The sequence below is a fragment of the Nomascus leucogenys genome, chromosome 10, assembly GCF_006542625.1.
Source record: "Nomascus leucogenys isolate Asia chromosome 10, Asia_NLE_v1, whole genome shotgun sequence".
Lineage (NCBI taxonomy): Eukaryota > Metazoa > Chordata > Mammalia > Primates > Hylobatidae > Nomascus > Nomascus leucogenys.
In genome coordinates, this window is record NC_044390.1 from 49757441 (window position 1) to 49829529 (window position 72089).

The window sequence follows — 72089 nt, forward strand, 5'->3', positions numbered from 1 at the left end:
AGAGTAATATCATTATGCTGCTGGGCCAAGCGATTTGTTACAATCTCTGCAGCAGGTGGAACCTAAAAGAAAAGAAGAGTCACACCACCTAGGTATGGGGCCTAGCAATATGTCACAAGATGTTTTGTGAGAAGGAACTAGGCAGTAAAAGGGGGTCACATCACCTGGGTGATGAGCACAGAGATATGTGACAATGGCTCCTGCAGGCAGAACCCAAACAAGAGAGTTACACTACCTGAGTTTTTGACCCAGCAGTATGTCACACTGTCACAATGACCCATGTGGGCAAAGCAGAGGCAGGAGAGTAACATAACCTAGGTGGGATGGCAGCAATATTTCACAATGTTCACTGTGGATGGCACCAAAGCAGGAGAGAAAACTCCCAACCCCTGGGTGCAAGGCACAGTCATATGTCCAAATGCCCCATGTGGAAAGCATAGGGGCAAGACAATGAAGTCACATCACCTAGTTTCTGTGTTACAGATTCCATCTGTGGGTTAAATCCAGACAGGAGAGTAAACTCACTCAGGTTCTACACAGAGGAATGTGTCACAGTCACACATGCAGGAAGGTCCAAAATGAGATTAACAATCCTGTGCATATCCCGCTTCTGTGTGCAGCACCAAGGCATGAGAGGAGACTTACATTACCTGGGTGTAAGGCTCTGAGATATGTTACAATGTCTTTTTCGAGTAGCACCAAGGCAGGAGAACAGAGTTACATCACCTAGGTGCTGGGTCCAGCAGTGTGGCACAATCCTATTTGTAGGCTGGGCCAGTTCTGAAGAACCACATTACTAAGGTGCTGGGCAGAAGTGTATGCCAAAATCACACCTGCAGGGAAGACCAGGGATGACATTAACAATCCTGTATATACCCCAATTCTTGGTATGAAAGTCAACACCTCCTGCATGTTGGATCTAAGTAAACAAGTCACAATTTTTAGAATGAATTGAATCACTGAATGAGAGACTCAATCCCTCTTACTGGCGTGTCACCTTAGTGGACTCACAGACTAACAGGTGTGTTCAATCTTCATCTGAAAGTCCCCAACTTACCTTTGGACTGAATTCACTTATGAGAGTAAATTTTCCAAATTGCGACTATCTCTGCATATGAGATTCAGAACCTCCAGTGGACTGTGTTCATGTGAAAAGATGAAAATCTTTACTGTCGGCTGGGTGTGTATGAGTGTGAGAACCTCAACTGTACAATGAGCCTAGTTAGAACACTCTCTGTACCAACTGAGGAATTTATAAGGTTCCCATGAGAGTTGCAATCTTTTGTGACTGGGAGACATTTGTGCTGCTATGGACCCATGATCGTACCTGTGGCTCTATGCCCAGATATGAGCGTTGTCACCTACCTATAAGCTAGGCTTACTAATGAGTCACCACCTCAGCTGTTGCCTGACATTCACATATGACAGTCACAAATTTCAACTCTGCATTGCATCCACCTGTAACATTTTTTTTTTTTTTTTGAGATGGAGTCTCGCTCTGTGCCCAGGCTGGAATGCAGTGGCGCAATCTCGGCTCACTGCAAGCTCTGCCTCCGGGGTTCACACCATTCTCCTGCCTCAGCCTCTGCGAGTAGCTGGGACTACAGGCGCCCGCCACCACACCCGGCTAATTTTTTGTATTTTTAGTAGAGACGGGGTTTCACTGTGGTCTCGATCTCCTGACCTCGTGATCTGCCCGCCTCGGCCTCCCAAAGTGCTGGGATTACAAGCGTGAGCCACCGCGCCCGGCCCCACCTGTAACATTTAAGACCTCACCAGTAGGCTCTGTCCATGGATGAAGGTGACAATCTTAACAACTGGCAAAGTGTGCATACATAAAAACAGTCTCATCTGTTTTCTGGACCCTGTTATGACACTCTCTGTACCACCTGAGGGCTTTATACAATATGTGACAGTGTAATTCTCTCTGACCTTCTTACAAAGGGGAAAGCCAGAATCTTACCCATTTTCCTAAGCCTACATATGAGAGATAGTATGTCTCCTATTGGCTGATTTTAGATATGAGAGTAAACATCACACCTATGATCTGAACAAAGATATATATCACAATCTCCCCTGTGGATAGGGAATGAGCAGGAGAGTTACATCATCTGGGTAACAGGCCACGGATATGTCACAATCTTCTCTGAGAGCAGACACCAGGCAGAAGAGTTAAAACCTGGGTGCTTAGTCAAGGATATGTTAAATTTCCTCCTGAAATCAGGGCACAGACAGTAGAGTCACATCATATGGGTGCTGAGACGAGTGATATGTCACAATACTCCCTGTAAGCAAAGCCCAGGCAGAAGAAACACATCACCTGATTTCTGGGCCAGAAGGTATGTCACAATCTCTTATGAGGGAAGCCTTGATATAAAAGGAGAGTCACATCAAATAGTTGATGCTCTTAAAGATATGTCACAATGCTCTGTTGTCAAGGTCCATACAGAAGACTCATGTCAGTCACCTTGTTGCTGGGCCCAGTAATATGTCATAATGCCTTTTGAGGTCCAGGCCAAGGCAAAACAGTAATGTCACATTGGCGTAGAGCCCCACAATATGTCTCAATCTCCCTTGCCAGCAGAACTTATGATGGAAGAAGAATCACACTTGTTTGGCATGGAGCCAAGGGATATGTCACAATTCCCTCTGTGAGCAGGGACCAGGCAGGAGAAGAGAGTCACATCACCTAGATGATAGGTGGAAACATATGTCACAATGCTCCTTGTTGGCAGTAGAGTTATACCAGAGAGTCGGACCCAGCAATATGTCATAATTGTGTATGTGGTCAGGGGACAGGCAAGAGAGTCACATAACCTGGGTGTGGGGCCCAGAGATATGTGACAATGTATTCTGTGGGCAGTGCCAAGGCAAAGGAGGAGACTCACATCACCTAAGTGCAAGGCCCAGCAATATGTCACAATGTCCCGTGAGCAGCACCAATGCAGAAAAATAGAGTCACATCCCTTCAGTTCTGGGTTCAGCAATATGTCACTATTCCATCTGTGGGCTGGTCTTAGGCAAGAGTGTCAGATCACTCAGGTGCTGGGCAGAGAAAAACATTACAATTAAACCTGCGGGTAGGTGCAGGGATGAAATTAACAATCCCACACATGTTCTGGTTTTAGGAATAGGAAGTTAACCCTTCCTATATATTGTGTCTAAGAACAGGAGTTACAATTTCAACGATGAACTAAATTTGTACGTGACAGCTAATACTCCTCCTGTGAACTTTATCTAATTAGTGAAGTCACAGCTTCATAGGTGTGCTGAATCTTGCTCTGTCATCAACTCACCTGCGAATTGGATCCACATATGAGAGAGTCAATTTTTCCACTTCTGACTTCCTCTATGTGCGAGATTCGGAACTTCAAAAGTAGGCTGTGTTTATGTGAGAAAATGATGACGTATGCTGTTTGATCTGTGTTCATACAACAGTAAAAATCTCCAGGCCAGCTGCAGTGGCTCACGCCTGTAATCCCAGCACTTTGGGAGACTGAGGCGGGCAGATTATGAGGTCAAGAGATCAAGACCATCCTGGTCGACATGGTGAAACTCCATCTCTACTAAAAATACAAAAATTAGCTGGGCATGGCGGTGTGTGCCTGTAATCCCAGCTACTCGGGAGGCTGAGGCAGGAGAATCACTTGAACCCAGAAGGCGGAGGTTGCAGTGAGCTGAAATTGCACCACTGCACTCCAGCCTGGGTGACAGAGTGAGACTCTGCCTTTAAAAAAAAAAAAAAATAAAAAAAATATATATATATATATATATATATATATATCAAATTAGGCAGGCATGGTGGCGCACCTGTAGTCGCAGCTACGGGAGAGGCTGAGGCAGGAGAATGGCGTGAACCTGGGAGGCAGAGCTTGCAGTGAGCTGAGATCGTGCCACTGCACTCCAGCCTGGGCGATAGAGCGATACTCCGCGCCCCCCCGCCCAAAAAAAAAAGACAGTCTCAGACTGTCACCCAGGCTGGAGTGCAGTGGCATGATCTCAACTCAATGCAACCTGGCTAGTACACTCTCTGTACTACTCAAACGCTTTATCCAGTATAAATGAGAGTCACAATTTACTCTAAAATCATGTTTGTAAGCACCCATGGCCATACTTGTGGCCCTAAGCCCAGGTATTGGGGTAAACATCTCTCCAGTTGGTTTGGATAGTAGAGTCCTCATCTGCTATGTTCTGAGTTTAGAAATGTGACACCTTCTCAACTGTGGCTAGAGGCTCGTATATGACAATCACAATTTCAAGTGTGGACAGTGTTTGCATTTGAGATTCAAGACCTCAGCAATGGGCTCTTTCCATGTGTGAAGGTGATAATCCTAATGGTTGGTGAGGTGTGCATATTAGAAATAAGCTCACTTTTGTGCTGTGCCCTGGGATAACACTCTTTGTAACACTCAAGGGTATTATATGATATGTGGGAATGTGGTAATTCTTTATGACCTTCATAAAAAGAGAAGACCAAGGACGTGACTCATCTAAGGCAAGCTATGAGAGACACTATTTCTTCTAATAGCTGACTTGAGTTATGCGAGTCATCATCGCACTTATAAGCTGACTATAGTATATGTCACCATTTAACCTGTAGGTAGGGAGTTAGCAGGAGAGTCCTATCACCTGGGATTTCAGCCAACGGTATCTCACAATCTTCCCTGAGGGAAGGAACCAAGCAGGAGTGTCACATTACCTAGGTGCTCAGCCAGGGATATGTTACAATTCTCTCCTGAAAGCACAGCACAGGCAACAGAGTCACATCACCTGGGTGCTGAACTCAGCACTGTCACAATGCTCCCTGGGGGCAAGACAGAGGCAGAAGAGCCAAATCACCTGGTGTCTGGTTCCAGGGATATGTCACAATCTTTCCTGTGCAGGGCAAGGTGCAGGCAAGAAGTGCCACATCTTTTATGTCATGGATGCAGATATATGTCACAAGGTCCCTGTGGGCAGAGCCCAGGCAGGAGCATGCAATCTTATAGGTGCTAGGTCTAGTAATATTTTACAATACTCAAAATATGTGAGGCACAGGAAAAACGGGTGAATCACATCACCTAGGTGCTGGGCCCAGTGATATGCCACAATCCTCCCTTCCGGCAGGGCCCAAGCAGAAAAAGAGAATTACATGACCTAGGTGATGAATGAAAAGATGTAACACCTCTGTGGGCAGGGCCCATACAGGAGATTTACATCACCACGGTGTTAGAACCAGCCACATGTCGATACACAATGTACAAGAGAAACCAGGTAGGAGAGGAGAGTCACATCACCTAGGTTCTGGACCCAGAAATATATTACAATCCCTTCTTGGGAAAAGCTCAGTAAGTAAAGTCACATCACCTGGACATTACTCACAGTGATATGTCCAATGCCCTCTGTGAAAAGCACTAAGGCAAAAGAATAGACTCACATCACCTAAATGCTGGGTCCAGCAATACGGCACAATCCCGTCTGTATGCTGGGCCCAGGCAGGAGAGTCAAATCACTCAGGTGCTGGGCAGAATTGTATGTCACAATCACATCTGGATGAAGGTGGAGGTATAAGATTAACAATTTCACAAATTTTTTAGTTCTAGGTATGAGACATAATACCTTCTGTATGTTGGGTATAAGTACATGAACGATAGTCTCAATGACGGTCTGGATTTGTGTATGAGAACCTCAATCCCTCCTGCAAATTGTGTCATTTATTGAGGTCAGCAACTCACAGGTGTGCTGAATCTTGGTCTCAGTGACACTATCCTCTCTATGGACTGAATTAACATATGAGATTCAATTTTCCAACTTTTGACTGCAGCTGGGTATGAGATTCAGAACCTCAACATTGAGCTGTGTTTATGTGGAAGGATGACAGTCTTTACTGTTGGCAGTCTTCGCATATGAGTGTCACAACCTCCCCTGTGTGCTGAGTTCTGTTAGGACATTCTCTGTACCTCTTGACAACTTTACACAGTATGTGAGAGAGTGTTAATTCTTTATGACCTTCATACAAAGAGGAGGCCCAGGATATTACTCATTTTCCTGACCCTGGCTGTGAGAGAAACTACATCTGCTACTGGTTGTTTAAAGGTATGAGAGTCATATTGCCCCTGTAAGTTTGGATAAGATATGCATCACAATCCCACCAGTGAATAGGGATTGGCCAGTAGACTCACATTACTGCATTTTGGGGCAGTGATATGTCACAATCTTCTCTGAGGGCAGGGATAAGACAGAAGTATCACACCCATACGTGGGTGCTCGATTAGGGTTATGTTAAAATCTCCTCCTGAAAGCAGAATACAGTCAGCAGAGTCACATCACCTGGATGCTAGGCCCAGTGATATGTTACAATGATCTGTGGGCAAGGACCAGGCAGGAAAAACTGATCACCTGATTGCTGAGACCAGTGATTCATCACAATCTTCCAGTGGTGAGGGTGCAGACAGAAAAAGGGGGTTAAATCTCCTAAATAATGCATGCAAAGATATGTCACAAGGCCACTTATGTGCTGGGCTCAGGCAGAGGCCTCCCATTTCATGGATGTTGAACTCAATGATATGTCACTATACCCAAAATATGCCAGAAACAGGAAAAATAAAAGGGTCACATCACCTAGTTGATGGAAAGGAGATATGTCATAATACTTCTGTGGGCAGTTCCCATGTCATAAAGTTGTATCACCTAGGTGTTGAATCCAGGCGTATGTCACAACACACAATGCATGCAGGGCTTAGGCAGAAGAGGAGAGTCACAACACATAGGTGGTGAGTCCAGCAACACATCACAATCCCTGCTTGGGCAAAGCCTAATCCATAGAGAACTATGAGTCACATCACCTATGTACTGGGCTCAGCAATATGTCACACTACCCTTTATGGGGAGGGCCCATCCAAGAGAGTCACATCATCTAAATTATGGGCCCCAAAATATGTCAAAATGCTCTGAGTACGGCTCAGGAAAATGAAAGAATCACATGACCTAGGGTTTAGGCCCAACTATATGTAACAAACACCCCAGTTCGCAGAGCGCATGCATGAGCAAAGAGTCACATCACCTAGGTGCTAGGCCCAGTGATATGTAATAATACTTTTTTCGTAGTTCCCAGGCAGAAGAGGAGTGTCACATCACCTAGGTGATTAATAGAAAGATATTTCATAATACCTCTGTGGGCGGGGCCCATGCAGGAAGAGTTGTATTACCTAGGTGTTAGACCCAGTGATATGTCTCAAAACACAATGTGTGCAGGTCCCAGGCTGGAGAGGAGAGTCACCTCATCTAGGTTCTTGACCCAGTGATATGCCACAATCCCTTTCTGGGCAGAGACCGAAGAGTAGAGTCACATCACCTAGATGTTGGGCCCAGCAATATGTCACAATATCCCAAGAAGAGGGTCCAAACAAAAGAGACACATCGGCCGGGCATGGTGGCTCACGCCTGTAATCCCAGCACTTTGGGAGGTCAAGGCAGGTGGATCACTTGAGGTCAGGAATTCGAGACCAGCCTGAACAACATGGTGAAACCTCATGTCTACTAAAAATACAAAAAGTAGCTGACTGTGGTAGTGCACGCCTATAATCCCAGCTACTCATGAGGCTGAGGCAGGTGAATCACTTGAACCCAGGAGGCGGAGGTTGCAGTGAGCCAATGTTGTGCCACTGCACTCCAGCCTGGGTGACACAGCCAGACTCCATCTCGAAAAAAAAGAGTCACATCACCTAATTAAGTGTCTCAGAGTTAAGACACAGTGCCTCTCATGGGTAGGGCTCAGGAAGAAGTGTGAAGTCACATATAACCTTTGAGCTGGGCCCAGCAATGTGTCAAAATCACTCCAGTGGGCAGGGCCCAGGCATAAGAAAAGAATCATATCACATAGGTGCTTGGCCAAGCAATATGTCACAATCCCCACTGTGGACAGGTCCCAGGGAGAAGACAGTCACACAATCTCAGTGAAGGACCAGATATATGTTACAATGACTTCTGGGAGTCAGCAGAAGAATCATATCACCTGTATATTAAACTCAGCAATAAGTCACTCTCTCTTCTGTGGGCAAGGCCCAGGCAGAGAAGTGTCACATCACCTTGGTGCTGGGCCCAAATATATGTCACAATCTCTTTTTGGGCAATGTTCAGGTAAGAGAGAAGAGTCACATAAAATAGTTAAAGGGGGCCAAGCACAATGGCTCACACCTGTAATCCCATCATTTTAAGAGGTTGAGGTGGGCAGATTGGCTGAGGTCAGGAGTTTGAGACCAGCCTGGCCAACATGGTGTAACCCCGTCTCTACTAAAAATAGAAAAATTAGATGGGCCTGGTGGTGTGCACCTGTAATCCCAGCTACTAGGGAGGCTGAGGCAGGAGAATTGCTTGAACCTGCGAGGTGAAGGTTGTAGTGACTCGAGATTGTGCCGCTGCACTCCAGCCTGGGCAAAAGAGCGAGACTCTTTCTAAAAAAAAGAAAAAAAAAAAAAAGCTTAAATATCTGTCCTTTTCAGACAATAAACATGTCATTTGCATATTTTCATGAGAGATAATTTAATGAACAACCATATGTGAACATTCCTAGAAAAGTGTCAAGTTCCATATCATAAAATTTTGCATTAAACTTGGACATCTAGACAACAGAATACAGAACAGAGATATCCACCATTACAAAGTCTAGACCCTGCAAAAAAGAGGAGATGATGGTTTGAGAAATATATACATAATGCACCAATTAATCTATCATATTTGCTTGTGGAAATGTATTCACTTTCTATAGCCATAATGGAAAAAAGATTTTTCCTATTTCTCTTCTCTGGTAGCATTCCCAAAGCAAACCCCTGGGGTTCTATTTAAAATTCCACAACCAGAAAAAAAACATAAATTTAACAAATAAAACATATCACTAGATTTTTCTGAAATACACCTTTCATAGTCTTTGACTTTTTAAACATCTTTTAAGCTCTTCTGATGAAATGTAATTTACAGTTATTAAAAAACTGAAATTGGGCCAGGCATGGTGGTTCACGCTTGTAATCCCAGCACTTTGAGAGGCTGAGGTGGGCAGATCATAAGGTCAGGAGTTCCAGACCAGCCTGGCCAACACAGTGAAACCCCATCTCTACTAAAAATAGAAAAACTAGCTGGACATGGTGGTGGGCGCCTGTAATCCCAGCTACTCGGGAGGCTGAGGCAGAAGAATAGCTTGAACCCAGGAGGCGGAGGTTGTGGTGAGCCAAGATTGTGCCACTGCACTCCAGCCCGGGCGGCAGAGCTAGACTCCATCTCAAAAAAAAAAAAAAAAAAATTAAATTGAAATAAGCGAAAAAATCTTTCCAAGGTGACAAACTCAGGAAGTGGCAGTGCTGACTGGGACACAAACATGTCTTGACTCCACTGTCAAGTCAGACCATAATATCCCTGAAAATATTCTTTCATCCCCATCCTGCCCATTAAATTACTCAGTGACCACCTTCCCAGGAGACACTGTATTGTACCCCACTGTGAGTCTCAGGTACATTTTGCTTGCAGGTTCTTGCATTGCCTTACTGGGATGGGATCTTCTTGTCCTTTGGAAAAAATTTTATTTCAAGAATCCAGAGAACAAAAATCATTTCTGCCTTTTCTCATCAATGCGAACATCTGATTGTCTCATCACCAATATGTCTACTAAAAATAAAAATCAGGTTGAGAGGCCAGGTGTGGTGGCTCACACCTGTACTCCCTGAACTTTGGGAGCCCCAGGCGGATGGACCACCTGAGGTCATGAGTTAAGAAACCAGCCTGGCAAACATAATGAAACCCCGTATGTACTAAAAATACAAAAAATTAGGCCGGGCACCATGGCTCACGCCTGTAATCCCAAATCTTTGGGAGGGCGAGGCAGGTGGATAATCTGAGGTCAGGAGTTCGAGAGCAGCCTGGGCAACATGGCGAAACTCCGTCTCTACTAAAAATACAAAAATTAGCTGGGCGTGGTGGCACGCACCTGTCTACTCAGGAGGCTGAGGAGGGAGAATGGTTTGAAACCGGGAGGCAGAGGTTGCAGTGAGCCGACATCATGCCACTGCACTCCAGCCTGGATGACAGAGCAAGACTCTGTCTCCCAAAAACACAAAACAAACAAACAAACAAAAATTCAAAAAATTAGCCGGCCTTGACAGCAGGCGCTTGTAATCCCAGCTACCCAGCTACTCAGGATGCTGAGGTAGCAGAATTGGTTGAACCCAGGAGGTGAAGATTGTAATGAGCCAAGATAACGACACTGCACTCCAGCCTGGGCAACAAGAGCGAAACTCCCATCTCAAAAAAAAAAAAAAAAATTCGGCCGGGTACGGTGGCTCACACCTGTAATCCCAGCACTTTGGGAGGCCGAGGCGGGCGGATCACGAGGTCAGGAGATCAAGACCATCCTGGCTAACACGGTGAAACCCCGTCTCTACTAAATATACAAAAAATTAGCCGGGTGAGGTGATGGGCGCCTATAGTCCCAGCTACTAGGAAGGCGGACGCAGGAGAATGGCGTGAACCCGGGAGGCGGAGCTTGCAGTGAGCCGAGGAGATCGCGCCACTGCCCTCCAACCTGAGTGACAGAGCAAGACTCTGTCTCAAAAAAAAAAAAAAATTAGCTTGAGAAAAAACTTCTTAACTGTTTACACACTTGTTCATTTTTATGTCATTGGGGAAGACCTTTCAATATATTTCAAAGTCAAGAGGTAAAAATTTTTTTTAATAATTTTTTAAAGGGTACACTCTGAGGCCAGGCACAGTGGCTCATGCCTATAATCCCAGCTACTCGGGAGGCTGCGGTGGGAGAATCACTTGCAACTGGGAGGTGGAGGTTGTAGTGAGCCGAGACTGCACCACTGCACCCCAGCCTGGGAAAGAGAGTGAGAATCCGTCTCAAAAAAAAAAAAAAAAAAGGAAATGAAATATCCACACCAGCAACATTAACACAAAAAGTTCTGTTAAACAATGACACCCACTCAAATGTCACCTCTTCTATAAAGCCCTCCTTGATATTCCCACTGCTATGTTAGTGGCAGAATTGATCACTATTACCTTACAGCTCAATACCTTATAAGTCTTTTTATGTACAAGTATTATTCTCCTGAATAAATTAATTGTTTACACACCTATCCACGCTAATGAACTATAAACTCCTACTCGGCAGGTATGTTGAACCCTGTTCATCTGTGTAATCCAAATTTCTGATACATAATAGGTGTCATACACACATAAAATCAAAACGGTAGCAGGGAATTATTGGAAAAGCTAACAAATTATTTTTTTAACTTTTAAGTTCAAGGGTACATTGCAAATTTTTTACATAGGTAAATGTGCGTCATGGGGGTTTGTTGTGCAGATTATTTCATCGCCCCAGTATTAAGCCTACTACCCATTAGTTATTTTTCCTGATCCTCTCCCTCCTCCAATAGGCTCTAGTATGTGTTGTTCCCCTCTACGGGTCTATGTGTTCCCATTATTTAACTCCCACTTATAATGAGAACATGTGGTATTTAGTTTTCTATTCTTGTGTTAGTTTGCTAAGAATAATGGCTTACAGTTCCATCCACGTGCCTGCAATGGGCATAATCTCATTTTTTTTTTTTTATGGATGCACAGTACTCCATGTTTTATATGTACATTTTCTTTATCCAGTCTATCACTGATAGGCATTTAGGTTGATTCCATGTCTTTGCTATTGTGAATTGTGCTGCAATGCACACATGCATGCATGTGTCTTTATAATAGAATAATTCATATTGCTTTGGGTAAATACCCAATAATGGATTGCTGGGTCAAATGGTATTCCTGTCTTTAGGTCTTCAGGGAGTTCCCACCATGTCTTCCATAATGGTTGAACTAATTTACACTCCCACCAACAGTGTATAAGCATTCCTTTGTGAAAAAATAATTTTAATTTTCTAAGAGGTTAGCTTTTTAGACAAATAGTATACAAGGAAATTTTCCGCAGGCGTAGGCCATCCAGTTGCTCTTCTGAGAGGCTACACTCTTACTCCTCAGGCTGTCCTCTGAGAGACGACTCAGGGGATGATATTCATTAGACACTCCAAGATATATGGCCACTGTGGGTATCTTGGGTTATCCCAGACAGTTCTGAAACTCATTACCAAGAATAGACTAAAGGGCTGCTGTAAAGGGCCCTGTAATTTCTCGAAAGCAAAACTTCAACCCTAAGACGTACTAGTAGGGTATGTGTGCCTAGGGAAGATAAAAGAAGGAGAGGCGCAGACTTTTTTTTTTTTTTTTTTTTTTTACAGTGGAGTTCCAGAGGATTATTTTCTACTTTTTTTGTCACGTAAAATGTTTACAGACTTGGGACGCTGAGGCGGATGAATCATCTGAGGTCAGGAGTTCAAGACCAGCCTGGCCAACAAGACAAAACCCACTCTCTACTAAAAATATAAAAATTAGCAGGGCACGGTGGTGGGAGCCTATAATCCCAGCTACTTGGGAGGCTGAGGCAGGAGAATCACTTGAACCTGGGAGGCGGAGGCTGCAGTGAGCTGAGATCATGCCATTGCACTCCAGCATGGGCAACAAGAATGAAACTCTGTCTACAAAAAAAGTGTTTACAAAGAGAAAACAAATCTTTAAAAACCTGCCATCCACTGCAGTGTAAAAACATGATTAACAATTAAAACACTGTGTCTGAAACACACAATAAAGGACAAATAGTTGATAGTTTTGTAAATTGGAGAGAGGCAGTTGTTTGTCCTCATTTCCTACATTTGAGAATGTAGGAAAGAAAGTGGAAATTTATAATTTTACTGCAAGTCTTAGTTAAGCTAGGGGAAGAGGGTAGTGGATTAGAAGTCCTTCTTGCCATACATTAGGAAGTCACAGAGGAAAACCAGTCTTCCTGTGGAGTGTTAAAGTAATTAAAAAGCAGGAAATTAGACTGAAGTGGCTCTAGTGCCCTGTGTTCATAGGTAAAAAATGTAAAACCTAACTCGAGTTTATATCTTATAAATTACTATTTTAGGCGGAAACAAAATTCAGGCTTAACCAATCATAAACCTGCAATTAACCTCTGATTACATAACCAGGAAATTTCCACCTGAATCATATAAATAAGGTGACTACATAACTGTAACCAATTCTTGAATTTGGTTTGCCTTCTCACATGCCCTTTATAAAACCCTTTCCTTTATGTCTCTCGGGTGGGCCACATACTATGGCTGGGGTGCTTTCCATTTCACCAATCACTGCTCAAATAACCTCTTTAACGTTTTAACATTGACTCCCTTTAATTTTTAAGAGAAGAGGCTTGGCGCAGTGCCTCATGCTCCTAATCTTAGCACTTTGGGAGGCCAAGGCTGGCGGATCACTTGAGGCCAGGAGTTCCAGACCACCTTCCGCCATGGCGAAACCACTTCTGTACTAGAAATACAAAAATTAGCCAGGCGTGGTGGCGCAGGTCTGTAATCCCAGCTTCTCGGGGGGCGCTGAGGCACGAGAATCTCCTGAGCCTGAGAGGCGGAGGTTGCCGTGATCACGCACTGCACTTCAGCCTGGGCGACAGAGCAAGACTCCGTCTCAAACAAAATGTTTAACAAAAGACACTGGGAGCCCCACAGGCTGCAGTTCTTCCCACGCAAACACCGGGTCGGGATTCTGCTCTGATGACCCGCCTGGCATCCCTAAACAATCTGGGAAATACTCGGGGCTGCGTGAAGAGCTGCTCAGGGAGCTCCAGACATGGCCCCGCACGGACCGGGCTGAACGCTGGGGTCCTGACTGTGGGCCCAGCCGCCATCTTGCAGCCAGAGGGGCCTGGGACAGAGCTGTGCCAGCGGGGACTCAGGTCGGGACCCGGGAGCGACTGTGGAGAGGCCGGTCCTGCTGGTTTCACAGCCTGGTCTCCCCTCTCGGGTTGCCCAACCCCGCACACTCACCCTTTTCCAGGTTCCAGGATGTCCTGGCTGTGCGTCTCCCTGCAGATCATAAGGCAACAGAGGCTGTGACACAGTCACCAGGGGCTCCGGGGTGGAGGACGCGGAACAGTAGAGACGGATCCAAAACTCTGGCGGGAGCAAGACCCAGCCGAAAGTCGGAAGCCACGCCCTCCTCTCCGGCTGCGCCCCTGATTGGGCGGCTCCCTCACCAGCGCCACTGATTGGATAAAGCAACAGCATTCTCCCCTACCACCACCCGCCCCGCTCGGTATTAGGGCATTTTATGGACAGGAAAGGTAAGGTAACATGCACAGGGAATTACAGCTAATTAAGAAGTAAGGTGAGACATGAAATGCACTTGCTCTTTTCCTTACCTAGGGTCTTGTATAATGCATCTTATTTGCTACTTAAGGGTAAGAAAGAACATTTGGACTTTTTTTTTTTTTTTTTTTTTTTTTTTGAGACCGAGTTTCCGTCTCATTGCCCCGGCTCAAGTGCAGTGGTGCCATCTTGGCTCACTGCAACCTCCTCCTCCCAGGTTCAAATGATTTTCTTGCCTCAGCCTCCCGAGTAGCTGGGATTACAGGCGCATGCCACCACGCCTGGGTACTTTTTGTATTTTTAGTAGAGATGAGGTTTCACCACGTTGGCCAGGCTGCTCTCGAACTCCAGATCCCAGGTGTTCCGCCCGCCTCAGCCTCCCAAAGTGCTGGGATTACAGGCATGAGCCACCGCGCCCTGCCCATTTGGACATTTTTAAATCATTTTGTAATCATTTTCATAGTGCGGGAAAGACCCTCATCCCATCCCTGAGCCCCTCTCTCACCATGCTGTACCACACACACTGCTGACCACATCGTGGGATGGCCATTAGAAATAAGGCGGGGGTGGGGGGCAGCCCAGGCTGAGAATGGTTTAGAAAGAATTATGTTACCGGGCCAGGCACGGTGGCTCACGCCTGTAATCCCAGCACTTTGGGAGGCTGAGGCGGGCTGATCACGAGGTCAGGAGTTCGAGACCAGCCTGACCAACATGGTGAATCCCCGTCTCTACTAAAAATACAAAAATTAACTGGGCGTGGTGGCGCACGCCTGTAATCCCAGCTACTCGGGAGGCTGAAGCAGGAGAACTGCTTGCACCCAGCAGGCGGAGGTTGCAGTGAGCCCAAATTATGCCACTGCACCCCAGCCTGGGCGATAAAGCGAGACTCCGTCTCAAAAAAAAAAAAAGAAAGAATTATGTTACCCAAGTTTGTTCATCTTAGAAAGGCTCCTCAGTCATCCTGTGTGAAGTGGCTATTCCAGGGTAATTGTGCCCTGACGATGCTGCATTTCAGTTTGACTTCTCTTTTTTAAAATCACTGGATTACTCTCACTAACGGGGATATTTAATTTTCTAATTGAACATGACCAACTGTCCTTTGTGGATGTCCTGACTTGATTTGCTAGTTTAGGCCCTGGAGGTAGGGGTGAGGAAATATTGGGCCACATCAGAATACCTTATCTCACTTAGAAGATATATAGGAATCTCTTAATAATATCTAACAGTTTTCTCAATACCCATTATATTTAACAGTGATAGCTTACAGGGCAAGAAGGGGACACAGAGGACACAACCTTAGAATTTTAATTTGGTCATAAGTGTTTTTGTTTTGTTTTGTTTTTGGAGACAAGTTCTCACTCTGGTGCTCTGGCTGGAATGCAGTGGCGCAACCATAGCTCATAATTTGGTTGTAACAGCTCTTTAAAAAATATTGTTGGCTGGGTTTGATGGCAAACACCTGTAATCCAAACACTTTGGAAAGCCATGGTGGAATGATTGCTTAAGCCCAGGGGTTCAAGACCAGTCTGGGCAATGTAGTGAGACTCAGTCTCTAAAAAAATTTAGAAAATTGGCCTTGTGTGGTGTTGCATGCCTATAGTCCCACCTACTCAAAGGCTGAGGTAGAAGGATCACTGGAGGTTGAGGCCACTACACTTCAGCCTGGGTGACAGAGTGAGACCTCTATGTGTACACACACAAAACACACACACACACACACACACACATACACACACACACAAACATATATATACACATATATATACCCTATATATATATATTTATACACCATATATATATAATCAAAATACTATGTATGTTTGCCGGGCGTGGTGGCTTACACCTGTAATCCCTGCATTTTGGGAGGCCAAGGTGGGCAGATCACCCGAGGTCAGGAGTTCGAGACCAGCCTGCCCAACGTGGTAAAACCCCGACTCTACTAAACATACAAAAATTAGCCCGGCGTGGTGGCACACGTCTGTAATCCCAGCTATTCAGGAGGCTGAGGCAGGAGGATTGCTTGAACCTGGGAAGTGGAGGTTGCAGTGAGCCAAGATTGCACCATTGCACTCCAGCCTGGGCAACACAGCACGACTCTGTTTTAAAAAAAAAAAAAAAAGTATGTTGAAAGAAATTTAAGCACAGAAGAGAAGTGAAAGACTATGGTGGGGAATGTGATAAAAGGTGAGTTTGGCTCCTACAGCTCGGTGAGATTTGGTTTCCATCTTAAGGAACTGCCCTCCCACACTGAAACCACAACCCAGCACATGCCAATTCTCACACTATTTATACTTTGTACAAAGACAGCAGAAGGAGGTCAAAATCATCGTTCATGACATGTAAGTCTATTCCCCACTGAGACATTTTAAAAATGTTATTGTCTTAAGCTCTTCCTTCTAATAAAGCCTCTACAAATACACACATACAAGCCTGAAACTACTCAAAATAAAAAATCAGCCTTTTGAAATTCCATAAATACGCAAACACAAAAACAGCCACTTTGAGGATAGAGTGGAATAGAGAGGGTTAGGAGGCTGCTCGCTTCACCTCCTGGCCCCATGTGGAGGTGGGGATGGAGTCTAGGGAGACCCTGGGAAGTCACTTGTTCTGAATGGGCTTTCCCCCAGCTCCACACTTTGTTAACCATTTCCTGGGAAGAGCTTAGGAACCTCCTGTGCTCTAGTGAGTCAGGGCCTCCCCTCACAGGGTATTGGCAAGGAGAAATTATGAGACTCTGTGACTGAGAAGCTAGCACAGTGCTTGACAAGTACCTGTGGGAACTATCATCCTCTGTAACTATCATGTGGCCTTGGAGTGTTCAGATGGCCTGGCCTGGGGCTTGATGGAGATGTTTAAGGGTCAGCTGCTTTAGGCTCCCACTTTCTCCTCAATCAAAGTGGCTGCTTTTGTGTCTGTTTATTTACGGTTTTAAAAACCTGATATATAGGCCGGGCGCAGTGGCTCACACCTGTAACCCCAGCACTTTGGGAGGCTGAGGCAGGCCGATCACGAGGTCAGGAGTTCAAGACCAGCCTGGCCAACATAGTGAAACCCCGTCTCTACTAAAAATACAAAAATTAGCCAGGCATGGTGGCACTCACCTGTAGTCCCAGCTCCTCGGGAGGCTGAGGCAGGAGAATCACTTGAACCCAGGAGGCAGAGGTTGTGGTGATCTGATATTGCGCCACTGCACTCCAGCCTGGGCAACAGAGCAAGACTCCGTCTCAAAAAAGAAAAAAAACTGATATATAAATAGAAAGTGCAGCTGGAGGTGCCGAGGCTCAGTGTCTAGGGCTGTGCTTCATGGGCTTCCTTGCTGGCATGTGGCCAGGTGAACTCTGGGTGTGAGGTGGTTCCTACCCTGGATCTACGATCCCCACCACCTCTCCCAGGCCTGAGTAACCAACACAAGGCAGTGCTAAAGAGCGGGTGAGTGACAGGCATCAAGCCCATCCAGGAAGATTTGAATGCCATCTGGCTGGGGGCTGTCGGGGTAGGGACTATGGCTGCCAGAAACCAGGACGGTCATAAAAGCTGAAATATTAAAATAATTGTTATTATATATATTTTTATTTTTGAATAGCTATCTAGTATATTATTTGAAATGCATGTGACCTTACACAGAAGGTTAAAGGCAAATACCCTGTTGGGTGGGCCTGGCTTAGTTCAGGGAGGGAGCCCTGTCTGAAAAGGCTGCAACTCAGGTTGTTAGTCTTCATTCAGCCGAGCATCTGATCACATCTTCTGTCACTCAGGACCTGAGGGGTGGGGTTTTAATCATTATCCAATCAGGGACGCTGGGCTGGGAACTGTCCAATCAGGCATGTAGCTGGAGCAGACAGGGCGGCTTCCGGTATTGGCGGGGTCTTTGTCTCTCCCTCCAGCCCGAGCTCCAGGTCTCGTCTTCACTGCTTTGTGTCCTCTGCTTCTAGAGGCCCAGTCTCTGTGGCCCTGTGACCTGCAGGTATTGGCGATCCATAGCTAAGACGCCAGGTCCCCCGGAAACCTAGAAATGGTGAGAATGCCGGGTCCGACATCCCGAGAGAGGGGAAGGGGCTGTGGCGGGACTCAGACCTCGCCGCAGTCAGCTCCACAATTTGCGCCCTGAGTTCTCCTCGCCCAGGTCGGCCTCAGTCCACTTCGACCATAAGATGGCGGCTGCGCTGACAGCCAGCCCCCCGGGCGTCCTTTCTCATCCCTGCTCAGTGACTGTGTCCTGGCCTGCAGCCCTCTCTGGGTGGCTCTGCACCCGCAGCGCCGGGTCTCTCCCAGATTGTGCAGGGATCACGGGAGGGTCGTCAGGGGAGAATCCTGATGGGTGCCGGGTTCATGAATGGGAAGAGCTTTGGTCCGTGGCGTTCCCAGTTTCTCTTTCCTTTCATTAAAAATTTATGAGAGTCAAAAGGCCTGGCGCGGTGGCTCGCGCGTGTAATTTCAGCACTTTGGGAGGCCGAGACAGCCTCCCGAGTAGGTGTAATTACAGACATTTGCCACCACGCGCGGCTAAATTGTTTTCTCTTCATATGGCCATTAGAAAAATAGATGAAGCAGTCATGGTCCCTACAATCCAGGAGCTTTTAGTCTAGCAACTGGATAAATGGTTAAATTAAGCATCATATAATTGGTACAATAAATAGATGTGTGCAGAAAACTTGGGCTCTATTTGTGCCACTTTATATAATTGTGACTTGTGATGTCATCACCTGAAGGAGTATTTATAGACAGAACTATTATTTCTATTTCTTTTACCTTGTTAATACATATTTATCTTTTAATAAAATTATCCTAGAAAACCTTTATAAATTTGTTCAAATTGCTTATTAGTATATGTTATATAATTGATAGGGCAGGGTCTAAGAAAGATTAAAATTATACAAACTCTGAGATTTAAGGCTTTTTTTTTTTTTTAAGATAAGTTTAGGAAAAACAGAACTGGAAATACCCCCGTGGCATAGAGAACAGAATTCTACATAGAGTCCACTCCCTGCCCCAGTTCTGCTCAGGTTCACCTTTTTGGAGGCCTTATTTAGGTCTGGCCCTACCCTGAAGTGTTGCCTCATAGAACTGATTAGTGGAGATCAGAGTTTTGGCTGGTGAATTCTGCTGCCTTTCTAGGGCTGGTGCTTACAATTCCTGAAACACAAAAGCAGATAAATTTAAAAAATAAAGTGTATATTTTATGGTTATAATTTTTTATTAAAACTAGTGCTTGCATTCTATCTAGCAACTTGTTTTCTATTCTTACAGATCTAGTAGTTGCTCCACAAGTCACAAAAAAGTAAACATAGACACAATATAAATTTCTCTAAAATACTTTAAATTCTTTCTGCATTCCTCTCTGTCTATATTTAGCTTTTATTGTATTTTTTTTTAAATCAATGACAGAGAAACAGAAGAAATAAAAATGCCAGGCTTTAAATCTAAATCCTGGGAATTATTAAACAGTACCAGCTCCCAGGGTGTTATAAAAATTAAGTTACATAATGTGTTATCCCAGGCACAGTGCCCTGTAACATAATCTTTTTTCTTTTTACTTTTGTTGTATCTCAGCACTTTTAGCTTGTATAACTTTTATAAGGCAGGTAAGGTGGCTCACACCTGTAATCCCAGCATTTTGGGAGGCCGAGGTGAGTGGATCACGAGGTGAGGAGTTTTGAGACCAGCCTGGCAAAGAGATCAGCCTGGCCAACATGGTGAAAGCCCATCTCTACTAAAAATACAAACATTAGCCAGGCGTGGTGGCGGACATCTGTAAGCCCAGCTACTCTGGAGGCTGAGGTCGGAGAATTGCTTGAACCCACGAGACAGAGGTTGCAGTGACCCGAGATCACGCCATGGCACTCCAGCTTGGGTGACAGAGCAAGACTCCAACTCAAAAAAAAAAAAAATTTTTTTTTGTATAATTTTTATTATCATTTATTTCTAAGTATAGTCTTTAAAAATTTTTTTTTCTATTTTTACTTTAAGTTTTGGGATACAAGTGCAGAACGTGTAGGTTTGTTACATAGGTATACATGTGTCATGGTGGTTTGCGGCACCTATCAACCCATCATCTAGGTTTTAAACCTGGCATGCAGGCCGGGCGTTGTGGCTCACGCCTGTAATCCCAGGACTTTGGGAGGTGGAGGCAGGTAGATCACGAGGTCAGGAGATCGAGACCATCCTGGCTAACACGGTGAAACCCCGTCTCTACTAAAAATACAAAAAAATTAGCCGGGCATGGTGGCGGCACCTGTAGTCCCAGCTACTCAGGAGGCTGAGGCAGGAGAATGGCATGAACCCGGGGGGCGGAGCTTGCAGTGAGCCGAGATCGCGCCACTGCACTGCCGCCTGGGCCACAGAGCAAGACTCCGTCTCAAAAAAAAAAAAAAAAAACCTGGCATGCATTAGCTATTTATCTTAATGCTCTTTCTCTCCTTGTCCTGCCACCCCCCGACTGGCCCTGGTGTGTATGGTTTGTCTCCTTGTGTTTATGTGTGCTCGTTGTTCAACTCTTACTAATGAGTGACAACATGCAGTGTTTGGTTTTCTGTTCCTGTGTTAGTTTTCTGAGGATAATAGCTTTCAGCTGCATCCATGGTCCCTGCAAAATACATGATCTTATTCTTTTTTATGGCTGCATAATATTCCATGGTTGTGTATGTACCACATTTTCTTTATCCATTCTATCATTGATGGGCATTTAGGTTGGTTCCATATCTTTGCTATTGTAAATAGTGATTCAATAACACATGTGTCTTTTTTTTTTGGGGGGGGGACATAGTCTTGCTTTGTCGCCGAGGCTGGAGTGCAGTGGCATCATCTCAGCTCACTGCAAGCTCCACCTCCTGGGTTCATGCCATTCTCCTGCCTCAGCCTCCCGAGTAGCTGGGACTACAGGTGCCCACCACTACGCCCGGCTAATTTTTTGTATTTTTAGTAGAGACGGGGTTTCACCAGGTTAGCCAGGATGGTCTCGATCTCCTGACTTCAAGATCCACCCGCCTCAGCCTCCCAAAGTGCTGGGATTACAGGCTGAGCCACCGCGCCCGGCCACATATGTGTCTTTATAGTAGAATGATTTATATTCTTGTGAGTATATACTCAGAAATGGTATCACTGGGTCAAATGGTATTTCTTGTCCTAGATCCTTGAGGAATCACCACGCTGTCTTCCACAATGGTTGAACTAATTTACATTCCCACCAACAGTGTCAAAGCATTCATATTTCTCCACAGCCTCACCAGCATTTATTGTTTCTTGACTTTTTGATAATCGCCATTCTGACTGGCAATTTATTTAGGCCTGGTGTTATAGATCTAATGCCACTTTCTTTTCTCATGGTTGTAGAACAGGTTAGAGAATGTTCCTGTGTAAAAAAAATTATTTTATTGGATAATTTCAGTTATTTCTGTAAGTCAGAACCAGTTCTCTTCACTTTTTTATTTTACCTTGAATCAAATTATAAATTCTTTCCATGGCCACTTTGTAAATGTGTGTGTGTGTGTGTGTGTGTGTGTATGTGTGTGTTTTTCAGGAACCATTGAAATTTAGGGATGTGGCCATAGAATTCTCTCTGGAGGAGTGGCAATGCCTGGACAGTATACAGCAGAATTTATATAGGAATGTGATGTTAGAGAACTACAGAAACCTGGTCTTCTTGGGTGAGGATAACTTCAATATACTATTCCTATTATACCCTAAAGATTTCATTTTTCTTTTTTATATAATGTTTTTAGGTCATTTATGCTTTGCATAAGTGAGTTTCAGATCCCTGTTTTTATAAAAATCTTAGGGATTCATCTCTGTAGAAAAGAATTTCTTTAAGATATTTCATCTTGACCTGAATTTTCTGCATTCCTGAGCTAATCTGTATTGTTCACTCTAGATTAGAGTGGTAATTCCAGAAGTTTAGTGGCATAAAATATTATTGCTCACACTTTAAAATCTAATTGCCAACATCAATTTTTGATTTGTTGTACTGGACAGTGAAATTAAGAACTAACAAATTTAAAATATTTTCTAAATATTTAGAAATTTCTTTTGTAAATCAGTATTTTGGGATTGATTTACAAGAATATTCTATTTCACCCTCTTTACTGACTGCATTGCCGTGTTGGTGATTAGAGAATATAAGCAAGATTTATGTTATTTATTCTCAATAAAACAGGTATTGCTGCCTCTAAGCCAGACCTGATCATCTGTCTGGAGCAAGAAAAAGAGCCTTGGTCTAGAAAGAGACGTAGGATGGTGGCCGAACTCCCAGGTAGGTGAGAGTGAAAGTGAATACAACAGATAACATAGATGACCGGTTCAAAGGTCAAAGAAAAAGCTAGTCCTTATAATGTGATTTGGGAAGCTGTATTCCAAAGGAAATAGTTTCTGGAAAGCCCGAGTTTTTGTTTTCTTTTCTTTTTCTTTTGAAAGATGGAGTCTCACTCTGTCACCCAAGCTGGAGTGCAGTGGCACATTCTGGGCTCACTGCAACCTCCACCTCCAGGTTCAAGCAATTCTTCTGTCTCAGCTTCCCAAGTAGCTGGGACTATAGGTGTGCGCCACCACGCCCAGCTAATTTTTGTATTTTTTTAGTAGAGACAGGGTTTCACTATGTGTTGGCCAGGCTGGTCTCGAACTCCTAACCTCAGGTGATCTGCCCACCTTGGCCTCTGAAAGTGCTGGGATTACAGGCATGAGCCACACCACCCTGCCGAGTTTTTCTATTTTGCTCTCACATAAGGGAGTCTTCTGTCTTATGCTCTTAAGTTCTCTCAGGACTCTGCTTTCCCTTCAGTGGTCTGCCTTCTAGTTTACAGTGAGAGCCAAAGTCTCCTTAATGGCATATAAGAGACTGCACAATCTGACTGCTTTTCCATTGTTTTGGGGGACACACAAATATCTGCATAATTTTGAGAAACTCTGTTAAACTATTTTTTAAGTTCTTTTTTTGCATCATCTCTGAAATGTGTGAGAGTAGTAGGTTTTTGTTCATTTTTCTGCACATTCCATCCTGTTTGTATTACTATAGTCTTCAAATATAGTTTGAAATTATAAAGTATGATGTCGTTCAGCTTTGTTTTTTTTTCTCAAGATTGCTTTCACTATTCAAAGTTTATTGTAGTTTCATATATAAATTTTAGACTTGTATTTTTCATTACTGTAAAATGCCACTGGAATTTTGATGGGGAGTTTATTGAATCTATAGATCATTTTGAATGACATGGCACTTTTTTTTTTTTTTTGAGACAAAGTCTCGCTCTTTCTCCAGGCTGGAGTGCAGTGGTACAATCTCGGCTCACTGCAACCTCTCCCTTCCAGGTTCAAGCTGTTATCCTGCCTCAGCCCCCCTAGTAGCTGGAACTACAGGTGCTCACCGCCAGGCCCAGCTAATTTTTATATTTTTAGTAGAGACAGAGTTTCGCCATGTTGGCCAGGATGGTCTCCATCTCTTGACCTCGTGATCTGCCTGCCTCAGCCTCCCAAAGTGCTGGGATTACAAGTGTGAGCCACCATGCCTGGCCAACATGGCACTTTAACAGTATTTATTCTTTCAATCTATAGACATGAAATATTTTTAAATTTATTTGTGTCTTTTCTAATTTCTCTCATTGATATATCTTTCATTGTAAAGATTTTCTACCTCTTTGATTAAATTTCTTCTCAGAAATTTATTTTAATGCTATTGTAAATAAGATTTTTTTTTGAGACAGAGTCTTGCTGTGTTGCCCAGGCTGGAGTGCAGTGGCGCAATCTTGGCTCACTGCAACCTCTGCCTCCCGGGTTCAAGGGATTCTCCTGCCTCAGCCTCCCAAGTAGCTGGGACTAAAGGCACGTGCCACCATGCCTGGCTAATTTTTGTATTTTTAGTTTAGATGGGGTTTCAGTATGTTGGCCAGGCTGGTCTTGAACTTTTGACCTCAGATGATCCACCTGCCTCAGCCTCCCAAAGTGCTGGAATTACAGGCGTGAGCCACCATGCCTGGCTGTAAATAAGATTTTTTAAATATTTTATCCGATAGCTTAAGTGTATGGAACCATAACTTGTATGTTAATTTTTTTTTTTTTTTTTTTGAGACGGAGTCTCGCCCTGTCGCCCAGGCTGGAGTGCAGTGGTGCAATCTGGGCTCACTGCAAGCTCCGCCTCCCGGGTTCACGCCATTCTCCTGCCTCAGCCTCCCGAGTAGCTGGGACTACAGGTGCCCGCCACCACGCTCGGCTAATTTTTTGTATTTTTAGTAGAGACGGGGTTTCACCGTGTTCGCCAGGATGGTCTCGATCTCCTGATCTCGTGATCCACCCACCTCGGCCTCCCAAAGTGTTGGGATTACAAGCATGAGCCACCGCACCCGGCCTGTGTGTTAATTTAATATTTTGCTAATTTACTGAGCGTATTTATTAGTTTAGACAGGATTTAATGTACTTTTAAAATATATATATATATGATCATATGATCTACAACCAGCAACTTTTTACTTACTTGTCTTCAATTTCAATGGCTCTTTTTCATTTTTTTGACTAATTCTTTTGCCACATACTTACAGTTCTTTGTTAAAAGAGAAGCATTGACAATAGGCAAAATATATTTTTGTATTAGTGTCTTTAAACTTGAAAAAGCAAAAGCTTCCTCAAGTTTTTATAACCTGTTTTCAGAAGGTAAATGTCTTTTGTTGGGCCCCCAGGGTAATGAGATGCCCTCTGGGTTTGTAGTGGAGAGGGCATGTAGCTTGGTCACAAGGCTGCTGGGTCTGCACTAGGGTCCACCTTTAGTTGGCTTGTTACAAGGGGCTTGGGTAGTTGTAATTCACATTTTATTTTTTGGACAGACTGAATTTCTCTCAAGGCTTTGACCTGTAGGGCAGACACTAGGGCAGGTTTCTGCAGTCAGATCTGTATATAGTAAGTCTTATTTAAGAATGTGGGTGAGTATGGCATTCACTGTGTGTCAGAGAGGATTTTTCCAGGTCACTGAGTGGGCTTTAACATAGGCAGAACTGGCTGTGAACTGTGGCTCAGGGATGTGAAACTGAGTCATTGAATTGCTTCAGGGACCACAGTAAAGGCCAAGGTCTGCAGGCCTGCTGCATGGCTATAAGTGGGTGTCTTTCTCAAGGTCTCTGAAAGGGTATGACCTCTTACAGACTGTGGCTGGGAAAAGTCTGAGATGATTACAGAGTAACTTCAGAATTATCAGTAGGACCAAGTTGGGTAGGCCATTTCCTGGTCTATACTAAAAAACAGGAGTTCTGTAGTTTGCCACCTGCCTTCTGAAAAATAGCACTACTCAGAATTGGGCATTAGCAGTTTCACAACTCCCTCCCTGGATCTCAAAGCTCTCCTAAAGGTGCTTAATTTGGAGATTAGGTCTTGCTACATAACCCAGGCTGGTTTTGAAATCCTGGCCTGAAGCAATTTTCCAACCTCAGGCCGGGCACGGTGTCTTACACCTGTAATCCCAGCACTTTGGGAGGCCGAGATGGGCAGATCACGAGGTCAGGAGATCGAGACCATCCTGGCTAACATGGTGAAACCCCGTCTCTACTAAAAATACAAAAAAAATTAGCCAGGCATGGTGGCAGGTGCCTGTAGTCCCAGCTATTCGGGAGGCTGAGGCAAGTGAATGGTGTAAACCCAGGAGGCAGAGGGTGCAGTGAGCTGAGATTGTGCCACTGCACTCCAGCCTAGGTGACAGAGCAAGACTCCATCTCAAAAATAAATAAATAAATAAATAAATAAAATTGTCTCTGGTTTCTTTTAAATGCTTATTTATTAAAAGTTTCTCATTAGAATCTTCTGTTTATGATTACACTCCATTTTCTTTGAAATTTTACTGCCATGGAGCACATGCCAATTATTCAAAATACCTGCCTTCTGTGAGTACACAGTCACATGTTATAGTTATTTAGAGAATAGAATTTTTTTTCTTTTCTTTTCTTTTTTTTTTGAGACAGTCTCACTCTGTTGCCAGGCTAAAGTACAATGGCGCAATCTCAGCTCACTGCAACCTCCGCCTCCTGGGTTCAAGCAGTTCTGCTGCCTCAGCCTCCCGAGTAGCTGGGATTACAGCCATGTGCCAAAACGCCCAGCTAATTTTATATTTTTAGTAGAGACGTGGTTTCACTCTGTTGGTCAGGCTGGTCTTGAACTCCCAACTTCAGGTGTTCCGCCTGCCTCAGCCACCCAAAGTGCTGGGATTACATGTGTGAGCCACCGCACCTGGCCTATTTAGATAAATTCGTAATGGTACATCGGTATTGCAAACCAGATCTTTATTTATTTATTATTATTTTTTTTGAGGTGGAGTTTTGCTCTTATTGCACAAGCTGGAGTGCAATGGCACAGTCTTGGTTCACTGCAACCTCCACCTGCCAAGTTCAAGCAATTCTCCTGCCTCAGCCTCCCGAGTAGCTGAGATTACAGGCATGTGCCACCATGCCTGGCTAATTTTATACTTTTTTTTTTTAGTAGAGATAGGGTTTCTCCATTTTGGTCAGGCTGGTCCCGAACCCCCAACCTCAGATGATCCACCTACCTCAGCCTCCCAAAGTGCTGGGATTACAGGTGTGAGCCACCACGCCTGGCCTACTAGTGTGTTTTTTTAGAGATGCGGTCTCACTCTCTTGCCCAGGCTGAAGTGCAGTGGAGTGATTTTGGCTCACTGCAACCTCTGCCTCCCATGTTCAAGGGATCCTACCACTTCAGCCTCCCGAGTAGCTGGGACTACAGGCACATGCCACCAGGACTGGCTAATTTTTGTATTTTTAGTAGAGACGGGGTTTCCCTATGTTGGCCAGGCTGATCTCGTACTTCTGACCTCAAGTGATTTGTCCACCTCAGTCTCCCTAAGTGCTGGGATTATAGGCGTGAGCCACCACACCTGGCTGCAAACCATATTTTGAGTAAACATTTCTCTCATTATTGTTTTCCAGTTCATACTAGTGTGTTTTTTTTTTTTTTTTTGAGACGGAGTCTCGCTCTTGCCCAGGCTGGAGTGCAATGGCGCAATCTCGGCTCACTGCAAGCTCTGCCTCCCGGGTTCACACCATTCTCCTGCCTCAGCCACCTGAGTAGCTGGTACTACAGGCGCCCACCACCATGCCTGGCTAATTTTTTTTATTTTTAGTAGAGACGGGGTTTCACCGTTTTAGCCAAGATAGTCTCGATCTTCTGACCTCATGATCTGCCCACCTCGGCCTCCCAAAGTGCTGGGATTACAGGCATGAGCCACCGCGCCTGGCCTACTAGTGTGTTTTTTTTAGTGTAGGTTTCTTAATATTAGTTTCTTGTGCTTTTTAGTTTTACATATGTATTATAATTTTAGACAATTTGCAATTCTGTTTGTACACTTTAAGTCAGTGTGGGGTTTACTTAAGAGATACATCAGCCATATGTCTATGTTTGTGTGTTTATCTATAAATATAACCACAACTTTGGTTATGACTTATCTTGTATATATTCTTTCTTAGTTGATTTTTTTTTTTTTTTTTTTGAGGTGGAGTTTCACTCTGTCGCCCAGGCTGGAGTGCAATGGCGTGATCTTGGCTAACTGCAACCTCTACCTCACGGGTTCAAGCAGTTCTCCAGCCTCAGCCACTGAGTAGCTGGGATTGCAGGCTCATGTCACCACACTCAGATAATTTTTGTATTTTTAGTAGAGATGGGGTTTCACAGTGTTGGCCAGGCTGGTCTCGAACTTCCGACCTCAGGTGATCCACTCACCTTGGCCTCCCAAAGTGCTGAGATTACTGGCGTGAGCCACCATGCCCGGCCCCTTTTTTTTTTTTCTTAGGTGATTTTCAGTGATTGTTTTATCTTGTCTAATTGAGTAGTCATGGAAATAGTTTTATTTTCACCATGTGTTTAATGATGAATATGTATTTGCTGTGTGTGAGAGAAACACTTTTGTGATTTGAAGGTAATTTATGAAAAGATTTATGATTTTGAATTTTTTCAGATTTTGAGAAAAATTAATTGTAAAAACACATAACATAAAATTTACCATCTTAAATTTATTGAAGTATACATTTCAGGGCCAGGCATGGTTGTGGCTTACGTGTGTAATCCCAGAATTTGGGGGTCTTAAGGCAGGAGGATTGCTTGATCCCAGAAGTTTGAGACCAGCTTGGGCAACATATGGAGATTCCCGCTCTACAAATTTTTTTTTTTTTAACCCAGGCATGGTTGTGTGCACCTGTGGTCCCAGCTCTTTGAAAGACTGAGGGAGGAGGATTACTTGAGTCTGGGAATTTGAGGTTACACTTAGCCATGATTGTGCCACTGCACTCTACCTTGCATGATAGAATGAGACCCTGTCTCAAAAAAAAGCTGTACATTTCAGACATGTTAAGTGTATTCATATTGTTATGCAAAAGACTTTTAAAAATTTTACATCTAATAAAACTAAAACTCAATATCCATTAAGTAACAGCTGAACATTTTACCCTCTCTCCAGCCCTTGACAAATATCCTTCTACTTTCTGTTTTTATGAGTGTGAGTACTTAAGATATCTCCTATAAATGGGATCATATAGTATCCATCATTTTGTTAATGGCTTATTTCAGGTGACATAATAATTCTCAAAGTTTGTCTTAAAGTGTGACAAGATTTTTTTTAAGGCTGAATAATATTCCATTGTATTTATATGTTACATTTTTTCATGTATTTATAAGTCAAGAAAGGGTTGCTTCAGTCTTTTGGCTTTTGTGAATACTGGTACAGTAAACATCAATGTTCAAATATGCCTTCTAGCTCCTGCATTGCAGAGTGTGCATATAGATTTACAAATTGAATTATTGTATTTAATGATTCCATTTTTAATTATTTGGGTAACATAACATTTTAAAACAGTGGCTGCATCCTTGTTTTACACCAACAAATAACGGGTTTTCATTTCATCATCAACAGATTTAATGTTTTAAAAAAATTGATAGTGGCCATTCTAATTGGTTTGAGTTGATTTTTTTCACGTGATTTTTATGCATTTCTCTACAAATGTAATTTCCTGTGTCTTTTCAAATGCTTTTTCCCATTTTTGTATTTTTTTGATGAAAATTTATTTCTGTTATTAGTCCATTTAAGACTTGTTTATATATTCTCAATATTAACTGCCATGGACCTTGCTGGACTGAACAAAGGAGGATGAACGTGGGAATAAAGACAAAGACAAAAGAGTATATTTGGAAGAAGGGGTCAGGGGGCTTCTTGCTTCTAGTGAACAAGGGCCCTGAACTTCTATAGCCCTTTGTATGTATTGAGTAAAGGAGATAGGGAGAAGGGGGTGGTTGTCAGTCAGCTGCTTTACTTAGTGCAGGCTTGCACGACTGCATTCTTTGAACAGTAGTCTCCAGATGTTCCAGTAGATAACCTCAAGGAGCATGGCACCAGGGAATGACTACCCTCAGCAAACCTTCTGGTGGCAGGCACAGATGTGAGTTTGCCCACATCCTGCATTCATGATAAACAGTTTGCTGTTTGATCACATAGCCTTCAATGGAATGCTGAGTTGGTCATGATCCTCAGGCCTTTAGCTCCCTACAATTAACTCTTATCACATATAATTTGAAATGTTTTTACTTATTTTCTACAAAGCATTGTCACTGTAATGTTTTTTTGATGTGTGGAAATTTTGAAGTGTAGTGTAGTTACTTTTTTCTTTGATGCTCATGCATTTAATATCATATCAAAAAAAAATGGTGCCAAGACCAACGTCATGTCATTTCTCTTTTTTTCTAAGAGATTTGTTATTTTTATATGTTTAAGTATTTTATTTAAAATATTTTTTGTATATGATTCAAAGAATCCAGCTTTATCAGTGTTGGTGTCCAGTTTTCAAAATGATTTTTTGAAGAGATTGTCTTTTCTCTAGTGTGTGCTCATGGCAACATTGTAAAAGATTATTTAATCATATACTGAAGAGTTTATTTCTGGGCTCTCTCTTCTGTTTTTTAATCTGTTTAGCTGTCTGTCAGTACCACCTTGTTTTTGTAGCTATTAATATTTTTTAAAATCCAGAAGTATAACACCTCTTTGTTCTTTTTCATGAGTGTTTGGCTATAGTTTAAAATCAAATTTAAAAATTTTAAACAATTTTCTTGTAAAACTTGTGCTTTGGGGATTTTTATAGAAATTATATTGAATGTATTCATCACTGTAAGTTGTACAGACATCTTTGAAAACTTAAATTTTTTGACCCTTGAGTAAAACTATGTTGAAGAGTATGTGTTATTTTCATATATATTTGAATGTGCCAGTTTTACTTGTGCTCTCAATTTCCAGTTTCATTCAGTTTTAGCCAGAAAACATTCAGTGTACAATTTTTATTTTCTTACATTTATTTGTTGTCGTTGTTGTTTTGAGACAGGATCTTTTTCTCTTACCCAGGCTGGAATGCAGTGACTGCAGCTTCAACCTTTGGGGCTCAAGTGCTCCTTTCACCTCAGCCTCCTTAGTAGCTGGAACTACAGAGATGCACTACCATGCCTGGCTAATTTTTTGATTATTTGTAGGGACGGAGTCTTACTGTTTTCCTAGGCTCGTCTCAAACTTCTGGCCGCAAGAGATCCTCCCATCTTGGTCTCCCAAAGTGTTGAAATTATAGGCATGAGCCACAGCACCCACCTGGTATTCCTAAATTTAATAAGACTTGTTGTGTATCCTAACAGAATACACCAGATGCAAATAAGAATATTGTGTATTTTCTTGCTTTTAACTGGAAAGTTGTTTACATGTCTGTTAAGCCTAGTTGATCTGTGGTATAACCTGAATGTTCACGTTCCCCAAACATTATGCTGCAATGCAGTCCTCAGTGTTGGATGCAGAACCTGGTGGGAGGTGTTCGAGTCATGGGGGCAAATTTCTCATGAATGGCTTGGCATTACCCTCTTGGTAATCAGAAAGTTTACCCTCTGTTAATTTAAATGAGAGCTGGTTCATTAAAATTACCTGGCTTCTTTATTTCACACTTGGCACTGTCCCTTACCATGTGATATGTTCAGTTACTCTTTGTGTTTCACCATGATTGTAAGCTTTGTGAGACCCTCACCAGAAGTCGATGCTGGCACGCACTTCTTGTACAGTCTGCCAAACTGTGTGCCAAATAAACTTTTTCTTTTTTCTTTTTTTTTTTGTTTGTTTTTTGTTTTGTTTTTGAGACAGTCTCACTCTGTCACCTAGGCTGGACTGCAGTGGCACAATCTTGGCTCACTGCAACCTCCGCCTCCCGGCTTCAAGCTATTCTCCCGCCTCAGCCTCCCGAGTAGCTGGGATTACAGGCATGCACCACCATGCCTGGCTAATTTTGTATTTTAAGTAGAGACAGAGTTTCACCATGTTGGCCAGGCTGGTCTCAAAATCCTGACCTCAGTTGATTTGCCTGTGTTGGCCTCCCAAAGTGCTGTGATTACAGGCATGAGCCAACGCACCCTGCCAACCTTTTTCCTTTATAAATTATCCACTCTCAGGTATGCCTCTGTATGCAAAATAATTGAAGTTGGCAATTTACTTTTAAAGGTATTATGTTATATTGGGGAGCAGAAAGGTCTATTTTGGGTAAATGTAACAGACTTTTATTTTCTTTCTATGTGGCTCTTTGCATTCTGCTCACCTGGGTCATTGCACACACTTAACTAATTTGTAAATTTTCCACAAATATATTTTGGTCAATATGTTTTTGTTACATTTATATTTCTATTAAGAAATCAGGGCCTTTGGGCCGAGCACGGTGGCTCATTCCTGTAATCCCAGCATTTTGGGAGGCTGAGGTTGGCAGATCACGAGGTCAGGAATTTGAGACCAGCCTGGCCAACATGGTGAAACCCCGTTTCTACTAAAAATACAAATATTAGCTGGACATGGTGGTGCATGCCTGTAATCCTAGCTACTCAGTAGGCTGAGGCAGGAGAGTTGCTTGAACCTGGGAGGTAGCGGTTGCAGTGAGCTGAGATCACACTACTGCAGTCCAGCCCAAGTGACAGATTGAGACTCCGTCTCAGGAAAAAAAAAAAAAAGAAAGAAATTAAGGCCTTTGGTATTTTGCTATACCATCTTGCTTATGTAATTTGTATAATTGTATAGGTTGGATTTGTAAAGTATATTTAGAGTCTATCAAGTGGAGTCATTTGTTATTTTTATTTCTTTCAGTTATTTGTTCTCATTTTGCCCAAGACTTTTCACCAGAGCAGAACATAAAAGATTCCTTCCAAAAAGTGACACTGAGAAGATATGGAAAATGTGAACATGAGAATTTACAGTTAAGTAAAAGTGTGGATGAGTGCAAGGTGCAAAAAGGTTATAATGGACTTAACCAATGTTTGCCAACTACCCAGAGCAAAATATTTCAATGTGATAAATATAAGAAAATCTTTCATAAATTTTCAAATTTAAGTGGACATAAGGTAAGACACACCAGAAAAAAACCTTTTAAATGTAAAGAATTTGGCAAATCATTTTGCATGTTTTCAAACCTAACTCAACATAAAATAATTTGTACTAGAGTAAATTTCTACAAATGTGAAGACTGTGGAAAAGCCTTTAATGGATCCTCAATCTTTACTAAACGTAAAAGAATTCATATTGGAGAGAAACCGTACACATGTGAAGAATGTGGCAAAGCCTGTAACCAGTTCACAAACCTTACTACACATAAGATAATTTATACTAGAAAGAAACTCTACAAACGTGAAGAATGTAGCAAAGCCTTTAACCCGTCGTCACACATTACAACACATACAATAATTCATACTGGAGAGAATCCCTACAAACGTGAAGAATGTGGCAAAGCCTTTAATCAGTCCTCAACCCTTACTACACATAAGATAATTCATACCAGAGAGAAACTCAATGAATATAAGGAATGTGGCAAAGCTTTCAACCAGTCCTCACACCTTACCAGACATAAGATGATTCATACTGGAGAGAAACCCTGCAAGTGTGAAGAATGTGGCAAAGCCTTTAACCAGTTCTCACACCTTACCAGACATAAGATAATTCATACTGGAGAGAAGCCCTACAAATGTGAAGAATGTGGCAAAGCCTTTAGGCAGTCCTCACACCTTACTACACATAAGATAATTCATACTGGAGAGAAACCCTACAAATGTGAAGAATGTGGCAAAGCTTTTAACAAGTCCTCACACCTTACTAGACATAAGAGCATTCATACTGGAGAAAAACTCTACCAGTGTGAAAAATGTGGCAAAGCTTCTAACCAATCCTCAAACCTTACTGAACATAAGAATATTCATACTGAAGAGAAACCATACAAATGTGAAGAATGTGGCAAAGCCTTTAACCAGTTCTCAAACCTTACTACACATAAAAGAATTCATACTGGAGAGAAACCCTACAAATGTGAAGAATGTGGCAAAGCTTTTAGCCAGTCCTCAATCCTTACTACGCATAAGAGAATTCATACTGGAGAGAAACCCTACAAATGTGAAGAATGTGGCAAAGCTTTCTATCGATCCTCAAAACTTACTGAACATAAGAAAATTCATACTGGAGAGAAACCCTACGCATGTGAAGAATGTGGCAAAGCCTTTAACCATTCCTCACACCTTACTACGCATAAGGTAATTCATACTGGAGAGAAACCCTACCAATGTGAAGAATGTGGTAAAGCCTTTAACCAGTCCTCACACCTTACTAGACATAAGAGGATTCATACTGGAGAGAAACCCTACCAATGTGAAAAATGTGGCAAAGCTTTTAACCAGTCCTCAAACCTTACTGGACATAAGAAAATTCATAGTGGTGAGAAACTCTACAAACCTAAAAGATGTAACAGTGATTTTGAAAACACTTCAAAGTTTTCTAAACATAAAAGAAATTATGCTGGTGAGAAATCTTAGAAATGTGAAGAATATAACAAAACCTTTAAAGGTTGTCACACTTGATTGTACATAAGATAATTCATACTAAAAAAAACTTATAAGTGTGAAGAATGTGGCAAAACTTTTAACCAGTGCTCACACCTTATTGCACAGGAAAGCATTTGTACTAGAAAAAAAATTTCAAATATACAGAATGTGAAAAAGCCATTAATATCTGTTCACGTCTTAACATCAGAGATTTCATACTTAATAAAAGCATTATACATGCAATTACTGTCAAAAATCTTTCAGAAAATAGAAGCCTCTAAAGTGAAGAGTATTCATTTTGAAGACACACATTATGAACATAAGGAGGGTTGTAGTAACCTTTGCTTGTATCACAGATCTCATTGTACACATTTTGTACTAGAGAAAAACCCTGGAGCAATTGCTTAAACTTTGTGCAACATAGGGAAATATATATTGGAGAAAAACCCTGTAAATGTAATAAATTTGGGAAAACTTTTTTTCAAAAATGACAGCTTAGAAAACACTAGAGGGTTCATACTAAAATCTATTTTTGCAGATGCAGTAAATATGAAAAAATATTTAATCCAAAATTCTTTGTAAATATCAGATAATTCACAGTAGAAATATTTAAGGCACTGACACTTCAGACATTACACTAAATAACATTGCTGAGTATAGAAAGGAATCTAAAACTAAAGTTGGTAAATGAATTATTTGTATATAACATAAGAAGTAGCAAATTTTTGCAGTTATAATTACATTCAAAGTATACTTTTTTCTTTGAAAAAATTAGGTTTTATAAAAAGTGAATAATGTCATTAACTCAAATTATGCTCTTCATTCCTATTGTATTCACATGTGAAAGCATGTGACTAATTGTTGCTGCATCAAAGATGAGAGATTCTTTGTTAGGCGTGCATTACGACCTTTTTTAGTGACAGTAAGGACATTAAAATGTAAGATGCAAGATGAAAATGTAAGTGGAGAGGCTCTTTCTGGTTAATTTATAATATTGACTGATGCATGAGGTAAGTGTTCAGAGAAATATCCTGTGTTATATTGAGAAAAAAATTTTTTTGGTATATCATTTTACTAATTGTACTTTCTTTTTTTTGTTTTTGAGACAGAGTTTCGCTCTTGTTGCCCAGGCTGGAGTGCAACGGTGTGATCTTGGCTCACCGAAACCTCCACCTCCCAGGTTCAAGGGATTCTCCTGCCTCAGTCTCCCAAGTAGCTGGGATTACAGGCATGTGCCACCATGCCCGTCTAATTTTGTATTTTTAGTAGAGATGGGGTTTCTCTACGTTGGTCAGGCTGGTCTCGAACTCCCGACCTCAGGTGATCCACCCACCTCGGCCTCCCAAAGTGCTGGGAATTCAGGTGTGAGTCACCATGCCTGGCCAGTTGTACTCATATGTAATAAAATGTAGTACATTTAAAAATTTTTAGATAATCTGTGAACTTATTAATCAGGCTTTTTAAAAAACATGTTAAGACCATTGTGCATTCAATGAAGCATTATTATGCCATTAAATTTAACTTATCTCATCTTACTCAAGGATATAGGTAAATGATGGTAACAATACACTATTTAATAAGATAATGGACTAACATTTCTAGTAATCTATTTTGCCAGTGGCTTTAAATTGCAAATAAGTCAGAGAATATTATTCCTGTAGGTTGAATTATTATTCATTTTTTCTTATTTAAACTTATTTTTCTTAATTTTTGTGGGTACATAGTATGTGTAAATATGGCATATATGGCATATTTTGATACAGGTATATAATATGTAATAATTACATATGGGTAAATGAAATATTCATTACCTGCAGCATTTATTGTTTGTATTATAAACTAATTCTGCACTTTTCGGGTTTTTTTTTTTTTTTGAGACAAGTCTCACTATGTCACCCAGGCTGGAGTGCATTGGCATGGTCTCTGCTCACTGCAACCTCCACCTACCGGGTTCAAGTGATTCTCCCACCTCAGCCTCCTGAGTAGTTGGGACTACAGGCATATGCCACCACACTCAGCTAATTTTTGTATTTTTAGTAGAGACAGAGTTTGACTATGTTGGCCAGGTTTGTCTTGAATTCCTGACCCCGTGATTAGCCCCCTCGGCCTCCCAAAGTGCTGGGATTACAGGTGTGAACCACCACGCCCAGCCACTTTTAGTTGTTTTTAAATGTACATTAAATTGTTATTGGCTACAGGGTCTCTTTTATGGTCATAAGAAAACAATATAAACAAAATGCATACATTTCTGAGACCTGAATTAACATTAAAAAATTGTTACATATTTTTCTTCAAACATGTTGCCTCTCTGCCTGTGAGCACATACAATTAGTTTTGATTTACACGGAGTTAAATATGTACATATATTACTTTAAAGATAAAGCTTGGGTTTAAAACAATTATGGAGGCCAGGCGCGGTGGCTCACGCTTGTAATCCCAGCACTTTGGGAGGCCGAGGTGGGTGGATCACGAGGTCAGGAGATCGAGACCATGATGAAACCCCGTCTCTACTAAAAAAAATACAAAAAATTAGCCGGGCGTGGTGGCAGGCGCCTGTAGTCCCAGCTACTTGGAGAGGCTGAGGCAGGAGAATGGAGTGAACCCGGGAGGCGGAGCTTGCAGTGAGCCGAGATTGCGCCACTGCACTCCAGCCTGGGTGACAGAGCAAAGACTCCGTCTCAAAAAAAAAAAATTATGGAGTAAATAAATGCCTTCTTTGTGAGTGTGAGTTTCTACCTAGTTTCAGAAGAGCAATATTGAAACAAATCAAAGTATTTTAATTAGATGACTACTACAAAACTAAAAAAACTTAAAAATGCTGAAAACAAATCCATACTCTCTGTATTGAATTGATTACTGTAAAATTGTATGGCTTATAATTCAGAATCTCCCTATGCAAATTTTTGTTTTTACTTGCCTGATTCTTAGGCTAGACCCATAATTTTCTTGTGTCTTACATTTTTTTCTCTTATGTAAGACGCTATGTGAGCTGGTCAGAGATTATAAAAATAATTTTTATAGAATTAGTGCAAAAAAATTTAGATGTAATTTCAAAATTAGTGTATTGTTATATTTTATGTTGTTAGAATATTTTATTTTGTTCTTTTAATTGGAGAACCCTATATAAGCCTACTTTTTTTAGTTTTTGTTCCTTTCACTTTTTATAATGAAAACAAGTAAATATTGATTGAGCCCATTTGTTTAGGTAAGTACTAGGGGGGCTTCCTAAATCATGAGGATGTTTTTATATATAAATGTAGCAAACAAACATGACAGTGCTTTCTGTGTCACAGATGCTTTATAATAAGCCATAAATATTCCTGTTGGAGTTAGTTTGTAACTTCAAGACAGAGGCGGAACATATCAATGGTGAAAAATAACGTTGATTTTTTATGTGGAGAGGACATTTTTTTTCAGGCTGCAAAGCTCAATTTTGCTGAATTAAAAAATTGTGCTTCTTTTATTTCCTAATTGTCTTAGTTTTGTTTGTCTTATTATATGTATTTCAGCTGTGTATGCATCACAGCCCTCCTTTTTGCTGTGCTGTGCCTACAGTTTTCTCACTGTTCTCTTCACACCATGTCATTTCATATGGTATATTGTAGGTTTTGATGAGAAATCAGTATTTTTAATGCACTGCAAGATTGTTTTTAACTGGAGATTTTCCTTATCAATATAACTTTCTGATCAGTTAAATTAAGACAAAAAGCATACAATGTCCACAGATGAAAGGATTAAATCATTTAGCATTGTTTTTCTCTGTTTGTTAAAGAATAATCTTACTAATTCTTACACAAAGTGTGGCAAATATAAAATTTGCTTGAAAATATATCTTAGAAATTAAACTTTTAATTTAATTTTCTACAGTATACTTATACCACAATGTATGTTTCCATGAAAAATATTCTATTTATAAGTGTGAACTTTAAACATTGCAAAATAGTAAAATGACCTCTGTGAATTTGAAACCTGGAGTAATATTTCTTTTCTATATTCATATTACAATTTGAAGAAATTTTCTCAGTCTTATATGATTTTTTTAGTGGGTGAAGTTCAGTCTACAGTTTTTACATTTAGTCACCTAACTCTAGCCAACTTCTTGGTCATATTCTCTGGAAAACATTCGAAGATCATGGCAGCTTTTGGATTAAAACATTTTCTATTATTTTGCGTGCAAACTTGTTTACTGTGTTCAGAGTGGCCAGTCATGAGACCATAAGAAACAGCTGCCCTTTTAGTGTCTTTCATACCATTACCATCTGTAATATATAAATTATGCATTTATTCTGTGAAGCATGACATTTTGAAGTATATACACATTGTCAAATTCTTCGTTCTAGATAATTAATGCTTTACCTCACATAGTTAACATTTTTGTGGTAAGAGCACATGACAATGTTTTAGCATTTTTCAGAAATGCAGATACGTTGTTATGAACTATAGGCACCCTTTCTTCTTCTTCTTCCTCTTCCTCCTCTTCTTCTTCTTCTTCTTCTTCTTCTTCTTCTTCTTCTTCTTCTTCTTCTCCTCCTCCTCCTCTTCCTCTCCTCTCTTCCTCTCTTCCTTCTTCTTCTTCTTCTTCTTCTTTCTCCTCCTTCTTCTTCTCTTTTTCTTTCTTCTTTCTTCTTCTCTTCTTCTTCTTTTTCCCCTCTGTGGCCCAGGCTGCAATCTACTCGGCTCACTGCTGCCCGCGCCACGGACTACCTGGGACTGCCGCCGCGCTCCACCGCTGCCGGCTTTTTCTCCTTTGGCTGCAGGCGCGCGTCGCCATGTTGCCCACGCTGGTCGCCAGCTCCTGACGCCGAGTGCTCTGCCCGCCTCAGCCTCCCGAGTACTGGGACTGCAGACGGAGTCTCGCTCACCCGGTGCTCGGTGTTGCCCGGGCTGGAGTGCGGTGGCGTGGTCTGGGCTCGCGGCAGCCTCCGCCTCCCAGCCGCCTGCCTTGGCCTACCAGGGTGCTGGGATTGCAGCCCCTGCCCGGCCACCGCCCCGTCTGGGAGGTGGGGAGCGTCTCTGCCCGGCCACCCATCGTCTGGGAGGTGAGGAGCGCCTCTGCCCGGCCACCCATCGTCTGGGAGGTGAGGAGCGCCTCTGCCTGGCCACCCATCGTCTGGGAGGTGAGGAGCGCTTCTGCCCGGCCACCCATCGTCTGGGAAGTGAGGAGCGCCTCTGCCTGGCCGCCCCGTCTGGGAAGAAGTGAGGAGCGCCTCTGCCCGGCCACCCCGTCTGGGAAGTGAGGAGCGCCTCTGCCCGGCCGCCCCGTCTGGGAAGAAGTGAGGAGCGCCTCTGCCTGGCCGCCCCGTCTGGGAAGTGAAGAGCGCCTCTGCCCGGCCGCCCCATCCGGGAAGAAGCGAGGAGCGCCTCTGCCCTGCCGCCCTGTCCGGGAAGAAGTGAGGAGCCCCTCTGTCCGGCCGCCCCGTCTGGGAAGTGAGGAGCACCTCTGCCCGGCCACCCATCGTCTGGGAAGTGAGGAGCGCCTCTGCCCGGGCGCCCCGTCTGGGAAGTGAGGAGCACCTCTGCCCGGCCACCCATCGTCTGGGAAGTGAGGAGCGCCTCTGCCCGGCCGCCCCGTCTGGGAAGTGAGGAGCACCTCTGCCCGGCCGCCCCGTCTGGGAAGTGAGGAGCGCCTCTGCCCGGCCACCCACCGTCTGCGAAGTGAGGAGCGCCTCTGCCCGGCCACCCACCGTCTGGGAAGTGAGGAGTGCCTCTGCCCGGCCACCCATCGTCTGGGAAGTGAGGAGCGCCTCTGCCCGGCCGCCCCGTCTGGGAAGTGAGGAGCACCTCTGCCCGGCCACCCATCGTCTGGGAAGTGAGCGCCTCTGCCCGGCCGCCCCGTCTGGGAAGTGAGGAGCACCTCTGCCCCGCCACCCATCGTCTGGGAAGTGAGGAGCGCCTCTGCCCGGCCGCCCCATCTGGGAAGTGAGGAGCACCTCTGCCCGGCCACCCACCGTCTGCGAAGTGAGGAGCGCCTCTGCCCGGCCACCCACCGTCTGGGAAGTGAGGAGCGCCTCTGCCCGGCCGCCCCGTCTGGGAAGTGAGGAGCGCCTCTGCCCGGCCACCCACCGTCTGGGAAGTGAGGAGCACCTCTGCCCAGCCGCCCTGTCTGGGAAATGAGGAGAGCCTCTGCCCGGCCACCCATTGTCTGGGAAGTGAGGAGTGCCTCTGCCTGGCCACCCACCCTCTGGGAAGTGAGGAGCACCTCTGCCCGGCCGCCCCGCCTGGGAAGTGAGGAGAGCCTCTCCCGGCCACCCACCGTCTGGGAAGTGAGGAGCGCCTCTGCCCGGCCACCCACCGTCTGGGAAGTGAGGAGCGCCTCTGCCCGGCCGCCCCATCTGGGAAGTGAGGAGCACCTCTGCCCGGCCACCCACCGTTTGGGAAGTGAGGAGCGCCTCTGCCCGGCCACCCACCGTCTGGGAAGTGAGGAGCGCCTCTGCCCGGCCACCCCCTCTGGGAAGTGAGGAGCCCTCTGCCCGGCCGCCTACCGTCTGGGAAGTGAGGAGCGCCTCTGCCCGGCCACCCATCGTCTGGGAAGTGAGGAGCGCCTCTGCCCGGCCACCCATCGTCTGGGAAGTGAGGAGCACCTCTGCCCAGCCGCCCCGTCCGGGAGGAAGTGAGGAGCGCCTCTGCCCGGCCGCCCCGTCCAGGAGGAAGTGAGGAGCGCCTCTGCCCGGCCGCCCAGTCCGGGAAGAAGTGAGGAGCGCCTCTGCCCGGCCGCCCCATCCGGGAAGAAGTGAGGAGCGCCTCTGCCCGGCCGCCCACCATCTGGGAAGTGAGGAGCGCCTCTGCCCGGCCACCCACCGTCTGGGAAGTGAGGAGCGCCTCTGCCCGGCCGCCCCGTCTGGGAAGTGAGGAGCGCCTCTGCCCGGCCACCCATCGTCTGGGAAGTGAGGAGCACCTCTGCCCGGCCGCCCCGTCTGGGAAATGAGGAGAGCCTCTGCCCGGCCACCCATTGTCTGGGAAGTGAGGAGTGCCTCTGCCTGGCCACCCACCCTCTGGGAAGTGAGGAGCACCTCTGCCCGCCGCCCCGCCTGGGAAGTGAGGAGAGCCTCTCCCCGGCCACCCACCGTCTGGGAAGTGAGGACGCCTCTGCCCGGCCACCCACCGTCTGGGAAGTGAGGAGCGCCTCTGCCCGGCCGCCCCATCTGGGAAGTGAGGAGCACCTCTGCCCGGCCACCCACCGTTTGGGAAGTGAGGAGCGCCTCTGCCCGGCCACCCACCGTCTGGGAAGTGAGGAGCGCCTCTGCCCGGCCACCCCCTCTGGGAAGTGAGGAGCGCCTCTGCCCGGCCGCCTACCGTCTGGGAAGTGAGGAGCGCCTCTGCCCGGCCACCCATCGTCTGGGAAGTGAGGAGCGCCTCTGCCCGGCCACCCATCGTCTGGGAAGTGAGGAGCACCTCTGCCCAGCCACCCCGTCCGGGAGGAAGTGAGGAGCGCCTCTGCCCGGCCGCCCCGTCCAGGAGGAAGTGAGGAGCGCCTCTGCCCGGCCGCCCAGTCCGGGAAGAAGTGAGGAGCGCCTCTGCCCGGCCGCCCCATCCGGGAAGAAGTGAGGAGCGCCTCTGCCCGGCCGCCCACCGTCTGGGAAGTGAGGAGCGCCTCTGCCCGGCCACCCATCGTCTGGGAAGTGAGGAGCACCTCTGCCCGGCCGCCCCGTCTGGGAAATGAGGAGAGCCTCTGCCCGGCCACCTATCGTCTGGGAAGAAGTGAGGAGCGTCTCTGCCTGGCCGCCCCATCTGGGAAGTGAGGAGCTCCTCTGCCTGGCCGCTCCGTCTGGGAGGTCTACCACGGAGGCCAGAAGCAATGTGGGGGCTGGACGTGGTGGCTCACGCCTGTGGTCCCAGCACTCTGGGGGGCGAGGCGGGTTGATCACTTCGGGCTAGGAGTTCGAGACCAGTCTGGCCAACTTGGCGAAACATGAAAAATACAACAGACAAACCAACCAACCAACTCAGTGACAACAAAACAGGTCTACCCTGGAGTTATACTCTAATTTTTTCTATTTTCCTCCCTTTCTGATCCTTTATCCCACTTTCTTTTTCTTCCTCTTCCTACTCCCTCTTCTTTGTCAAATAGAGGATTGAGTTATTATCACTGATCCATATAAAGTCCCTCTCTCATTTATTTTAACTCCCACCCCCCATTTCTATTCCCCGACTTCCCATGTGTAACCTTCCTAATATGTTTGATACGCATCTTTTTGTTTGTATGTATTTTTAGAAAATGTTTATTGTTTTGTGTGCAAAAAAAATTAATTAAAAAAAAAAATCTGAAAAAAAAAAAAAAAAAAAAAAGAACTATAGGCACCATGCAATACAAAAGCTTTTTTGAACTTATTTCTCCTATTCAACTGTAATTATGTATTTGACAGACAACTTTCTAAACCCTTCTTTTTTCCAAATACATTGGCATCTGTTGGTCACCATTTTATTCTCTACTTCAATTAGATTAATTTTTCTAGAATCGTGTAAGTGAAATAATTTGGTTAATCTATGTAATTGAAAATAATAAATTTTTTTATTTTAAAGATGAATAGTATTCCATTGTGTATATATACCACATTGTCTTTATCTACTCATTAGATGTTGAAGTGTTAATTCTATATTTTGGCAATTGTGAAGAACGTTACAAATATTTCTTCATTCTGATTTAATTATTTTGAGATATGTATCCATTATTGAAATTGCTGTATGATAGTTTGATTTTAAATTTTTAAAGAAATCTGTATGTTGTTTTTCTTAATGGCTGCCCTCATTTATATTCAAACCAACTGTGCAAGCATTCTATTTTCTTCACACCTTTACTAATACTCGTTTTCTTTTTAATAAGAGTCATTCTAACAGGAGTGAGTTGATATATCATCTTTTTTTATTTTTTTGCTTTCCTTTCCCTGATAATAATTAATATTGAGCATTTTTAAATATATCTTTTGACTATGTATGTCTATTTTTGAAAATATTTAAGCCTTTTCCTCATTTTTAATAGTACTTTTTTTGTTGTATTGTCATTTGAGATTCTTACATATTTTTGGTATTAACACATTGTTACATGTATGATTTGCACATTTTTTCCATTTTTTAGTTGTCTGATCCTGTTGATTGTCTCAGATTCTTTGCAGCAATTTTTTGATTTGAAGTAATCTGATTAATCTATTTTTCTTTTGGTTCCCTGGGATTTTGAGGTTATATCAGAAAAGCCACTGCCCAAACTACTGTTATGGGTCTTTCACTCTATTTTTTTTTGTAGTGGTTTCAGAGTTTCAAACCTTACATTGTAATATCTAATTTATTTTGAGTTAATTTTTATATATGGTATGAGATGAGGGTCTCATTTTATTGCTCTGCATGTGGCTAGAAAGTGTTCTCAGTGGGCGCGTTGGCTAATGTCTGTAATCCCAACACTGGGAGGCCAAGGCAGGCAAATCACCTGAGGTTGGAAGTTTGAGATCAGCCTGATCAACATGGAGAAACCCCATCTCTACTAATAATACAAAAATTAGCCGGGTGTGGTGGTGCATGCCTGTAATCCCAGCTACTCAGAAGGCTGAGGCAAGCTTGAACAATGCGGAGGTGGAGGTTGCAGTGAACTGAGAGCATGCCATTGACTCCAGCCTGGGCAACAAGAGCAAAACTCCCTCTCAACAAAAAAAAAAAAAAAAAAAAAAAAGAAAGGAAAAAAGAGAAAGTTTTCTCAATACCATTTATTGAAGATACTGTCCTTTCTCTAAGAAAATGTCACATATATCTAAAATCAATTAGCTGTAAATACATGGATATATTTCCACACTCCTCAGCTACATTACCCTATGTATCCAGTTTTATTCAAGTACCACACTTTTGGTTACTATAGTTTTTCAGTATGTTGCAAAGTCGGTGATACTCAGCCTTTTTTACTTTTTTATTGCTTTGGCTATTCTTGGTCTTTTGTGGTACCATATGAATTTTACATATATTTTACAAAATTTATATTAAGTATGTCCCTGGCTACTGAGACCAGCTCGGTTGGGGAGACGCTAACCCAGTGGTGCTAGAGGAATTAAAGACGCACACACAGAAATACAGAGGTGTGAAGTGAGGAATTGGGTCTCACAGCCTTCAGAGCTGAGAGCCCTGAACAGAGATTTAACCCACATATTTATTAACCAGCAAACCAGCCATTAGCATTGTTTCTATAGATACTAAATTAACTAAAACTATCCCTTACGGGAAACAAAGGGATAGGCCGAATTAATTGAATAGGTTGGGTTAGTTAACTGCAGCAGGAACACTCTCTTAAGACAGATGGCTCAGGCTTTTGTGGCTTAAGAATGCCTTTAAGCGGTTTTCCACCCTGGGCAGGCCAGATGTTCCTTGCCCTCATTCCCGTAAACCCACAACCTTCCAGCTTGGGCGTTACAGCCATTATGGACATATTACATTGCTGCAGGGATTTTATTTATGGCCAGTTTCGGGGCCAGTTTATGGCCAGACTTTGGGGGGTTTGCTCCCAACAACTGGCATTTTGATAGAGGTTGTATTATATCTGTAGATTATTTTGTGTAATACAGCTATTTAAGAATATTAATGCTGGCCGGGTGCAGCGGCTCACGCCTGTCATCTGAGCACTTTGGAAGGCTGAGGGGGGCAGATCATGAGGTCAGGAGTTTGAGACCAGCCTCGCCAATATGGTGAAACCCCGTCGCTACTAAAAATACAAAAGCCAGGCGTGTTGGCACACACTTGTAATCCCAGCTATTCAGGAGGCTGATGCAGGAGAATCCCTTGAACCCAGGAGGCAGAGGTTGCAGTGAGCCGAGATCATGCCATTGCACTCCAGCCTGGGTGCCAGAGCGCTACACTGTCTCAAATAAATAAATAAATATATATATATATATACACACACATATATATACACGTGTGTGTGTATATATGCCGATTCATGAGTGTGTAATATATTTGTGTATTATTTAGTTTTTAAATGTTTTTTAGATTGTAAGATGTTGAAACTTCTTGGCTACATTTATTTCAAAGTATAGTTACTACAGCTATTGTAGATGGAATTGCTTTTTTCATTTCAATTTGAGATAGTTAATTGTTAGTGTATAAAACTGCTATTGACTTTTGTACATTGATTTTTTATTCTGCAAGTTTAACAAATTTGTTTATTCTAGTAGTTCTTAGTAAATTCTTAGGCTTTTCTATACCTAAAATTATGTCATCAGCAAACAGGAATAATTTCGCTTTTTCTTTTCCATCTGGATGCTTTTATGGTATTTGGCTGTGTCTCCACCCAAATCTCATCTTGAATTGTAGCTCCCATACTCCCCACAGGTCATAGAAAAGACCCAGTGGAAGGTAATTGAATCATGGCAGTGGGTTTTCCCATGCTGTTCTCATGATAGTGAATAAGCCTCATGAGATCTGATGGTCTTATAAAGGGCAATTTACTTGCACATGCTCTCCATTATCGCCATGTAAGATGTGACTTTTCTCCTCTTTCACCTTCCATAATGATTGTGAGGCCATCCCCAGCCATGTTGAGTTGTGAGTTCTTTAAACCTCTTTCCTTTATAAAGTTTTCCAGTTTGGGGTATGTTTTTATTAGCTGCAAGAGAACAGAATAATACACTTTGATTTATTCTCTAATTTTTTTGTTTTGGACATTTAGTACTATGTTTAGTAAGACTGGAGAAAGTGGGCATTTTTGTATTATTCTAGCTCTTAGCATAAAAGCTTACAACATTACCTCATATAGTATGTTGTTAGCTGTGAATTTTTTTAAGTTATATGTGGCATTTATTGGCTTGCAGTGCATTTTTTTATACTTATGCTTTTCAGAAATTTATTGTGAGGGAATGTGACTTTTCTAGAACTTTTATCCAGCATCAATTTAAACGTTACAGTTGTAAAACCACAATTAATACCACACAAATACAAACATCCTCAGATACGTCTATGAACATCTCTACGCTTGCAAACTAGAAACTTCAGAGAAAATAAATAAACTACTGGATTCACACGACCTCCCAAGATTTAACCAGAAAGAAACAAAAATCTTGAACAAAACAGAAATGTCTAAAATGTATAATAAAGTTGAATTAGTAATAAAAAACTTACCAACCGAAATAGCCCTAAATCAGATGAATTCACAGCTGAATTTTACCATATATATTACAAAAAGATGAGCTGGTACTAATCCTACTGAATGTGTTCAAAAAAATCAAGGTGTGATTCCTCCCTAACTTATATGAAACCATTGTCAGCCAGGCCTGGTGGCTCGCTTGTAATTCCAGCACTTTGGGAGGCTGAGGCGGGCGGATCACGAGGTCGGGAGATCCAGACCATCCTGGCTAACACAATGAAACCCCGTCTCTACTAAAAAAATACAAAAAAATTAGTCGGGCGTGGTGGGGGGCACTGTTAGTCCCAGCTACTCAGGAAGCTGAGGCAGCAGAATGGCGTGAACCTGGGAGGCGGAGCTTGCAGTGAGCCGAGATCGCACCACTGCACTCCAGCCTGGGCGACAGAGGGAGACTCCATCTAAAAAAAAAAAAAAAAAAAATACTAGCAAGCTGAGTTCATAAGCAAATCAAAAAGTTATTTTGCCACTATCATGTGAGCTTTATTTTATGAATGCCAAAATGCTCATATACACATCAATAAGTGTGATTCACCTTGTAGTATAAAAGCAAAAAATCATAATTATCACAATAAGTGCAGAAAAAGCATTCAAGAAAATCCAGTATTCATAAAAATATTATCAACAAGGCCGAGGTCGGTGGCTCACGCCTGTAATCCCAACGCTTTGGGAGGCTGAGGCGGGTGGATCATGAGGTCAAGAGATGGAGACCATCCTGGCCAACATGGTGAAACACCTTCTCTACAAAAAATACCAAAATTAGCTGGGCATGGTAGTGGATGCCTGCAGTCTCAGCTACTTGGGAGGCTGAGGCAGGAGACTCGCTTGAACCCGGGAGGTTGAGGTTGCAGTGAGCCACTGCACTCCAGCCTGGTGACTGCGAGACTCCGTCTCAAAAAAAAAAAAGACCGGGCACGGTGGCTCACACGCCTGTAATCCCAGCACTTTGGGAGGCCGAGGTGGGCGGATCACAAGGTCAGGAGTTCAAGACCAGCCTGGCCAATAAAGAGAAACCCTGTCTCTACTAAAAATACAAAAATTAGCCAGGCATGGTGGCGGGCGCCTGTAGTCCCAGCTACTAGGGAGGCTAAGGCAGGAGAATCACTTGAACCTGGGAGGCGGAGGTTGCAGTGAGCCGAGATCATGCTACTGCACTCCAGCCTGGGTGACAGAGTAAGATTCCATCTCAAATATATATATATATATCAATAAACTGGGCATAGAAGAAACATACATCCAAATAATAAGAGTCATCTATGACAAATCTTCAGCCAAAATCATACTGAATGGGCAAAATCTGGATGCATTCTCCATAAGAATGAAAATAAGACAAAAATATGCACCCTAAATACTCCTATTCAACATAGTTCTAAAAGTCCTAGCCAGAGCAATTCAACAAGATCAAGAAATAAAAGTCATCCAAATAGGAAAAAAAGGAAGTCAAATTATCTTCACAGGTGAAATAATTCTCTACCTGGAAAACTTTATAGATTTCACTAAAACACCCCTAAGACAAAAAAATGACTTCAGCAAAGTCTGACCATACAAAACCAACATATACATATGAGTAGCATTTCTGTACACCAATAACATTCAAGCTGAGAACAAAATCAAGAACTCAGTTCTGTTTACAATAGCCACAAACAAATAATATACCTAAGAATACATTAAATCAAGTAGATAAAATATCTCTACAAAGAAAACTACAGAACAGTGCTGAAGAAAATTAAACACAAATAAATCAAAAAGCATTTTATGCTAATGGATTGGAAGAATCAATATAATTAAATGTCCATGCTGTTTGAAGCAATCTACAGATTAAGTGCTGTTTCTATCAAACTATCAATGCCATTTTTCACAGAATTCAGATAAAGTATTCTAAAATTCACATAAGAAATTAAAAAGCCAAAAACCCAAGGCAATGTGAAAATGAATCAACTTGGATGCCTCACATTACCTGACTTTAAACTATACTATAAGCTACAGTAGCCAATATAACATGGTTCTGGTACAAAAGTATACATAATGACCAATTGAGCAGAAGAGAGAGCCCTGAAACAAAGCTACACTTCTACAAGCAACTTATTTTTGACAAAGTCAACAGAAATTAGCAGAGAAAATAACTCCCAGTGCAATAAATGGCACTGGGAAAATTGGTTAGTCTTATGCAGAAGAAGAAAACTAGACCCCTACCTCTCACTATATATAGAAAACCAAATAACTCAAGGTAGATTAAAGACTTAACTGTGAAACTTCAAGCTATAAAAATCCTAGAGCACTCTTCTAGACACTGGCCTCCAGAGTACTCTTCTAGACACTGGCCTCCAGAAAGCATTTATAACTAACACCTTAGAAGTGAATACAACAGCCAGGCGCGGTGGCTCACGCTTGTAATCCCAGCACTTTGGGAGGCCAAGGCGGGCGGATCACAAGGTCAGGAGATTGAGACCACGGTGAAACCCCGTCTCTACTAAAAATACAAAAAAAATTAGCGGGGCGTGGTGGCGGGCACCTGTAGTCCCAGCTACTCGGACAGGCTGAGGCAGGAGAATGGCGTGAACCCGGGAGGCGGAGCTTGCAGTGAGCCAAGATTGCGCCACTGCACTCCAGCCTGGGCAACAGAGCGAGACTCCGTCTCTAAAAAAAAAAAGAAGTGAATACAACAAAAATAAAAATTAGCACCTAATTCAACTACAGAGGTGCACTGTAAAAGAAACTATTGTCAAAGTAAACAAACAACCTACAGTATAAAATATTTGCAAACTGCATGCAACAAAGTGTTAACATATAGAATCTATCAGGAATTTAATAAGAAAAACGCAAATGATATGAATAGACACTTCTCACAGGAAGACATAAAAGCAGCCAATAAACATGCAAAAAATTGTTCAACATCCCAAATCAATAGAGATACAAATCAAAATGGCACTGTGATACCATCTCATGCCAGTTAGAATGGCTCTTACTAAAAAATCAAAAAGTTGCTGGGCGTGGTGGCTCACACCACTTTGGAAGGCTGAGATGGACAGATCACGAGGTCAAAAGACTGAGACCAGTCTGGCTAACACAGTGAAACCCCATCTCTGCTAAAAATACAGAAAATCAGCCAGGCGTGGTGGCATGCGCCTGTAGTCCCAGCTACTCGGGAGGCTGAGGCAGGAGAATTGCTTGAACCTGGGAGGTGGAGGTTGCAGTGAGCCGAGATCAGGCCATTGCCCTCCGCCTGGGCAACAGAGCAATACGCTGTCTCAAAAAATTAAAAAAAGAAAAAGTCAAAAAGTGGGCCATGCACAGTGGCTCGCACCTGTAATCCCAGCACTTTGGGAGTCCAAGGCAGGCGGATCACCTGAGGTCAGGAGTTTGAGACCAGCTTGGCCAAAATGGCAAAACCCTGTCTCTACTAAAAATACAAAAATTAGCCAGGCATGGTAGCGGGTTCCTGTAATCCCAGCTACTTGGGAGGCTGGGGCAGGAGAATCGCTTGTACCCGAGAGGCAGAGGTTGCAGTAAGCCAAGATCATGCCACTTCACTCCAGCCTGGGCAACAGAGCAAGACTCCATCTCAGAAAACAAACAAACAAACAAACAAACAAACAAAAAAAAACAGAAAAATTCTCATTACTCATTAGGTATATTGTAAACCACTTGGACAATGGGATTATTAAGTGTCCAAACCTCAACAACAGGCAGTATACCTATGCTACAAATCTGTACGTGTACGCCTGAATCTATAATAAAAATAATAAAATGCCTTGTAGTATAAGGACATGTTACATTTTTCCAATTATTGGTTCAAAGTTAACATTGGGTTGAAATACACAGAATTATTTTCCCTTTGGGCATAAGAGTGAATGTTTCTATGCCAGGTCTCCCACATCCTATAAGCTAACATCTCTGAAAGTTTTTAGCCCAAAAAATGTTTTATTCTTAACTGGGTGGCTAAAGTAAATGACTCCACATCTTTATTTTTAACTAATTAACTGTACACTAGACTACAGAGTTAATTTGTTACTCTACTGTTTTTAGAAAAAAAATGTGGTTTTAAAACCGCATTTCTGAGGCTGGGTGTGGTGGTTCATGCCTATAATCCCAGCACTTTGGGAGGCCGAGGTGGGTGGATCACGTGTGGTCAGGAGTTCAAGAGCAGCCTGGCCAACATGGTGAAACCCCGACTCTACTAAAAATACAAAATTAGCCGGGTGTGGTGGTGCATGCCTGTAATCCCAGCTTCTCAGAAGGCTGAGGTGGAAGAATTGCTTGAACCTGTGAGGTGGAGGTTGCAGTGAACCAAGATCGTGCCACTGCACTGCAGCCTGGGTGACAGAATGAGACTCTGTCTCAAAAAAAAAAAAAAAAAAAAAAAAAAAACGCGTTTGTTTTTTGGAATAAACTATTTTTGAAAATGAGTGGCTTAGGCCGGGCGCGGTGGCTCAAGCCTGTAATCCCAGCACTTTGGGAGGCCGAGGCGGGCGGATCACGAGGTCAGGAGATCGAGACCATCCTGGCTAACACAGTGAAACCCCGTCTCTACTAAAAATACAAAAAATTAGCCGGGTGTGTTGGCGGGCGCCTGTAGTCCCAGCTACTCGGGAGGCTGAGGCAGGAGAATGGTGTGAACCCGGGAGGCGGAGCTTGCAGTGAGCTGAGATCACGCCACTGCACTCCAGCCTGGGGCACAGAGCAAGACTCCGTCTCAAAAAAAAAAAAAAAAAAAAAAAGAAAATGAGTGGCTTTGCAGATCCGGTTAAATTCCTGACTTATGAAAAAAATATTTTTATAGAGAAAAAAGGCATCAAAGTCTAATGGCCATAGCCCAAGAATGATGAGAGTGTTGGTTACTTAAGATCACACTGCCACAACCATTTCATCACAACTATTCTGGTGGAAAAAAAAAATAATTGATCAGAATTTATTTTTAGAATACTTTTCTAATTCTATTGCAGTCTTAAATTTTTATTTGTGTTTATTGTTTGCCATATACTAATCTGTACTTCTACAAAAGATGCCGTGAATTTCAAATTAATATGCTCAGAAATATATTCTCTCTAGATGGGCATTGGTGTGTTTGCAATCAAAATGTATTATTTCTGGCCTTCGTTATGCTGCTTTGTTTCTATAAAATAAAAAGGCAGAAAGTAAACCAGAGTCAACGATCACATTTCTAGTTTCTTTTTTTTTTTTAATTTTATTATTATTATACTTTAAGTTTTAGGGTACATGTGCACAATGTGCAGGTTTGTTACGTATGTATACATGTGCCATGTTGGTGTGCTGCACTCATTAACTCGTCATTTAACATTAGGTATATCTCCTAATGCTATCCCTCCCCCCTCCCGCCACCTTCTTTTTTTTTGAGATGAAGTCTCACTCTTGTCCCATAGGTTGGAGTGCAATGGCGCAATCTCGACTCACTGCAACCTCTGCTTCCCGGGTTCAAGCGATTCTCCTGCCTCAGCCTTCTGAGTAGCTGGGATTACAGGTGCCTGCCACCACTCCCGGCTAATTTTTGTATCTTTAGTAGAGACCGGGTTTCACCACATTGGCCAGGCTGGTCTCGAACTCCTGACCTCAGGTGATCCGCCCACCTCAGCCTCCCAAAGTTCTGGCATTACAGGCATGAGCCACCATGTCCAGCCCACATTTCTAGTTTCTACAGCCACAGCATTTAAATTCTCTTGTTATGTCGACTAGAAATAATGACAGTATTTAGAGACTGAGAAAAAGAAATTGATATATTTTAATTTTTTATACTTAATAAAAATTTATACTTTCTGGGCTGGGCATGGTGGCTCATTTTTGTAATCCCAGCACTTTGGGAGGCTGAGGTGGTTGAATCACCTGAGGGTAAGAGTTTGAGACCATGGGAGGCTGAGGCAGGAGAACCGCTTAAACCCAGGAGGCACATTTTGTAGTAAGCTGAATTTGTGCCATTGCACTCCTGCCTGGGTGACACAGTGAGACTCCATCTCCTAAATAAATAAATAAATCATAGTTTCTGAGTCATATAAGTTAAACAACTTGAACATCCAGATACCTAAAAGTTTTCTCTAGATGATTGTATTAATATTATAATAGCTTATGATAGTGAGCTTATGATTGTTCCAGTGGGTTTGCTGAAAAGCAATTTTTTTATCTTCTAAGTATAAATAGAGAATAGGCTTTCTATAATTCTAAGTATACAGAACTTTTAAGATTAGCACTGTTTAGATTTGAATGAAATTTATACGTTTGTAGTCACAGACATTTTAATATTTTTGATAATAGAAATGAAGAATCAATAGAAATAAGTTGTTAACATGTTTAAAAGAAACTTTACATGTGTTCATTAAATAACACTTAAAACCACATTGTGTCTGATTAGTAACTCTAATCTATTTCATTTTAGTCACTGAGAAGACTTAATATCCTTAAATTATTCAATCAAAAAAGTATTCTTATGTTAGTGTTTCTGAAATTTTCGGAAACTGTAGACCATGCGATGAATGATGTTCCTGCAGACCACAAATTTTCTATATCATAATAGGCTCATCCTAGCTTCTAATATAAAACCTAATATATTTCAAAAGTAAAATTAGTGGCAATTTTAAGTCATGAGGTATATCATTGTTAGAACCCATTTACCAAAGTATTTGGTTTAGGCTTAGTAATAGGTGCTTTAAACAAAACATCAAGTTCTACATACTATCTAACGGTAAACAAGAGTGATTTTTAAATTCTTCTTTGTTTTTACTAAATTAGAAATTTCAAAGCCAAAATGTTATGTCAGGAATGGAAACAAGCATTGGGTAAGAGAGTGTTGAGTATAGTGGTTAAAGTTGAAATTCGGTATCAGGTGGTTTCCAGTTCTGCCACTTATGGGCTGTTTTGACTTCTCTGTGCTTGACTCTTCAGCTGTGGAGAGAGGATAATACTGCATAACTCCTAGGGTTTTGGTAAAATTAAAGCAATTGATACAAATAAAGGTGGCCAAAGAGTGCCCAGCACATAGTAAGTGTACAGGAAATTTATTAGCTCTTATTTTTTTATTCTGTTAGATCATGATCAATGTTAAGCCTGAAAACAAACTGGCCATATCAGTGGTTTGTAACCCATGTTCATCCTCATCAGTCTGGGGCTTGAATGTTTTTAGTATTATCCTTGGCAAATTCCCATATATTCACATAGAGCATGGATATGAATATTATGGAAAGATTTCTCATTGAGTACTCTCTTTAGCACTCCAGTAACTCTAGATAAGTAAACACTTAAATACGGAGGGTTTGTCCATTTTAAAATTAGAGAAGGAGGCAAATTATTTCCTCATCTACTTATAATAAATAATAAATTTCTTATTGCCAGGTAATTTATGTTCATTTGATAAACTTAAATGTAATTTAAAAATACATATTTAAATCATGTTTTACTTTAACAAGTGAAAGAAATCATTAAATATTTAGAGACAATTTAGAGACTCCAAACAGTCGCTTTAGAGTCTGTCTTTTAAAGTATTATATTATTTTGAACATTAAAAACTGGCTGGGCACAGTGGCTCACGCCTGTAATCCTAACACTTTGGGAGGCCAAGGGGGGCGGATCACCTGAGGTCGGGAGTTCAAGACCAGCCTGACCAACATGGAGAAACCCCATCTCTACTAAAAATACAAAATTAGCCGGGCATGGTGGCGCATTCCTGTAATCCCAGCTACTTGGGAGGCTGAGGCAGGACAATCGTTTGAACCTGGGAGGCAGAGGTTGCAGTGAGCCTAGATTGTGCCATTGCACTTCAGCCTGGGCAACAAGAGCAAAACTCCATCTCAAAAACAGAAAAAAATAATCAAAATATTTTATCCTGAGTGTGGGGTTCAGACTATTCATGATATTAAAAGTTTACTTACGCCGGGCGCAGTGGCTCTCTCGCCTGTAATCCCAGCACTTTGGGAGGCTGAGGCGGGCGGATCGCTTGAGGTCGGGAGTTCGAGACTAGCCTGGCCAACATGGTGAAACCCCGTCTCTACTAAAACACAAAAATTAGCTGTGTGTGGTGGTGCACACCTGTAATCCCAGCTACTCAGGAGGCTGAGGCAGGAGAATCACTTGAACCGGGAGGCAGAGGTTGCAGTGAGCTGAGACTGCACCACTGCACTCCAGCCTGGGCAACAGAGCAAGACTCTGTCTCAAAAAAAAAAAAAAGTTTACTTACCTGCGTTGCTAAATGTGCAAGCCATTTGAAATAAAAAATATATGTATATATTTTCTGGAAATTTAAGATAAGACCCTTTATTATCTAGCCCAATTTTTTAAAGTTTCTTTTTTTAGTAAAAATGGATTAATAATTTTTTGTTTTTTTGTTTTTGTTTTTGTTTTTTTGAGATGGAGTCTCACTCTGTCACCAAGCTGGAGTGCAATGGTGCAATCTTGGCTCACTGCAACCTCCGCCTCTCAGGTTCAAGCGATTCTCCTGCCTCAGCCTCCCAAGTAGCTGGGATTACAGTCATGCGCCACCACGCCCAGCTAATTTTGTATTTTTAGTAGAGATGGGGTTTCACTATATTGGTCAGGCTGGTCTTGAACTCCCAACCTCAGGTGATCCACCTGTCTCAGCCTTCCAAAGTGCTAGGATTACAGGCATGAGCCACGGCACCCAGCCTAATAGTATTTTTTATTGGCAAATCAGAGTTTTATGCATTTATAGGATACAATGTGATGTTTGAATATACGTATATAATATGGAGTGATTGCTAGGCGTGGTGGCTCACGCCTGTAATCCCAGCTCTCAGGGAGGCAGAGGCAGGAGGATAGCTTGAGCCCAGGAGTTTGAGAACTGCCTGGGAAATATAGCGAGACCCTGTTCTCCACAAAAAGGAAAAAAAATTGCTGGGCGCGGTGGCTCACGCTTGTAATCCCAGCACTTTGGGAGGCCGAGGCAGGCGGATCACGAGGTCAGGAGATCGAGACCATGGTGAAACCCCGTCTCTACTAAAAATACAAAAAATTAGCCAGGCTTGGTGGCAGGCGCCTGTAGTCCCAGCTACTCGGAGAGGCTGAGGCAGGAGAATGGCGTGAACCCAGGAGGCAGAACTTGCAGCGAGCCGAGATCGCGCCATTGCACTCCAGCCTGGGTGACAGAGCAAGACTCTGTCTCAAAAAAAAAAAAAAAAAAAAAAGGGAAAAAATTAAATATATATATATATAAAATAAATATAATAAAAAATATATATTTGTATATATATACGGAGTGATTAAGTTAAATAACATATCTATCAACTTGCTTACATATCATTTTGTGTGGTGAGACATTTGAAATTTACTCTTAGTTATTTTGAAATATAAAATGCATTATTGTTTACTATGATCATGCTGCTGTGCACCAGATCTCAAAACCTATTTACCCTATTTGAAACTTTGTACTTTTTGATCCACAACTTTTTGTTTCCTTTTCACTACCCATAGCCTCTGGTAACCATTAATCCACTTTCTACTCTTTTGAGTTAAATTTTGTTCTATATATAAATGAGATCATGCAGTATTTGTCTTTATTTGTCTGTCTAAATGATGGAATTTACCCTTTTTAAAAGCTGAATAGTATTCCATTGTGAATCTATGCTACACTTTAAAAAGTTAATTTAAATATATTCATCTATTCTTTGAAAAACTCGTGTGTTATGGGAAGATATTTCTTTGTTAAAACATGTATTAGGCTGGGTGCAGTGGCTCACACCTGTAAACCCAGCACTTTGGGAGGCCGAGACAGGTGGATCACCTGAGGTCAGGAGTTCGAGACCAGCCTGGCCAACATGGTGAAACTCTGTCTTTACTAAAAATACAAAATTAGCCAGGCATGGTGGTGGGCACCTGTAATCCCAGCTACTCAGGAGGATGAGGCAGTAGAATTGGTTGACTCCAGAGGCAGAGGTTGCAGTGTGCTGAGACTGGGCCATTGCACTCCAGCCTGGGCAAAAAGAATGAAACTCTATCTCAAAAAAGGAAGTCTTAATTTAATTCAGCATGTACATATTTTATTAATAACTAATCTTTACTGAGCACTAACCATAACACTGTATGTTAATGAATTTAATTCTCACAGTAACTTAATAACATAGGTATTATTATTCTCATTTTACAGAGGAAAAAATAGAGGCACAGAGAGAAATTACTTGCTCACAATAGCAGAGTTAATATTAAAATACAGGCAATGTTGCCTCCAGAGATAACATTCTTGAGTACAACAATAAAAATCCTTCAAAAAAAAAGAAATAATTATTTTTAACACTCATTTTTACTAAAGATTAACAAAAATTGAATATTGAATATTGAATATGTTTTCACTTTTATATGTGTGTAAATGTATAAAATGGTACATAAAAAATTTAAGCCGAAAAAAGATGTTATTTAATATTTGTAATAAGTACAATTATGAAGTAGCTAATTATGATTTGCAGGTGATATCTTTGTTTACTTAGATAACAACAGCAACAAAAAGACTATTTTAAAACTTTATTCTGTCAGGGCATGGTGGCTTATGCCTGTAATCCTAGAACTTTGGGAGGCTGAGGTGGGCAGATCAACTGAGGTCACAAGTTCAAGACCAGCCTAGCCAACATAGTGAAACCCTGTTTCTACTTAAAATACAAAAATTAGGTGGGCGTGGTAATGGGTGCCTGTAATCTCAGCTACTTAAGAGGCTGAGGGAGTAGAATCGCTTTAACCCAGGAGGCGGAGGTTGCAGTGAGCCAAGATCATGCCACTGCACTGCAGCCTGGGTGACAGAGCAAGACAGTCTCAAAAAAAAAAAAAAAAAAAAGTTTATTCAAGTGTGTTAATCACGCCAGAAAGTCCCACTTCTTTTTAGGTAGAGAAATTTTAGTTAACATGGGGTCAGCATCTTTATGATAAGCCCTGGAACAAACTCTTTGTCTTTCCCTGGTGGAAGCTAATGTTAATCCAAAAGTACGGGCAATTCAAGGAAAAATATGCCAAATTATAACTACTAGGCCAGTCCAGACCCATCTTAAGTGTGTCCGGAGTTGGTGGGTTCTTGGTCTCACTGACTTCCAGAATGAAGCTGCGGACCCTCATGGTGAGTGTTACAGCTTTTAAGGTGTCGCATCTGGAGTTTGTTCCTTTTGATGTTCAGATGTGTTCAGAGTTTATTCCTTCTGGTGGGCTCGTGGTCTCGCTGGCTTCAGGAATGAAGCTATAGACCTTCGTGGTGAGTGTTACAGCTCTTAAGGCAGCGCGTCTGGAGTTGTTCGTTCCTCCTGGTGGGCTCGTGGTCTCGCTGGCTTCAGGAGTGAAGCTGCAGACCTTCGCAGTGAGTGTTACAGCTCTTAAGGCAGTGTGGACCCAAAGAGTGGGCAGTAGCAAGATTTATTGCAAAGAGCAAAAGAACAAAGCTTCCACAGTGTGGAAGGGGACCAGAGCGGGTTGCCACTGCTGGCTCCGCAGCCTGCTTTTATTCTCCTACCTGGCCCCACCTACATCCTGCTGATCGGTAGAGCCAAGTGGTCTGTTTTGACAGGGTGCCGATTGGTGTGTTTACAATCCCTGAGCTAGACATAAAGATTCTCCATGTTCCCACTAGATTAACTAGATACAGAGTGTTGACACAAAGGTTCTCCAAGGCCCCACCAGAGTAGCTAGATACAGAGTGTCGACTGGTGCATTCACAAACCCTGAGCTAGATACAGGGTGCTGATTGGTGTGTTCACAAACCATGAGCTAGATACAGAGTGCCGATTGGTGTATTTACAATCCCTGAGCTAGACATAAATGTTCTCCACGTCCCCACCAGACTCAAGAGCCCAGCTGGCTTCACCCAGTGGATCCCACACTGGGGCTGCAGGTGGAGCTGCCTGCCAGTCCCGGTGCTGTGCACCGGCACTCCTCAGCCCTTGGGTGGTCGATGGGACTGGGCGCCGTGGAGCGGGGGCGGCGCTCATTGGGGAGGCTCGGGCCGCACAGGAGCCCATGGAGGGGGTGGGAGGCTCAGGCATGGCGGGCTGCAGGTCCTGAGCCCTGGCCCATGGGAAGGCAGCTAAGGGCCGGTGAGAAATCGAGCGTAGCGCCGGTAGGCTGGCACTGCTGGGGGACCCAGTACACCCTCCGCAGCCGCTGGCCTGGGTGCTAAGCCCCTCATTGCCCAGGGCCAGCAGGGCCGGCCGGCTGCTCCGAGTGCTGGGCCCGCCAAGCTCACGCCCACCCGGAACTCCAGCTGGCCCGCAAGCACCGCGCCCGCCCCGGTTCCCGCTGGCGCCTCTCCCTCCACACCTCCCTGCAAGCTGAAGGAGCCAGCTCCTGCCTTGGCCAGCCCAGAAAGGGGCTCCCACAGTGCAGCGGTGGGCTGAAGGGCTCCTCAAGTGCTGCCGAAGTGGGAGCCCAGGGAGAGGACGAGCCGAGAGTGAGCGAGGGTTGTGAGGACTGCTAGCACGCTGTCACCTCTCATTAAGGATCCCACTTTTTTTCCTAACCAGAGACAATATCCGCCAAAGCCAGAGGCTAGGAAAGGACTAGAAGCCATTATTAATCTGAAAATACAGGGCCTCCTCAAACCCTGTAACAACCCCTGCATCACTCCAATATTAGGAGTGCAAAAAGCCAATGGAAAATGGAGACAATCGTAAAATTAACAGGTTATTTTTCTCATTTTTTCTTCCATAAGAAATAGCAATGTAAGAGACATCAGAAGGTGTGGGGAAAAGAGAGATCAGATTGTTACTGTGTCTGTGTAGAAAGTAGACATAGGAGACTCCATTTTGTTCTGTACTAAGAAAAATTCTGCCTTGAGATGCTGTTAATCTGTAACCCTACCCCCAACCCTGTGCTCCCTGAAACATGTGCTGTGTCAACTCAGGGTTAAATGGATTAAGGGCTGTGCAGGGTGTGCTTTGTTAAACAAATACTTGAAGGCAGCATGCTCGTTAAGAGTCATCACCACTCCCTAATCTGAAACCACTCCCTAATCTCAAGTACCCAGAGACACAAAATACGGCGGAAGGACCTCTGCCTAGGAAAGCCAGGTATTGTCCAAGGTTTCTCCCCCTGTGATAGTCTGAAATATGGCCTCTTGGTAAGGGAAAGACCTGACCATCCCCCAGCCCGACACCCATAAAGGGTCTGTGCTGAGGAGGATTAGTAAAAGAGGAAGGAACGCCTCTTTGCAGCTGAGATTAAAGGAAGGCTTCTGTCTCCTGCTTGTCCCTGGATAATGGAATGTGTTGGTGTAAAGCCAATTGTATATTCCATCTACGGAGATAGGGGAAAACTGCCTTAGGGCTGGAGGTGGGACATGCTGGAAGCAATACTGCTTTTTAAGGCATTGAGATGTTTATGTATATGCACATCAAAAGCACAGCACTTTTTTCTTTACCTTGTTTATGATGCACAGACATTTGTTCACATGTTTACCTTCTGACTTTCTCTCCACTATTATCCTATTATCCTGCCACATCCCCCTCTCTGGGAAATGCCCGATAATGATCAATAAATGCTAAGGGAACTCAGAGGCCGGTGCCGGCGTGGATCCTCTGTATGCTGAACGCAGGTCCCCTGGGCCCCCTTTTTCTTTATACTTTGTCTCTTTGTCTCTTTCTTTTCTAAGTCTCTCGTTCTGCCTAATGAGAAACACCCACAGGTGTGGAGGGGCAACCCACCCCTTCAGAAGGGAACAGATAAAATAGTGGAAAGAAACAAGTTAACTAATCGGGAAGCCTAGTCAGTTGCAAGGAAGCCTCCAGGCATCAACACAGTTGAAGCCTCTCTCATCTATGAAGGCTCCATAAAAGAAATTAAGCTTTAGTAGTCCTGAAAAGATAAAATGGGCCATCTCTCAAGGGTACACTTTCCAGCCCTCAGGATGGCTACAGTCAGAGAATGGCAAATTCCACTTGTCAGCCTCCAGCCAACGGAAAGTCCTTAAAATCCATCAAACATTTCACTTGGGAAAGAATAAAATTTATCAGTGTCCTCAGAGATTGTTTTCAGGAAATACCTTTTTTTTTTTTTGAGATGAAGTCTCACTCTGTCACCCAGGCTGGAGTGCAGTGGCACTATCTCAGCTCACTGCAACCTCCGCCTCCCAGGTTCAAGCGATTCTCCTGCCTCAGCCTCCCAAGTAGTTGGGACTACAGGCGCCCGCCACCACACCTGGCTAGTTTTTGGGGTTTTGTTGTTTCTGTTTTTGTTTTGTATTTTCAGTAGAGACAGGGTTTTGCCATGTTGGCAAGGCTGGGCTCGAATGCCTGACCTCGTGATCAGCCTGTCTTGGCCTCCCAAAGTGCTGGGATTACAGGCAAGACGCACCGCTCTCTGCCAGGAAAGAGTCTATTAAAAACAGTCAAACAGGTTAATGCTTGCAAAGTCTGTCTGAAAGATAATCTCAACAGGCCACTTCTTTCTTCTCAAATCCAAAGGATGGGAAGCTAACCAGGAAAAGACTGGCAGATAGACTTTACCCACATGCGAAAGACAAAGGGCATGCAATACCTCCTGGAATTAATACTTTCACAAATTGGGTAGAAGCATTTCCATGCCATACAGAAAAGACCTCTGAGGTAATAAAACTGTTAATTAATGAAATTACTACCGACTTTTGTCTACCTAAGTACCTCCAAAGTGACAATGGCACCTCATTTAAGGCAGCCATCACACAGTGGGTTTCAAAAGCACTGGGAATATAGTATTATCTCCACTGTGCTTAAAGATCCCAGTACTCAGGAAAGGTAAAGATAAATGATATTATTAAAAGACATCTTGTCTTTCAAAGCTGAATAGTATTCCATTGTGAATCTATGCTACATTTTTAAAAGTTACTTTAAATACGTTCATCTATTCTTTGAAAAACTTTTGTATTGTGGGAAGATATTTCTATGTTAAAACATGTATTAGGCCGGATGGGCCTAATACCCATCTGACTGTTGCCATCCTGAGGGCTGGAAAGCATACCCTTGAGAGATGGCCCAGTCCCAGGCTGGGCGCAGTGGCTCATGCCTATAATCCCAACACATTGGGATGCCAAGGCAGGTGGATCACCTGAGGTCGGGAGTTCCAGACCAGCCTGACCAACATGGAGAAACCCTGTCTCTACTAAAAATACAAAATTAGCCAGGCGTGGTGGCACATTCCTGTAATCCCAGCAACTCGGGAGGCTGAGGCAAGAGAATCACTTGAACCCAGGAGGCAAAGGGAGGTTGCGGTGAGCCGAGATCATGCCATTGCACTCCAGCCTGGGCAACAAAAGGTGAAACTCCGTCTCAAAAAAAAAAATTAATAAATAAATACTGTCCCCAAAAAACTCACCTTTCTTGGGTCACTTCTTTCCACGGCTTTACTGTGAGTAAGAAATACCCCTTCAAAGTTAGGTCTGAGCCCTTTCAAGATGCTGTATGAATGGCCTTTTCTTACAATGGTTTCTATTAGACCAGGAGACCTCTGAATTGGTTAAGCATGTAACCTCTCTTGCTCACTTTCAACAGGAATTAACACATTTAGCAGAGTCTCAACCTCAGAAAATAAGAACACGTTCATTTAGCCCAGATTTGATATTGGTGAAAGCTCTCCCCTCTCTCTCTCTCCCTAAGCACAAACTGGGAAGGACCTTACACTGTTCTTCTTTGAACCCTATTTGCAATGAAAGTTACAGGAATTGACTCTTGGATACGTCATACTCAGTTAAACCTGGAAAGCTGAGGGAGCAACCCTGAACAGCCTAGAAGAAAGTCCCAGATATTAATGCGAAGAAATAGGAGATCTTAAGCTAAAAATTATAAAAGACAAGTACAAAAGTGAGGCCTACTCATTCTACTCAGTCCCATTCTTACCTTACCAAATACTTCAGTCATTCCTACCTTTCCTGTCCAGATTTGCCATCAACTATTATAACTTCTTTTTGATGCATATTTGCAGGGAAATTTTGATTATTTATGGGATTACATTTGTAACTTCATAGACCCCCAAAGGGAAATTCTATAAATTGGTGAGTAAAATTTTAGATAGAAATTATCTACTACACCACCCTTGTGCAAATTGTTTTTTCTTGTTTTTTTGGTTTTTTTTTAAGACAGAGTCTGTCTCTGTCACCCAGGCTGGAATGCAATGGTGCGATCTCAGCTCACTGCAAGCTCTGCCTCCTGGGTTCACGACATTCTCCTGCCTCAGCCTCCTGAGTAGCTGGGACTACAGGCACCCGCCACCACACCTGGCAATTTTTTGTACTTTTTAGTAGAGACGGGGTTTCACCATGTTAGCCAGAATGGTCTCGATCTCCTGACCTTGTGATCCGCCTGCCTCAGCCTCCCAAAGTGCTGGGATTACAGGCGTGAGCCACTACACCCGGCTTTTTTTTTTTTTTTCAAATGGAGTTTCCCTCTTGTTGCCCAGGCTGGAGTGCAATGGCTCGATCTCAGCTCACTGCAAACTCCGCCTCCTGGGTTCAAGCAATTCTCCTTCTTCTGCCTCCTGTGTAGCTGGGATTACAGGCATGCGCCACCATGCCTAGCTAATTTTGTATTTTTGGTAGAGACGAGATTTCTCCATGTCGGTCAGACTGGTCTCGAACTCCTGACCTCAGGTGATTCGTCTGCCTCAGCCTGCCAAAGTGCTGGGATTACAGGTGTGAACATCGCACTGGGCAGGGAATTGTTATACTCACTTTACTTTTTGCAGTGGGATTATATACCATAGCACCCCCCAGAGTGGAATATCAAACAAAGAATCTCAATTGCTGTAGTATTTCGCTTAATTATTATCTTCTTTTTTTTTTTTGGAGACGGAGTCTCGCTCTGTTGCCCAGGCTGGAGGGCAGTGGCGCAAACTCCGCTCACTGCAAGCTCCGCCTTCTGGGTTCATGCCATTCTCCTGCCCCAGCCTCCCCAGCAGCTGGGACTACAGGCACACGCCGCCATGCCTGGCTAATTTTTGTATTTTTAGTAGAGACGGGGTTTCACTGTGTTAGCCAGGATGGTCTCGATCTCCTGACTTCATGATCCGCCCACTTCAGCCTCCCAAAGTGTTGGGATTACGGGCGTGAGCTACCTCGCCCGGCCTAATTATTATCTTTAGAGCAGGGATAATAGTCTACAATCACTGAGTCTGCTAAGACTTCATACTGGGTTTGGTAGGGCTGGGCGCGGTGGCTCACGCTTGTAATCCCAGCACTTTGGGAGGCCGAGGTGGGTGGATCACGAGGTCAGGAGATCGAGACCACGGTGAAACCCCGTCTCTACTAAAAATACAAAAAATTAGCCGGGCGTGGTGGCGGGCGCCTGTAGTCCCAGCTACTCGGAGAGGCTGAGGCAGGAGAATGGCGTGAACCCGGGAGGCGGAGCTCGCAGTGAGCCGAGATCGCGCCACTGCACTCCAGCCTGGGTGAGAGAGCGAGACTCCGTCTCAAAAAAAAAAAAAAAAAAAAAATTCATACTGGGTTTGGTAATATGTCACACCCTAGCTATGCAAAAAAGATTACATAGACAAACAGCTTGTATATAAGAAAGGATCTTGTATGGTAAAGTTTTGTTCTAAAGAGAATAACTGGTTGTTTAAAAAGAGGGATGTTAGGCCAGGCACAGTGGTTCACGCCTGTAATCCTAGCACTTTGGGAGGCTGAGGTGGGTGGATCTCCTGAGGTTAGGAGTTCGAGACCAGCCTGACCAACATGTGAAAGCCCGTCTTTACTAAAAAATACAACAATTAGCCAGGCATGGTGGTGGGCACCTGTAATCCCAGCTACTCAAGAGGCTGAGGCAGGAGAATTGCTTGAACCTGGGAGGTGGAGTTTGCAGTGAGCCGAGATTGTGCCATTGCACTCCAGCCTGGGTGACAGAGCAAGACTACATCTCAAAAAAAAAAAAAAAAAAAAAAGCATGCAATGGCCAGGCATGGCGTCTCCCGCCTGTAATGCTACTATTTTGGGAGGCCAAGGTGGGTGGGTGGATAACCTGAGGTCAGCAGTTTGAGGCCAGCCTGGCCAACATGGTGAAACCCTGTCTCTACTGAAAATACAAAAATTAGCCAGGCATAGTGGCACATGCCTATAGTTCCAGCTACAAGGGAGACAGAGGCAGGAGAATCACTTGAACCTGGGAGACGAAGGCTTGAACCCCAGAGTTGAGATTATGCCACTGCACTACACCCTGGGTGACAGAGAGAACCTCCACCTCTCAGGTTCAAGTGATTATCCTGCCTCAGCCTCCTGAGTAGCTGGGACTACAGGCGCCCACCACTATGACCTAAGTTTTTTTGTATTTTTAATAGAGATGGGGTTTCACCATGTTGGCCAGGCTGGTCTCGAACACCTGACCTTGTGATCTGCCCACCTTGGCCTCCCAAAGTGTTGGGATTACAGGCATGAGCCACCGCGCCTGGCCTAGTCTTTATTTTAAAACTTACAACCATCACATAATCACATACACAGAGTAAGAAAGATTAGCTCATTTTCCTGAAAAGCAGTGTTTCATCTTTCATTTTATTACATCTGTTCCACATTGCTGTGATATTGCTGTTGAAGTCCACTCTCACCAGAATATCACCTGTATGAGCGTGAATAGACTGACACTGGAGAGTTCCAGTATCGGGGAACCTGCCCCGATAGTCACGTAGTTTCTTTTCAATTTTCCCTAAGCATCAGACGGCTTGAGAGATAAAGGGACAGAGTACAAAAGAGAGAAATTTTAAAGCTGGGCATCCGGGGGAGACATCACATGTCAGTAGGTTCCGTGATGCCCCACAAGCCACAAAACCAGCAAGTTTTTATTAGGGACTTTCAAAAGAGGAGGGAGTGTGCAAATAGGTGTGGGTCACAGACATCAAGTACTTCACAAGGTAATAGAATATCACAAGGCAAATGGAGGCAGGGCGAGATCACAGGACCACAGGACTGGGGAGAAATTAAAATTGCTAATGAAGTTTTGGGCACCATTGTCATTGATAACATCTTATCAGGAGACAGGGTTTTGAGAGCAACCAGTCTGACCAAAATTTATTAGGCAGGAATTTCCTCTTCCTAATAAGCCTGGGAGCACTATGGGAGACTGGGGTCTATTTCACCCCTACAGCCTCAACCATGGAAGACGGCCATGCCCAGGGGGGCCAGTTCAGAGACCCACCCTCAGGTGCGTATTCTCTTTCCCAGAGATGTTCCTTGCTGAGAAAAAGAATTCAGCGATATTTCTCCCATTTGCTTTTGAAAGAAGAGAAATATGGCTGTGTTCTGCCCGGCTCACTGGCGGTCGTAGTTTAAGGTTATCTCTCTTGTTTCCTAAACATTGCTGTTATCCTGTTCTTTTTTCAAGGTGCCCAGATTTCATATTGTTCAAACACACATGCTCTACAATTTGTGCAGTTAATGCAATTATCACAGGGTCCTGAGGTGACATACATCCTCCTCGGCTTAGGAGATGACAAGATTAAGAGATTAAATAAAGACAGGCATAGGAAATCACAAGGATATCGATTGGGGAAGTGATAAGTGTCCACAAAATCTTCACAATTTATATTTAGAGATTGCAGTAAAGACAGGCATAAGAAATTATAAAAGTATTAATTTGGGGAACTAATAAATGTCCATGAAATCTTCACGTTCTTCTGCCATGGCTTCAGCTGGTCCCTCCATTTGGGGTCCCTGACTTCCCACAACATTCCAGCTCAGCACACTCACTTGAACTGTCACTTTGCTTTTCAGGCAGTTAGAATGCGTTTGAAGAGTGAAAATAAAGTGACTGCTGAATAAGCACAGAATTTTACATGAAATAAACGTTTGTCAATTGTTTAAAATTGCATTGAATGGACTACAACTTTTAAAATGTAAAATGCATAACATAAATACTACACAACAAAATAGAATAGAAATGGTGGATTTAGACACAAAGAACAGCCAAAGCTCTATTATAGCAATATGGAAAAGTATATAGCTACTGTCAGAACAGGAGAACTTGAAGTATTTGGGAAATGTTCTCTAAGAATCTAAAATTATTTTAGATTTAGTTTCTATAAAAATGTTTCTTAAGCATTTTTAATTTTCAGAGAATTTTAAATATATGTGTTGTCAGTTTAGTTTTTCTGAAGAATTTAAATATAATACAATAAAATAATATATATAAAAATCAACTTTTCTGTTAATAAGCAGCTTAATTTGGGACCAAAAAGTTAAATTTTACAATATTTTATGTTGACCAATTGGATCAGAAGCCTCTTTCTTACAACTGGGAGAGATGACACAAAGACAGCTTTTATGATGAATGGGAGAGAAAATTATTACCAGAGGCTAGATAATCATTGTTTCACTAATTAGTGTTGATTTTCATTACTGTTTTGTCTCAAATTATGTTAAATATGAAGTAATGGCCTTGTTCCAAGTAATTTTTAAAAATCTTATTTGTTCAGTCAGCCAAAATATTAACCAATAGCAGGCATAGAAATGAAGTTATTTGAGACTTGTAATTTATATTTTAATATTAAAATACTTCTAGAAATAACAAAGGAAGGAAAGAAAAGATATACAAACAAATGAAAGAGTAGGAAGTGATTCCTCACAATAGCTAAGGTATGGAATCAACCTAAGTGTCCATCAACAGGTGAATGGATAAAGACGATGTGGTATATTTACACAATGGAATGCTATTCAGCCCTTAAAAAGAAGGAAGTCTTATTTCCAACAACATTGATGAACCTGGGGGACATTGTGCTAAGTGAAATAAGCCAGCGCAGAATAAAAGTATGTCACATAATCTCATTTCTGTGTAGAATATTAAAAAATCAAATTCATAGAAACAGTGAGTAGAATGATAATTGCCTGTGGTTAGGGGTGGAGGAGATGTTGGTCAAAAGTAATGGGTCTTCCCTACATCTCTAACTTTAACAAATAAGTTATTCTTCTCTCAGTTTTGATTCACCAGGTAATATGAGTAAACATATTTGATGACATATGGCTCATGATTACATATGAGTAAACATATTTGAATCTGATTTGAATATGTTTTATGAAATTTGGTTGACATTTAAGTGTGTCTGACTTACCTGGAATATTGAAATTTTCCATAAATCCAAATTGAGTATACATATAAACAATTTTTTACTAAAAGACTGTGAAGCAGAGTAAGATTCATAAAATTTTATTATATTAAAAAAGTGTATTAACCATGTTTCCAGTAATCCCTCTGAACACAGAAGTCTCAGTTCCTAGTAGTCACCCTGAGTCACTCAGGGAAAATTGGTATATCTCTAAAGAGGCAGAAGCAGGTGCTGAGTGGATGTGCACCACGCTGCACATATATGCTTTCCACATGCACTTATTAGGGTCTTAATTTAATTGGGCTGTTATATGGGTGGCTGGATACTTACTAAATCTAGTCATATTATTTTTTTGGCTGATAATGGCATCTGGGCATCTGTTACTCTTTATTATGTTTTGAGATGGAGTCTCACACTGTCGCCTGGGCTGGAGTGCAGTGGCATGATCTCGGCTTACTGCAACCTCCGCTTCCCGGATTCAAGTGATTCTCCTGCCTCAGCCTCCCGAGTAGCTGGGATTACAGGCGCCTGCCACACGCCCAGTTAATTTTTTGTATTTTTAGTAGAGACAGGGTTTCACCATGTTGGCCAGGATGGTCTTGAACTCCTGACCTTGTGATTCACCCGCCTCAGCCTCCCAAAGTGCTGGGATTACAGGCATGAGCCACCGCTCGACCCTATCCATTGATTTTATACAATTATTTGGCTGAAAAGTCTTTTGTTAATTTACTCCAAATCAAGAGACTAGATTTGCAATCTGCAGTCTCTCAATGTAAAGCAAGTCAGAGGGCCGGACGCGGTGGCTCATGCCTGTAATCCCAGCACTTTGGGAGGCTGAGGTGGGTCGATCACAAGGTCAGGGGTTTGAGACCACCCTGGCCAATATGGTGAAACCCTGTCTCTACTAAAAATACAAAAATTAGCCAGGCATGGTGGTATGCGCCTGTAATCCCAGCTATTCGGGAGGCTGAGGCAGGATAATTCCTTGAACCCAGGAGGCAGAGGTTGCAGTGCCACTCCACTCCAGCCTCAGCAACAGAGCAAAACTCCGTGTCAAAAAAAAAAAAAAAAGCAAACAGGGAAGAGCAATGCATGTATATATTATGCATTTTCCTACCTATAAAAATTATCCTTGGATTGCCTTGAATACTTTAGTAAGCCACTTACTAAAATCAAATCCTTTAGCCAGCATTTTAAATTTCAAAAGATCAAAAACATACTGATTGGGAAAAACAAAAATCTTGTTTTTGCTTCTGGTTAGTAATATGACCATTTCAAAAAGCATAGCGATTATGCCAAGCCTTTGAAAAAAAATGTGTTTTAGATTATTTATTCCACTTCAAATCTTCTCTCTATTATTTCTCTCATGTTAATTTAAAAGAAACCATCTACATAACTCTTCATGCATTCAAGAAACATTCATATTAAGGTGCTTAAAGTTCAATATTATATTACAGTATAGTAGAATGCTCCACAATTAGCAGAAGTACATTTTTAATAAATTCATGATGTTTCAAGGTTTTTTGTTTGTTTGTTCTGAGATGGAGTCACTCTGTCACCCAGGATGGAGTGCAGTGACGCGATCTTGGCCCACTGTAACCTCTGCCTCCCAGGTTCAAGCAATTCTCCTGCCTCAGCCTCCCGAGTAGCTGGGATTACAGGTGCCTGCTACTATGCCTGGCTAATTTTTGTAGTTTTAGTAGAGACAGGGTTTCACCATCATGGCCAGGCTAGTTTTGAACTCCTGACCTCTTGATCCACCTCCCTCAGCCTCCCAAAGTGCTGGGATTACAGCCATGAGCCACTGCACCTGGTCATTTTCAAGGTTTTTAAATTGTGAAAACAAATAATTAGGTATGCTTTTTCACAATAAGGCCAGTTCTAGCAGGGTACCCACTCGTCTCCATAGTATTTCCGTAATGAGTAGTGTAAAACTGGGCCACTGAACATTTCAGCTGATTTAACCAGAATGAGTTCAGCCTTGTTGGTAGACTGTTGGTATTCCAGAGGCTGATCATTCACTAAGCCTTACTAAATGCTGCCTAAAAATGCCAGGAGCACTTTTAACCAGGTTGCCTCTTTTCTCCCATTGATGTGGTCATGTTGTGGTCTCTTCTGTTTATCATAAGCTATTCCAGATTAGAGGTGATTATTTCTCACACAAATGAGACCTCCTTTTTTTCCTCTTCCATGGGATCCTCCTGTTCTCCCTACTTGAAGCAATATGTAGGAGGCAGATACAATGAGAATATACAAATATATTTCCTTCCATGTGGCCACTATGAGCAGATGACAACGTGGCCCAGCTGGAAGTCACTTACTTCCAGGCCAAGTAGTGTTTTTCTATGATGTGTCTCTTTCTATTAAAAGCACCTCTGGCCAGGCGCAGTGGCTCATGCCTGTAATCCCAGCATTTTGGGAGGCTGAGGCAGGCGGATCACCTGAGGTCAGGAGTTTGAGACCAGCCTGACCAGCATGGAGAAACCCTGTCTCTACTAAAAATACAAAATTAGTTGGGTGTGGTGGCACCTGCCTGTAATCCCAGCTACTAGGGAGGCTGAGGCAGGAGAATCACTTGAACTTGGGAGGCGGAGGTTGCGGTGAGCCGAGATCACGCCATTGCACTCCAGCCTGGGCAACAAGAGCAAATCCGACGGTCACGCTGTAAACTCCGGCCGATCACTCAAATAGACATAAAATAAAAATAAAAAATAGGGGGGGGGGGGGTAGACTAGAATGACAAATGCAACCAGCACTCAGTACTAGATATCACTAGTTACAAGAAACTCTCAAAAAAAAAAAAAAAAAAAAAAAAAAAAAAAAAAAAATAAAATAAAATAAAATAAATAAAAGCACCTCTGATTTAGTTTACCCAATAGTAACCTAATTTCATGAGTGATTTCCCACCACAGTCACATTTTCTTGCAAGAAAATGAAAGATTACAGGTGTACAACATACTGAGAATCTTGACGATTATCTTAGAATTTTTTGTTCCCACCTGAATTGACTTTTTTTTTTTTTTTGAGAGAGTCTCACTCTGACACCCAGGCTGGAGTGCATGCAGTAGGACCATGTTGGCTCACTGCAACCTCCATCTCCCGGGTTCAAGCAATTCTCCTGCCTCAGCCTCCTGAGTAGCTGGGATTACAGGCGCCCACTACCACGCCCGGCTAATTGTTCATATATATAATATATATATATATTTTTAGTAGAGACAGGGTTTCAACATGTTGGCCAGGCTGGTCTCAAACTCCTGACCTTAGGTGATCCACCCACTTCGGCCTCCCAAAGTGCTGGGATTATAGGCGTGAGCCACCGCACCCGGCCCTGAATAGACTTTTAAAAGTCTTTCAATTGCTTTTATTATCTCAGTAAACAAAGATATCATCTGCAAATGATAGTTAACTACTTTCCAGTTATATTTATTGCAAATATTAACTATTGTTTTCTGGCTTCTTTTTTTATGTACCATTTTATATACTAATACACACATAGAACAATAAAAATGCATCCAATTATTTAATTTTTGTAAAATGTTTATTAAAAATGAGTGTTAAAAATAATTATGTCTTTTCTGCTTGAAGAGAGTTTTTATTGTTGTACTGAAGAGGGTTATCTCTGGATACCAAGCTGCCTGTGTTTTTTTGTTTGTTTGTTTGTTTGTTTGTTTCCAATGGAGTCTTGCTCTGTCACCAGGCCAGAGTATGGTGGCACGATCTCGGCTCAATGCAACCTCCACCTCCTGGGTTCAAGTAACTCTCCTGTCTAAGCCTCCTGAGCAACTGGGACTACAGGTGCACGCCATCATGCCCAGCTAATTTTTGTATTTTTAGTAGTGATGGGAGTTCACCATGTTGGTCAGGCTGGTCTCCAACTCCTGTCCTAGTGATTCGCCCACCTTGGCCTCCCAAAATGCTGGATTACAGGCATGAGCCACAGCTCCCGGCCACTATTTGTGTTTTAATACTGGCTTTGCTAGTGTGACCAAGTCTTTTCTCTCAGTGGGTCTGTTTCTTCCTCTGTAAAATGAGAATAATAATAAGACCTATGTTATTAAGTTACTGTGAAAATTGAATTCAGTAACACATACATAGTGTTACGATTAGTGCTCTGTATAAATTAACTACTTTTAATAAGATATAGGCTGAAAATTATACTAACATGCTTTAACATAGAAATATTCTTTCATAACATGAGTTTTTCCATCAACAGATATATATTAAAATTAATTCTTTTAAAAATGTAGTATAAACAATGGAACGCTATTCAGCCTTAAAAGTGGGTAAATATCATCATTTGAATCAACAGAGATAAATTTAGAAGACATTATGCTACATAAAATAAGCCAGACACAAATAGATAAGTACTGCATAATTTGTTTATATATATAATATATAATATATTATATATTAAATATATTATATATTATATATTAAATATATTATATATTATATATTAAATATATTAAATATATAATATATTAAATTATATATATATATTATATATTATATATATATTATATATATATATTATATATTATATATATTATTATATATATATTATTATATATTATTATATATATATTATTATATAATAATATATAATAATATATATATATATTATTATATAATATATATATTATATATATATATTATATAATATATATATATTATATATATATAAATATATATATTATTATAATTATATATATATATAAAATTATATATATATATTATATATAAATAAATATATAATAAATAAAAAAAGTATATATAAATTATACATTTAATATATAATATATAATAAATTAATAATATAATTAATATATATAATATATATTAATATATAATATATAATATATTATATATATATATATATATAATATATTATATATTAAATATATAATATTATAATAATAATTTTAATTAATAATTAATTAATAATTATATAATTATATAAT

The 72089-nt window shown here is 42.5% G+C and overlaps 1 protein-coding gene across 1 annotated transcript; it reads left to right on the forward strand.

Moving 5' to 3' along the window:
• The first annotated feature begins 18207 nt into the window (after positions 1-18207).
• Positions 18208-34661, forward strand: ZNF681 (zinc finger protein 681). The gene is made up of 4 exons (XM_030820296.1): positions 18208-18225; positions 21727-21853; positions 22360-22455; positions 32323-34661. The coding sequence occupies exons 1-4, from the start codon at positions 18223-18225 to the stop codon at positions 34029-34031; spliced, it is 1935 nt and encodes a 644-aa protein (XP_030676156.1). The 5' UTR covers positions 18208-18222; the 3' UTR covers positions 34032-34661.
• The last annotated feature ends 37428 nt before the right edge of the window (positions 34662-72089 follow it).

Bases quoted from the DNA above. Each gene is read 5' to 3' on its own strand.
- ZNF681 (XM_030820296.1), top strand. The intron at 21,854-22,359 runs GTGAGGATAACT...TCAATAAAACAG, and splicing joins CAGAAACCTGGTCTTCTTGG to GTATTGCTGCCTCTAAGCCA. The intron at 22,456-32,322 runs GTAGGTGAGAGT...TATTTCTTTCAG, and splicing joins GATGGTGGCCGAACTCCCAG to TTATTTGTTCTCATTTTGCC.